The sequence below is a fragment of the Dendrobates tinctorius genome, unplaced genomic scaffold (genome assembly GCF_039654945.1).
Source record: "Dendrobates tinctorius isolate UK_male_01 unplaced genomic scaffold, ASM3965494v1 ptg000127l, whole genome shotgun sequence".
Taxonomy (NCBI): domain Eukaryota; kingdom Metazoa; phylum Chordata; class Amphibia; order Anura; family Dendrobatidae; genus Dendrobates; species Dendrobates tinctorius.
The window spans coordinates 22,098,212-22,170,300 of NW_027361795.1; positions in this window are offsets into that span (position 1 = coordinate 22,098,212).

The following is a 72,089-nucleotide window of genomic DNA, read 5'->3' on the forward strand; positions in this document are numbered from 1 at the left end:
GCGACGGCGTTTATAAGCCTTAATCTTCTCAAGGCGATGGTGTTTTTCCTCAGGAGTCTCATTAGCACGGCGTTGTTTTTGTCGTAGTGCTAAAGCTGCTTTCCTTTCACTGGCATTGGCATACTTTTTGTTATGACTCATGTTGGCACAGGTAAAGGAGTCTATTTGGCAGTTATCTGGCAGTGAAGAAGGCGTCCTGGAGTATTGTAGAGTAAACAGATACTAATTGACCCTGTAATTGCCCAGCAGTAGTTATGAAGTGGTAGTGGCAAATTGGCCCTGTAGTTAGACACCGGCAGAGGAGCAAGGCAGCAGTAGTTATGGTGGTAGAGGCAAATTGGCCCTGTAATTAGACATCGGCAGAGGAGCAAGGCAGCAGTAGTTATGGCGGTAGAGGCAAATTGGCCCTGTAATTAGACACAGGCAGTGAACAGTCAGAGGAGCAAGGCAGCAGTACTTATGGCGGTAGAGGCAAATTGGCCCTGTAATTAGACACCAGCAGAGGAGCAATGCAGCAGTAGTTATGGCGGTAGAGGCAAATTGGCCCTGTAATTCGACACCGGCAGAGGAGCAAGGCAGCAGTAGTTATGGCGGTAGAGGCAAATTGGCCCTGTAATTAGACACCGGCAGAGGAGCAAGGTAGCAGTAGTTATGGCGGTAGAGGCAAATTAGCCCTGTAATTAGACACCGGCAGAGGAGCAAGGCAGCAGTAGTTATGGCGGTAGAGGCAAATTAGCCCTGTAATTAGACACCGGCAGAGGAGCAAGGCAGCAGTAGTTATGGCGGTAGAGGCAAATTGGCCTTGTAATTAGACACCGGCAGTAAACAGGCAGATGACCAAAGCAGCAGTAGTTATGGCGATAGAGGCAAATTGGCCCTGTAATTAGACACTGGCAGAGGACAAAGGCAGCAGTAGTTATGGCAGTATAGGCAAATTGGCCCTGTAATTAGACACCGGCAGAGGACAAAGGCAGTAGTTATGGCGGTATAGGCAAATTGGTTCTGTAATTAGACACTGGCAGAGGAGCAAGGCAGCAGTAGTTATGGCGGTACAGGCAAATTGGTCCAGTAATTAGACACCGGCAGTAAACAGGCATAGGACCAAGGCAGCAGTAGTTATGGTGGTACAGGCAATGCCAAGCGTCCGCACAGCAAGTCGGCGTGAAGTAAATGACGCAATTTCACGAATGCAAGATGGCGTCGGCTAAATCTCGCGAGATTTCGCCGACGTCGTTAACACCTCTTGCCATGTTAACCCTCAACACACCACACCGCCTCAACACACACTCCTCTCACCTTTCACCTCCACTCATGTCCACTCACTCTTTCACTCCACATACGTTCCTTTCTCTCACTCCGTTTCTCATACTCACACCGTCATCGTCGCTGCCCCGACATCTTCCTCCGCCGCCGCGATCCAGGATCCAGACGTTCTCCAGGCCGCCGACATGTTCTTGCGGGACGCCATCTTGGATTTCGTGAAATCCCGCGATATTCAAGATAGCGTCGCCGCAACAACATGTCGCTGGCGTGGACGACATCGGGATCCAAAAAGATGGCGTCGGCGAAATCTCGCGAGATTACGCCGACGCCATTTTGGATCCCGATGTCGCCCACGCCAGCGACATATTCTTGCGGGACGCCATCTTGGATGTCGTGAAGTCCCGCGATATTCAAGATGGCGTCGCCGCAACAACATGTCGCTGGCATGGGCGACATCGGGATCCAAAATGGCGTCGGCGTAATCTCGCGAGATTTCGCCGACGCCATCTTTTTGGATCCCGATGTCATCCACGCCAGCGACATATTGTTGCGGCGACGCCATCTTGAATCTCGCGGGACTTCACGACATCCAAGATGGCGTCCCGCAAGAACATGTCGGCGGCCTGGAGAACGTCTGAATCCTGGATCGCAGCGGCGGAGGAAGATGTCGGGGCAGCGATGATGACGGTGTGAGTATGAGAAACGGAGTGAGAGAAAGGAACGTATGTGGAGTGAAAGAGTGAGTGGACATGAGTGGAGGTGAAAGGTGAGAAGAGTGTGTGTTGAGGCGGTGTGGTGTGTTGAGGGTTAACATGTGCGTGTGTGTGTGGTGACGTCACCGGTTACAACTGGACGGAAGTTGTTACAACCGGAAGCTGGTTAGGGCATTTATTATTATAGATAAACCCTGTGAAATTTTAAAGGAACGTGCCTCATGTTTGTCTCCCGGTGCACCTAAGCGAGTCGAATCCTTACAATATGTAGTATGTATGTAGTATGTATGTTGTATGAATGTAGTATGTATGTATGTATTATGTAGTATGTATGTATGTTGTATGAATGTAGTATGTATGTAGTATGTAGAATGAATGTAGTATATATGTAGTATGTATGTATTATGTTGTATGAATGTAGTATATATGTAGTATGTATGTAGTATGTAGTATGTATGTATGACTGTAGTATATATGTAGCATGTATGTAGTATGTAGTATGTATGTATGCATGTTGTATGAATGTAGTATATATGTATTATGTATGTATTATGTAGTATGTACAGTATGTTGTACAGTGGGGAAAAAAAGTATTTAGTCAGTCAGCAATAGTGCAAGTTCCACCACTTAAAAAGATGAAAGGCGTCTGTAATTTACATCATAGGTAGACCTCAACTATGGGAGACAAACTGAGAAAAAAAAATCCAGAAAATCACATTGTCTGTTTTTTTTTCATTTTCTTTGCATATTATGGTGGAAAATAAGTATTTGGTCAGAAACAAGCAATCAAGATTTCTGGCTCTCACAGACCTGTAACTTCTTCTTTAAGAGTCTCCTCTTTCCTCCACTCATTACCTGTAGTAATGGCACCTGTTTAAACTTGTTATCAGTATAAAAAGACACCTGTGCACACCCTCAAACAGTCTGACTCCAAACTCCACTATGGTGAAGACCAAAGAGCTGTCAAAGGACACCAGAAACAAAATTGTAGCCCTGCACCAGGCTGGGAAGACTGAATCTGCAATAGCCAACCAGCTTGGAGTGAAGAAATCAACTGTGGGAGCAATAATTAGAAAATGGAAGACATACAAGACCACTGATAATCTCCCTCGATCTGGTGCGCCACGCAAAATCCCACCCCGTGGGGTCAGAATGATCACAAGAACGGTGAGCAAAAATCCCAGAACCACGCGGGGGGACCTAGTGAATGAACTGCAGAGAGCTGGGACCAATGTAACAAGGCCTACCATAAGTAACACACTACGCCACCATGGACTCAGATCCTGCAGTGCCAGACGTGTCCCACTGCTTAAGCCTGTACATGTCCGGGCCCGTCTGAAGTTTGCTAGAGAGCATTTGGATGATCCAGAGGAGTTTTGGGAGAATGTCCTATGGTCTGATGAAACCAAACTGGAACTGTTTGGTAGAAACACAACTTGTCGTGTTTGGAGGAAAAAGAATACTGAGTTGCATCCATCAAACACCATACCTACTGTAAAGCATGGTGGTGGAAACATCATGCTTTGGGGCTGTTTCTCTGCAAAGGGGCCAGGACGACTGATCCGGGTACATGAAAGAATGAATGGGGCCATGTATCGTGAGATTTTGAGTGCAAACCTCCTTCCATCAGCAAGGGCATTGAAGATGAAACGTGGCTGGGTCTTTCAACATGACAATGATCCAAAGCACACCGCCAGGGCAACGAAGGAGTGGCTTCGTAAGAAGCATTTCAAGGTCCTGGAGTGGCCTAGCCAGTCTCCAGATCTCAACCCTATAGAAAACCTTTGGAGGGAGTTGAAAGTCCGTGTTGCCAAGTGAAAAGCCAAAAACATCACTGCTCTAGAGGAGATCTGCATGGAGGAATGGGCCAACATACCAACAACAGTGTGTGGCAACCTTGTGAAGACTTACAGAAAACGTTTGACCTCTGTCATTGCCAACAAAGGATATATCACAAAGTATTGAGATGAAATTTTGTTTCTGACCAAATACTTATTTTCCACCATAATATGCAAATAAAATGAAAAAAAAAACAGACAATGTGATTTTCTGGATTTTTTTTTCTCAGTTTGTCTCCCATAGTTGAGGTCTACCTATTATGTAAATTACAGACGCCTCTCTTCTTTTTAAGTGGTGGAACTTGCACTATTGCTGACTGACTAAATACTTTTTTTCCCCACTGTATATATGTAGTATGTATGTATGTATGTTGTATGAATGTAGTATATATGTAGTATGTATGTATTATGTAGTATGTATGCTGTATGAATGTAGTATATATGTAGTATGTATGTAGTATGTATGTTGTATGAATGTAGTATATATGAAGTATGTATGTAGTATGTATGTATGTTGTATGAATATTGTATATATGTAGTATGTATGTAGTATGTATGTAGTATGTATGTTTTTTTTTTTGTTTTTTTTTACATTCAACACATTAGCCGGATGATGGGACTAATACTGTCCCATCATTGGCTAATGTGTCAATCACTGTCATTGTAGCAGGCATAGCCCGATGGGACTTGTAGTCCCATCGGACGATGCCTGCACACACACACACAACCCCCGGCAGGCCCGCACAGACCCCCGGCAGGCCAGCACAGACTCCCGGCAGGCCTGCACAGACCCCCGGCAGGCCCGCACAGACCCCCGGCAGGCCCGCACAGACCCCCGGCAGGCCCGCACAGACCCCGGCAGGCCCGCACAGACCCCCGGCAGGCCCGCACAGACTGCGCATCATGATGACATCATTTCAGCAGCCAATGACAGCCATGGCATTAGTTAACATGGCTAACACAACAGGCTCATTGCATTATGGGAACTTCCGATTCCGGTATTCGATATTGTAAAAATATTGGTACTCGGTATCGGAACTCTGATACAGCGAATATCGGCCGATACCCGATATTTGCAGTATCGGAATTCTCAACACTAATCATAACGCTTGGAAAAAGTGCAATAACACACGATCAAAAAGATGGATATAAATAAGCATGGTACCGTTGAAAACGTCATCTTGTCCCGCAAAAATATCTCCGTGCCAGCTCATAAAAAATGTGGCCATTTTAGGCTGGTTTTCCATTTTTTCCCTGTGTTCCACTCTAGTTGTATACAGCACTATTTAGCCTAAAAAAGCAAAAAATACAGCACACAGATTTGTCAGTGTGGTATCTCCGTGGTAGCTCATATATCTGCGTTCTCCAAGTTTGGCCATTTTAGGCCGGTTTTCAATTTTTTTCCTGTTTGCCAGTGTAGTTATATACAGCACTATTTAGAATAAAAAGACAAAAAAAAAATACAGGCCACAGATTTGTCAGTGTGGTATCTCATTAACAAGCCTCATTTTTCTGCGCAAAATAATTGGCTATTTTAGGCCTACATATTCTAATGTTTTTGCAGTCTGTTATCGCACTTATTGACACAAATCTGATAAGCCAAAAAACATTTTTACCTACAGTCCAGATAGGTAAAAGTGTGGTTTCCCGCATACGTATCACATACAAGTTGACTCCCAAATCAGCCATTTGTAGTGAACGTGTATAATATTCTAGTCCAATTACAATGGGCAAGGTGCGTGGCAAGGGACTGGTAAGTGGATGTGATGGTGATGGTGCATGCCAAGGCTGAGGTCGTGGCCAAGCTGAAATTGGGCCACCAAAAACACCCACATCTTCTCTATCAAAAGGGCACATCAGTATAGAGAGAAGGAAGTACAATTGTGCTCAAAAGTTTACATACCCCGGCAGAATTTTTGCTTTCTTGACCTTTTATCAAATAATATGAATGATAACACTAAAACTTTTTCTCCACTCATGGTCAGTGGTTGGGTGAAGTCATTTATTGTCATACTACAGTGTTTTCTCTTTTTAAATCATAATGACAGCCCAAAACATCCAAATGATCCTGATCAAAAGTTCAAATACCCTGGTGAATTTGGCCTGATAACATGCACAGAAGTTGACACAAATGGGTTTGAATGGTTACTAAAAGTAACATCCTCACCTGAGACCTTTTTGCTTGTAATCAGTGTCTGTGCATAAAAGCTGAGCGAGTTTCTGGGATCCAGACAGACTCCTGCATCTTTCATCCAGCCACTGACATTTCTGGATTGTGATTCAAGGGGAAAGCAAAAGAATTGTCAACAGATCTATGGGAAAATGTAGTTGAACTGTATAAAACAGGAAATAGATACAAAATATATCCAAGGAATTGATAATGCCAATCAGCAGCGTTCAAACTGTGATTAACAAATGGAAATTCAGAGGCTCTGTAAAAACATAACAAAAATGTCATCCTTAACTTCCAGGAAAATTGTTCGGAATACAAAGAAAAACCCACAAATAACATCAGCTGAAATACTGGACTCGCTGAAAACTGTAACGTCCGTCTGTTGCGAGTCTAAGCTGCAAGTAAAACAGCACCACAAGAAACCCCGAGACCCTTTACCACCATACAGGGATCTGGAATTACAGCAGAGCCCAAGAGGTAGCTGCCTATGAGAGCAGCAGACCGGAGCAGGAAGGTCGCCGGGAAGGGACTAAAAAACGGGACCGAAAGCGTAGTCAGGAGGCAAAGTCAAAACTGGGCGAGCAGCAGAGGTACAAAATCAGCAGGCTGTAGGAGGGTCAAAAATCCAGGCTAAGGTCAGAGTCAAAATAGTAATTAAACACTAGATACTGAAAGCATAGTCAGGAGTCAAAGTCAAAACCAGGCGAGCAGCAGAGGTACAAAATCAGCAGGCTGTAGAATGGTCAAAAATCCAGGCAAAGGTCAGAGTCAAAATAGTAATTAAACACTAGATCACTGGGGAAACCAAGACTATATCTGGCAGCCTGCAGGACAGGCTCCAAAGTATTTGAAGGACACGGCTATCTCTCACAGGCTCACAGCCTGATGACCTAATCTGGACAACCCCCAGAACCAGGCCAGATGGTGATGCACGACTGGCACCAACCACTTTACCTCTAACAGAAGAATGAAGCCTGCGCCCACCAGACGCCTGCGCAGGGACCCCTTCTCTGTCACCACCATCACCCACAGGAGAAACACGGCAATGCCAAATGACAGAGGCATGTGTCAAAGGAGCGGGACCATATGAGGATATAGCCCTCCTATCACCGGCACCACCAGTCGAAGGAGTCCAGCGCCTCACAGCGGCCAAGGCAGGAGCACCAGCCACCGAGTCCAATGTTGACGTGACAGTCCGGCGCCTCCCAATGGCCAAGGCAGGAGCACCAGCCACCGAGTCAAATGGCGACGTGACAGTCCAGCACCTCCCAGCGGCTGAGGCAGGTGCACCGGCCACCGAGTCCAACGGCGACGTGACAAAAACTAGCGGTGTGGCTGTTTCAAGATGCACAATAAGGAGGCACTTGAAGAAAAATGGGCTGCATGGTCGAGACGCCAGAAGAAAGCCATTACTGCACAAATGCCACAAAGTATCTTGCCTACAATACGCAAAACAGCACAGAGACAAACCTTAAAACTTCTGGAACAAGGTAATTTGGAGTGATGAGACCAAAATTTAACTTTTTGGTGTGACGTTCAGGAATGGGCAACGTCCGAGAGTGGACCCTCTGGGTTGCGGATCTGGAGCCCCTGGGTCGAGCGTGCCAGGTGATGACCGACCCCTATACAGGGATCGTTAGGGGCAGAACCGCAGAGGACAGAACCGCAACAGCCGGTACCAAGAGGGACGGATCAAAGGACTAGGAAGACCAGTGGAGGGACAGGGATACCGGACAGAGTTTAGAGTACCTGAACAGGGGTATCGGATGAGGAGGAGACCAGGCAGCAACTACTAGAAGGGGCAGCAGGAGTAGCCACAGGAGAAGAAGGAGTGCAGACGTGGAGGCCCCAGGAGGAGATATAGGAACCGATTGGCAGAAGACAGGAGACCCAGGGAGGCAGGAGACGGAACCGGTGGTATGAATACCCGATGATAGGCAAGGAGAGGTAAAAGGGCAGGACGAGGCAGAGGCAGACAGGGAGGAACAGAGAGGAACTAAAAACAGAGGAACTATAGTGTAGCTATAGCGGCCAGAACAACGCGTGAATACCACACAATCATCAGGTGTCCTCTCCACAGAGAGGACGCTTGAAATACCTTATGGTCAGGAAGTGGGTTTGCAAGCACCGCCCCTAGCGACGCCCACCGCCAGCAGAAGAGGACTGGCGCGTCCCCGCGGCCCAAGGACGGTGCGCAGGGAAGCAGCAGAGCCGGAGGCTGGGTGAGAGTGCGCGCTGAGGAAGGAGTGCCGGTAAAGAGAGGCAGCGGCGGGTGCCGCCGCAGATGAGGCAATGGCGGGCACGGCCGCCGATGTCACGGTAACCCCCTCCTTACGTTCCCCCCCTTCTGAGATTGGCCAGAATTTTTTTCAGTATAAGAGGGGCGTTAACATTCTCTCGAGGCTCCCAGGACCTCTCTTCAGGACCAAATCCCCTCCAATTAATAAGAAAAAGAGTCTTCCCCCTAACTCTTTTCATGGCCAAAATGTCCTTTACTTCAAAGACGTCATCCGACCCAATAGGTGAAGGAGGGGCAATGGAGGCAGGTTGGAACCGATTCAGAACCACAGGTTTCAGGAGTGAGACATGAAAGGCGTTAGGGACTCGGAGTGAAGCCGGCAACCTCAGTTTATAAGCCACCTCATTGATGTGTCTAAGCACTTTGAAGGGACCGATGTATCGGGGACTTAACTTGTAGGAAGGAACTTTCAGGTGGATATGCTTGGTCGAAAGCCAGACCTTGTCGCCAGGATGGTATGGAGGAAGGTCCTTCCGTCTCTTGTCCGCATGTTTCTTGATTCGGGCATTGGCATCCACGAGGGCCTCTCTGGTCTCCTTCCAAATTTGCGAAATTCCATGGCGAGAGCATCTGCTGTGGGAACTCCTGATGACGTGAAAAAGGGCAGCGGAACACTTGGATTCTGACCTGAGACCACAAAGAATGGTGATTTGGTGGTTGATTCGCTGGGATGATTATTATGAGCGAATTCTGCCCAAGGTAGAAGTGAGACCCAATTGTCCTGATGGGCGTTGGAAAAGTGACGTAGGTAGGTTGTCAAAACCTGATTAATCCGTTCCACTTGCCCGTTGGTCTGTGGATGATAAGCAGAGAAGTCGAGAGATGTGCCCATAAGCCGACAGAGAGCCCTCCAAAATCGAGAAGTAAATTGGACCCCACGATCAGACACAATCCGTTGAGGGAGACCATGTAGCCTGAAGATCTGGTGGATGAAGATCTCGGTCAACCTCGGAGCTGACGGCAGTCCGGGCAAGGGGATGAAATGAGCCATCATGGAGTAGCGATCTGCTACGACTAAGATGGTAGTGCAACCAGCTGAGCGGGGCAAGTCGGTTACGAAATCCATTGCGATTTGCTGCCAAGGAGCCTCCGGAACAGGTAACGGGTGGAGAACACTGGAGGGCAGGGTCCTCGGAACCTTGTTCTGAGCAGAGGTTGTGCAAGAGGCAACATAGTCCATCACGTCTTGGCGAAGGGAAGGCCACCAGTAATAACGGAAGAGAAGCAAGAGGGTTTTCTTGGTCCCAACGTGCCCAGCAACCTTGGAGGAATGCCCCCAGCGCAACACCTCCGGGCGTTTATTCTGAGGAACGAAGGTCTTGCCTGGTGGAGGAGTAGAAAAATTCACAGGAGCCACGGTGATCACTTTGGCAGGCTCGATAATATATGATGGACCCTCATCCTCTTCAGGCAACTGCAAAGACCTGGAGAGTGCATCCGCTTTGATGTTCTTGTTGCCGGGACGGAAGTGAAGCTTGAAATCAAACCGAGAAAAATACAAGGCCCATCTGGCCTGTTTGGAATTGAGTCTCTGAGCGGACTGCAGATAGGCCAAATTCTTGTGTTCTGTGAAGATAGTAAAGGGATGCACTGCCCCTTTGAGCAAGTAGCGCCATTCTTCTAGAGCCATCTTAATGGCCAGCAACTCCCGGTCTCCAATGGAGTAATTGCACTCTGCAGGCGAAAAGGATTTGGAATAGAACCCGCAGGGAACCAGCCGTCCTGATGGAACCTGCTGGAAAAGGACCGCCCCTCCTCCGGTGGAGGAGGCATCCACTTCTAGAACAAAAGGCCTACTGACCACCGGGCGATGTAAGATCGGTGCTGATGCAAAAGAGCATTTCAGGGCAAGGAAGGCGTCTTCAGCTTCGGGAGACCAGCTGTTTGACTTTGTTCCTTTACGGGTCAGGGCCGTGATGTGCTTGGTCACTGTGGAAAAATGAGGCACCAACTGTCGGTAGTAATTCGCGAATCCGAGGAAACGCTGGATGGCATTTATACCGACAGGACGGGGCCACTTGAGCACCGCAGAGAGCTTCTCTGGATCCATCTTCAGACCGGAATCCATGATTATATAACCCAAGAAGGGTAACGAGGTTTGCTCAAAGAGGCACTTTTCAATTTTGGCGTAGAGGTGATTCTCCCGAAGACGATGCAGGACCATGCATACGCTTCTCCGATGAGAGGATAGGTTGGGCGAAAAGATGAGAATATAATCTAAGTACACCACCACGCAAGAGTACAGTAGATCCCGAAACACCTCGTTAACGAATTCCTGAAATACAGCTGGAGCATTGCAAAGACCAAACGACATGACTAAATACTCATAATGACCATCACGGGTATTGAAGGCCGTCTTCCACTCGTCCCCTGTGCGGATCCGGAACAAATTATAAGCTCCCCGCAGTTCCAACTTCGTGAAAATCCGAGCCCCCCTCAGCCGGTCGAAGAGTTCAGGGATAAGCGAAAGCAGGTATCGATTCTTAACCGTGATATTGTTCAGGCCCCAGTAGTCAATATATGGTCGAAGTGATCCGTCTTTCTTCCGAACAAAGAAAAAGCCTGCTGGGGACGAGGATATCCGAATGAAACCCTTGGCCAAATTCTCCTGTATGTATTCAGTCATAACCGTGGTCTCTGCTGGGGATAAGGGATACGTTCTCCCTCTGGGAGGGGTGGCTCCGGGAATCAGGTCGATAAGGCAGTCATAGGTCCGATGCGGAGGCAGAGAATCCGCTTCTTTTTTGCTAAAAATATCGGCGTACGCGTAGTACGGTGCGGGAAGGCCCGGAATATTGGCTGGCTTAGGCAGAGAACGAGGATGGACGATGGGCCGCAGACAACGTTCGTGGCAGGAATGGCCCCAACACAGAATCTCCCCTGAGTGCCAGTCGACAACAGGCTCATGCAGCCTAAGCCAGGGTAATCCAAGGAGGACAGCGTGGGACAATTTAGGCAGGACGTAAAAGGCTATTTTCTCGAGATGAAGCGCTCCAATTTGTAGATCTACTTCGGCCGTAACCATGGTGACGAGCTCGGGGAGAGGTTTACCATCAACGGAGGTGATTGCATGCGGGTCTTTTGGGATGACCACCGGGATCTGGAGTTTATCAACCTCTTCTTGCCGAATGAAATTACCAGCAGCACCCGAGTCCACATACGCCTCCACAGATCTATGCTCTCGACCTGCAATAATTAAAGCTGAAAGGGTAAGGGGCAGAGAGGAATTATGATCACCTAGGGAGACCTCCCTTACCTGACCTAGGTGGAGGCGTTTCCCGGTTTCTCAGGACAGGTGCGCACAAAGTGATTGGCTCCACCGCAGTACAGACAGAGACCGTTCGTCATCCTCTCCCTGCACCGCTGCTCGGACAGCCTGATACGATCTACCTGCATGGGCATGGGAGCGACCCTAGTAGAGGGAGCAGAGGAGCATGGAGTGGGAGCTTGATACAGCCTAAAGGGCTTTATCTCCCTAACCGACAGTCGAGCGCGTTCCAAAAACCGCAGGTCGATTCGAGTAGCCAGGGATATGAGATCCTCCAGAGTGGTTGGGGTATCTCGTCCGGCAAGCTCGTCCTTGATTTTACCTGAGAGACCTCTCCAGAAGGCACCCACAAGTGCCTCATTATTCCATACAAGTTCCGACGACAATGTCCAAAAGTGGATGGCGTACTGCCCCACAGTAAGGGAACCCTGGCGGAGGTTAAAGAGGGCCTCTGTGGTAGACGCTAAGCGTCCAGGTTCGTCGAATACTTTGCGGAACATCTCCAGAAAGTTCTGGATACTAGAAACTACGGGATCATCCCTCTCCCATAAAGGATTCACCCAGGCCAGAGCCTCTCCCTCAAGATGGGACACTATGAACGCCACCTTGGCGCGATCTGTGGGGTATTGTTGGGGCAAAAGCTCAAAGTGCAGTCTGCACTGGTTTAAGAAACCCCGACATAACTTAGGATCTCCGCATACCGGGGAGGCTTTCCCAGATGAGGCGGGGACAAAACTGCATCCCTGGGTGAGGTTGAGGCGGCCGCAGAGGACTGCAAGGCAAGCAGTTGATAGTCTACGGACGCCATATAACCCAAGATGTGAGACTGGGCATCATGCTGCTGCGCAAGCTCCTGCTGGAGACAGGCTAGGAGGGGAGCATGCCAAGGGTCAGAGGTTTGCAGGGCGGACAGCCGGGTGTCCATAGATTTCATGAAGGACGTTATCCGGGTCTGTTTTTCACGTAAGAAAAGCAGTTCCTTCTGTGTAGCGGCTGCGGTTCCGGCGGGATCTATGGCCCGATGATACTGTGATGTTCATGAATGGACAACGTCCGAGAGTGGACCTCTGGGTCACGGATCTGGAGCCCCTGGGTCGAGCGCGCCAGGTGATGACCGACCCCTATACAGGGATCGTTAGGGGCAGAACCGCAGAGGACAGAACCACGGTAGCCGGTACCAAGAGGGACGGCTCAAAGGACTAGGAAGACCAGAGGAGGGACAGGGATACCGGACAGAGTTTAGAGTACCTGAACGGGGGTATCGGATGAGGAGGAGACCAGGCAGCAACTACTAGAAGGGGCAGCAGGAGTAGCCACAGGAGAAGGAGTGCAGACGTGGAGGCCCCAGGAGGAGATATAGGAACAGATTGGCAGAAGACAGGAGACGGAACCGGTGTTACAAATACCCGATGATAGGCAAGGAGAGCAAGGAAAGGTAAAAAAAGGGCAGGATGAGGCGGAGGCAGACAGGGAAGAACAGAGAGGAACTAAAAACAGAGGAACTATAGTGTAGCTATAGCGGCCTGAACAACGCTTGAATACCACACAATCATCAGGCGTCCTCTCCACAGAGAGGACACTTGAAATACCTTATGGTCAGGAAGTGGGTTTGCAAGCACTGCCCCTAGCGACGCCCACCGCCAGCAGAAGAGAGAGGACTGGCGCACGCCCGCGGCCTAAGGACGGTGCGCAGGGAAGCAGCAGAGCCGGAGGCTGGGTGAGAGTGCGCGCTGAGGAAGGAGTACCGGTAAGGAGAGGCAGCGGCGGGTGCCGCCGCAGATGAGGCAACGGCGGGCACGGCCGCCGATGTCACATTTGGCCACAACCATAAACGTTACATTTGGAGGCAGATCAACAAGGCCTATGATGAAAGGAACACTATTCCTACTGTAAAGCACGGAAGTGGATCGCTGATGTTTTGGGGATGTGTGAGCTACAAAGGCACCGAAAACTTGGTTAAAATTGAAGGAAAGATGAATGCAGCACATTATTAGCAAATACTGGAGGCAAATTTGCACTCATCTGCCCGGAAGCTGTACATGGGACGTACTTGGACGTTCCAACATGACAAAAATCCAAAACACAAGGCCATGTCATTGGCTACAGCAGAACAAAGTGAAGGTTCTGGAGTGGCCATTTCAGTCTCCTGACCTTAATATCATTGAGCCACTCTGGGGAGATCTCAAGCACGCAGTTCATGCAAGACAGCCCAGGAATTTACAGGAACTGGAGGCTTTTTGCTAAGAAGAGTGGGCAGCTTTACCATCTGATACAACTACCACAAAAGACTTCAAGCTGTCATTGATGATAGAGGGGGCAATACACGGTATTAAGAAATAGGGTATGTGAACTTTTGATCAGGGTCATTTGGATGCTTTGGGTTGTCATTATGACTTAAAAAGAGAAAATACAATAGATTGACAACAAACGGCTTCACCCAAACACTAACCATGAGTGGAGAAAAAGGTTTGGCGTTATCATTCATATTCTCTGAAAAAAGGCCAAGACAGCAAAAATTCTACTGTATACTGTATATATATAGTTGAAACTAGAAGTTTACATACACTATATAAAAAGACACATATGCATGTTTTTCTCAATATCTAACATGAAATCAGAAAAAACCTTTCTCATTTTAGGTCAATTAGGATTGCCATAATTATAAATATTTGCCACATGCCAGCATAATGAGGGAGAGAATGTTTTAAGACATTTTTATTACTTACTGCAAAGTCAAAAGTTTACATACACTAAAGGGCCTGTCACACTAAGAGATATCGCTAGCAATATCGCTATAACTAGTGACGTTATAGCGATATTGCTAGCGATATCGCTGTGTCTGATACTTACCTACGACCCGCTCCCCTGCTGGTTATCGCTGATCGCGCGAGAACGTTCAGGACTGTTTCTCGTCGTCTGCTTCCTGTGGCGCTTCCTGCTGTGAGGACGAGCGACGAGTGGAGCCGGGCGGGAGGACGCAGGATCGCCTAGTGTGACAGGTAAGTAGCGATCCCCGTCCCCAGCGATGTCGCTAGTGAGATCTGCCCGTGTGGCAGCTCACTAGCGACCACTTAGCAATGTACCAGCGATCCTGACCGCGTCATATCGCTGGTCGGGATCGCTGGTACATCGCTAAGTGTGACAGTACCTTAAGATTACTATGTCTTTAAAGAATTCTGGATTGCCCAGATGATGATGTCATGTGTTTGGAAGCTTCTGATAGGCTTTTTTTGCAACATCTGAGTTAATTAGAGACACACCTGATGCACATCTGAAACATACTGCTTCTTAGTGTAGCATCATGAGAAAGTCTAAAGAAATCAGCCAAGATATTAAGAAGAGAATTGTGGACTTGCACAAGTCTGGCTCATCCTTGGGTTCAATTTCAAGATACCTGAAGGTGCATCATTCATCTGTACAAACAATTATGCGCAAGTACAAACATGATGGAAATGTCCAGCCATCATACCGCTCAGGAAGGTTATGTGTCCCAGAGGTGCATGTACTTTGGTCCGACATGTGCATAGCAACCCAAGGAAAAAAGCAAAAGACCTTGTGAAGATGATGATAGAAGCTGGTAAGATTGTGCCAATATCCACAGTGAAACGAGTACTGTTTCAAAATGGGCTGAAACACCACTCTGCTAGGAAGAAGCCATTACTCCAAATGAAACATAAAAAAGCCAGATTAATGTTTGCAAATGCACACAGGAACACAGACCTTAATTTTTGGAAACGTCCTGTGGTCTGATGAAACTAAAATTGAACTTTTTGGCCATAATGATCATTGTTACTTTTTTGTACTCTTTTTTCTTTTTAAACTCTTCTCATTATAATCTTTTGGTGTAACATAGCAACATAAACTACAATTACGTAATAAACAAGTTGCAAGTCATTAAGAGGGTAAATTATAACCAGGTAACAAACATGCAAGGTGGAATGGTGGGGAAAGGGGAAGTCCAGTTCCATGGGTCTAAGCTTAAATCAAGTATATTTAGTTTCCAGGCAAGGATTTGAGCATATTATCAAATATAGATACGGTAGATATTTATTTGCATGTGTAGGAAATGAGCCCTATTGAAAGTGGTAAATAATTGTCTAGACAAGTAGGGTCAAGCTAGCAGCATCTTTAAAGAGTCGCCATGGAGTCAAAATTTGTTTGAATCGTTTCTCCTCAATTCCCAACTTGAGAGTTCTTCAAAATCTGTATATTTGCTCTATTTTAGATTCCCACTGGGAGATAGAAGGGGCTATATTGGAATTACACATTGCCAGAATCAGAGTACTAGCTGATGCTAATAGATATCTAAGTAGGAGTTGTTTGTTTTTCTTATATTTTATCTGGATTGATATAGTAAGTATCGATGACTGAATATTTCAATGTTCGGTTCGGATTATAATCGCCGAATTTGCAATATTCGTTGAATATTCGCCAAACATAATCGAACACCATTCAGGTCAAAGGAAGGCAAAAGCAAACGCATGCACAACACCTTATAACTGCCCCAAATGCTGCCAAATCACATCAAAAGATGGACAGACACCAGGAAAGTGGCCCAAATTCACCAACAGTACAAATTGCAGCATGGCACTGCAGCAATCAGCCAGGTATGAGGTATCGGGGTCTGGGACAGCATTCACAGCTTTCAATTGAACGTCACAGTAAGACGAGGTGGCTGAGGAATCAGTGTAGGCCTCCTTTGATGGGAGCGATGATACCACATGCAACACCTCTACCTGCTTTCATGCTGGGCCACAGTTATGTGGTACAAATATCAGTTTCATAGACAGGCCCAGATTGCTAATCTGCCGGGCCAGGCAGATGCCTGGTGGGCTGGTGGCTATGTAATACAAACCTTTAAAACATCTCGCCGCCGTGGCCCTCTGTCATTTTGTGCAAGCATGAGAGTGTGTGCACACAGGGCCTTCAGTCACAAGTGTGAATTGGCCGCGACGGCAGCACGCGCAAAGCTCTTCAGTCTGACGCTGGCCAGTACCAGCGTCAGAGCAGCTTTTTTTTGTTTCCTGCGCTACTCACCACCAGCCCCAGCCAGGGATCCACTCCTCTGCATGGCCGACAAAGGAGTGAGGGACGGGCTGGGCCGGGGGGCAGAGGGGCATATGCCCCCCAGGCCACTCCTCCAGCAGCTGCGCAGGGACAAGAGACTGGCTGCTTCTTCCGCCGGGCCAGCACTGTGATTTTAAATCTTGTTTCTTTGCCGACACGGTCGCATCACAGCTAGCAGATGCGGCCTTGTCTGCCAAAATGTTATAATGCAACACGCCCTGCACTGTCATCTTCCCGCTGGAGAGGACCTTCATAGGAGCCTGTGGGCCAGAGAAAAGTCAGGGGAAGGAAAAAAAATACCTTCTCTAATAAGTGTGTACATGTATGGTGTTTCTCTATATTTATATGTCTGTACATATGAATTTTATAAGATTTTTTGTCTATAAGTCTTCAAATATGTATGTGACTGCATGTATATATATCTGTGCATGTGTATATGTGTGTGTCTGCATGCGTGCATGTGAGCATGAGTGTCTGTGTGCTTGTCTATGTGTGTGTATGCATGTGAGCATGTCTGTGAGCGTGTCTATAACCATGTCTATAAGTGTGTCTTTATGCATGTTGCGAGCGTGTCTGTGGGTGTGCCTATAAGTGTGTCTGCATGCGTGTTTATAATCATGTCTATAAGCATGCCTGTGTAGGGAGGAGGACCCCCATAGGTTGCCTGGGCCGGAACCAAGGGAACCGCCGTCTGGATTCCTAGGGAAACAGTTCCCGGGGAACAAAGGAGGAGAGCAGATGACTGAGTGTGACTGGGCAACAAGGGGAGGGGCGAGTATAAAAGGAGCAGGGGGTGCGCAGGGGAGACAGTTGGTGGCATGCCAGACACTGAACAAGAGGCTGTGGGACTGTGAGAGAGCTAGAGCGGCCGACGGTGACCAGAGGGGAGAATGGCAGCAGAGAGGAGATTCTCAGTGCCCATCAGAGAGGAGGCACCGAACTTACCGACCAGAGACTGTCACCCCCGTCAAGTCGGGGATGCGACCTGCCCACAGTCGTCCGCAGCCGGTACCGCTGTGCTCCAGCCCATTGGGGCCTGTCCGCTGTCTCCCGCAGCCGCCGCTTCAATCCTGCCAGCAGTGGCGGCCTGCCTGCTGCCGCCCCACTACAGTCTGCAATTGCGGCCTGTGCATCACCGCCCAGGGCTGCCATTACCCCACTACAGTTGGCAGTTGGGGCCTGCTCCTCACCTACGTAGAGACTCTTTGCACAGGCCCAGTCCGTGCGCGTGGCCTACCAACCACCACTCTTCCAGACTACGTCACTACCCTGCTTGGAGGGACTGGAGTCCCCGTGGACTTGCTAACGAACGGGACCCTGTTGAGGCTACAGGGGGTTACCGCAACGAACGACTCCCTTAGGGCCTGTTGTGCCCCAACTTCTCCTGGGTGCTGGACACCTGAAGACTACGACAGTTCCTCAACAGCTGGGCCCAGCGGCTGCGACGTCAAAGCAGCCGCATCAGCGACATCAAAGCAGCCACATCAGAGACATCAAAGCAGCCACACCAGTGACACCGAGGGATGTCAGGAAGGATAAGTTGACTTTAGGAAATAAGGACCCATAGTTGGCCATTTCGTGGCCCCATAATAGCTGGCCTTGCTGGGTCAGTCACATTCTCGTTAAAGAAAAGTGTTGTTATTGTTGTTGAGTCCCTGTGAGGACAATTAGTGTTACCCCTTTTTGATTGCTCAGTATAGCCCTAGCGGCTCCAGTTCATAAACGTTATTTTCCAAAACAACACTCAGTCTCGTGTCTCGTCACTGCATCCTGCGAACCTGCTGTTACCTACATTTGGCATAGTTGGCAGGGTGCAGTCTCCAAGAGCGGACAATAGTACCCCAGACCAGGGCAGGGCTGTGAACTCTACAGATAATGAGGGCCCCCGTTCCAGCATTTTGTTGAGGGCTATGCTGAACAACCTGCCTAGGTTTTCCGACTCCAATGCTATGCTATGGAGCAGGACAGAGTGGATGCGGGGGCTTTTTCGGATGCACCCAATGACTCCTGACCTGGAAGCCGATGTAGCTCTCATGGCATTAGACGGGGAGGTTCGGAGGTCAGTGATGTTGAGGCCCCTGGGACACCACAACACCTTTGATAAAGTTTTGCAGATAGTAGAACAGACCCATGGGGACCCAACTAATGTGGGAGAATTAAGAACCCGGTTGTTCAGTCTAGTCGAATGCAGGGAGAGGGGTAGACTATCACCCAGTATATGAATGTCCTCCAAGAATTGCATATGGCTATTGAAAGGACGGAGTAAGGGTAGGACCTATTGACATTACCCCACGCGACCTACTGGTGACTGGACTGCGAGACCTGTTAAAAAACAGGCATTATGGGAGCAGATCAGAATGAATCCCCGTATAGACTTTTCAGAGGTGGGAAGTCAAGCACGGGCTCGAGAGCAAGAGCAGGGGATGGCGGTTCCCATGGGGATGGTCCGGAGTGTGGAGGCTTCCATGAACGCAGTCGAGGAGCCTCAATGAGTGGAAGACATGAAACAAGAGTTGAAGAACATTAAGGGGGAGTTAGCCGAAGTGAAGATAAGGACCGAGTCCGGGACTGGACGGCCTAGTTTTAATCCCGCCCCTGGGGGTCTCGCTCACCGCGGGGCAGTCGGCCTGCACAGGCCCGGTGTTATGAGTGCGGAGAACCAGGCCACTTCACCCGAGAGTGTCCGTGGCGTGGGAGATACCCACCCCGGCGGACGTTAAAATAGAGGGCTCCGGGCAGGGGGCACCACAACTAGGGGTGGTGGAAGTCCCGAAGATTTGGTCGCAAAATGTCCGGTGGTTTGGGCAGAAGTGGAGGGCCGGGCCGTCCGGTGCCTGGTGGACACGGGGTCATAAATGACAACTATGCCTGCAACTTATTTCCGGCAAAATTTCCCCGAGGCAGCGAGACCCCAGTGGGGACCCATGATTAGACTAGTAGCCGCCAATCAACTACCGGTCCCTGTTGCCGGGGTGGTCTGGGTGCAGGTAACGTTGTGCGGTAAATCCCTCGGTCGCAGAGGAGTGGTAATGACGCAAGGAGAAACCGATAAGCAGCACCCAGTTATTCTGGGCATGAACATACTACGAGAGTTCGGCAATCTGCTCCTCAATGATCCCACGCATAAGATCCTGAAGCAGTGGGGTTCCCGCATGGCCCAAGGACAAGTATTCCAGCAGTTGGTACGGGAGGAGCGAGTACATCAGGACTGCCGGGAAGGTGAGGTTCTGGGCAAAGTCATCGCCCCAGCGGCTCCCCTGCTTGTACTGCCTCCTGGGCAGACGGTGATGGCCCTGCCAATTCGAGCCTCGATGCCCTTGGAGGACGTAGAGATGCAGGTGGAGCCATGCTACTCGGAGCACTTACTTCCTGGCATACTGGTGTCCCATTCCCTAACTACAGTGCAAAAAGGGACCGTCCTGGTGCGCTGCGTCAACCTCAAAGACCGAGACATTATCCTGAAAGCTCGGACCGAACTGGCCAAACTAGTAAGGCCTTTAGAAGAAGTGCTGCCGGCTCCTGGGGTTCAATTTAGAGTGCAATCCGAGGATCCTTGGGAAGTAACTATTCGGACTCTGCAGGCCACCGAAATCTCGGCTCAGGAGAAGGGTCGAAACATCCTTGAACAGATGCGGGCCGAACTCTCCGGACTAACTCCAGCCCAGCTCTACCAGATAAAAATACTGCTCGGACAGTACCTTGAAGTATTTGCTAGTCACGAGGAAGATTTTGGATGTACCCTCGCCACCACTCATGAAATTTCCACGGCAGGAGCGGCCTCCATCCGAGAACGATATCGACAGATTCCTCCACAACTCTACCAAGAGGTGAAAACTCTGTTGGCCCAAATGTTGTGAAACGGGGTGATACGGGAAAAGCCAAAGCCCCTGGGCGGCCCCCATTGTGTTGGTCCGTAAAAAGGATGGTACCTTACGATTCTGTGTGCATTATCGAAAGCTGAATGCTTGTACTATTAAAGACTCATACCCACTGCCCCGCACAGAAGAGTCCTTGTCCGCCCTGGGGAAGGCGACGTACTTTTCTACTTTGGACCTGGCCAGTGGGTACTGGTAGGTGCCTATGTCAGAAGAAGATAGGGCCAAGACGGCGTTCATACTGCCAATGGGACTATTTGAGTTCAATCGAATGCCGTTCGGACTGGCCAATGCCCCGGGGGCCTTTCAGCGTTTGATGGAGCTGTGTTGCGAGTTCATTTTCCCTTTCACCATTGAGGTCTGATGAACTCCCTCTTCTGGTGAAGGAAGGTAGTGAGGCTGATTACAAAGCACCTGAGCAGAATGATGATGACTGGGTGACTGGGATTGCTGACTGGATATAAGGCAGCCGACGCCCTTCTGCCTTGCGGGTGATTACTCTGAGGGATTCTTGGAGACCAGTCTGATTCCTGCTCCTCAAAAGCTAAGTTTTCTGCTCTACTTTTTGCATTTGTGTTTTGGTTTTGTTTTGCCTTGTTTTTCTGGATTTCTGCCTTTCCCTGCTGGGTGAGCTGATTTCCTTTTTGCTCTGTCTTCAGATAATACCTGAGTACTGATATAGTCTTTTTGAAGCCTAGCGTCTTCAGGGCCTTTTTCCCTATCAGTCTGTTGGCTCTTGTTTTTTGAGAGGGTTTTGGCGGATTGCAGACAGCAGCTTTTCTATTCTGTCCTATTTAGTTAGCTTGGGCCTCATCATTTGCTCAGCCTATCTTTCTATCTGTGTGAGTGTTTTTTCATCTTGCTTCACCGTCATTATATGTTGGGGGCTGCCTATTGCTTTGGGGTCTGCTCTGGGGCAGTTTAGATTTCCCTTTCTGTCTTTAGGCTATGTAGTTCTCCGGCTGTGATCGAGGGGTCTAGGGCACCGTAGGAACCCCCCACGGCTACTGCTAGTTGTTGTTGTTAGGTTCAGGGGTCTGCAATCTGATAGCTGCCAACTTCTCTGGTTTTCTGGACTTAGCTAGTATTTCTGTTTTTGCCTCCTACGGTGACTCATTCATAATAGAATCACCCACCATACCGCAGATCCTAGGGTACTCAATAGCAGGAAAGAATTGTAAAGAAAAAAAAAAAAAGTGTGTATAATTTTTCCTCTATATCTCTGAGGCCGTAGGGGGAAAATGAACTCACAACAGAGCGGTGTCTGGGAGATCTCAATTTTGAGACCACATTGATATACCTGGACGATATCATCGTCTATGCTGCCACATTCGAGGACCACCTAAAGCAGTTGGGGCAGGTGCTCGGCCGGTTGCAAAAGTACGGGTTGAAGGTAAAACCCCAAAAATGCCACCTATTTTGCTCCAAGATTGAGTATCTGGGCCATGTCGTCTCGGCAGAGGGCGTGAGGCCGTCCCAGGAAAAGGTTGCTGTTATTCAGGGATGGCCTACCCCTGAGATGATAAAAGATGTGCGGGCCTTCTTGGGGTTGGCCGGATACTACCGTCGTTTCGTAAAAAATTTTGCATCTTGAGCTCAAGACCTGCACGACCTGCTGAAGGCGACTCCCACTGGGGCAAATGGATGGAAAATCCAGTGGCAACAACCTCAACAAGAGGCCTTCCAAGACCTTAAGGCTGTGCTCTCGGATGCCCCGGTGTTGGTGTAAGCAGATTTCTCCCTACCGTTCATCCTACACACTGACGGGAGTCTTCACGGGCTGGGGGCTGTGTTGTCACAGGTTCAAGACAGCCGGGAGAGAGTGATCGCGTATGGAAGCCGCTCACTCCATGATTCCGAGCGCAACCCTGACAATTACAGCCCCTTTAAGCTCGAGCTCCTCGCAGTGGTGTGGGCCATGATGGAGCGGTTCACAGATTACCTGGCGGGCTCCGAAGTAGTGGTGCTGACCGACAGTAACCCGCTGGCCCATTTGGAAAACACCAAACTGGGAGCTTTGGAACAAAGATGAGTGGCCCGGATGGCGAAATTCAACTATAAAATCATCTATAAAAGAGGGGCCGAGAATGTATGTTACGTTGTTACAGAACCACTCAGCACCCAGAATATGTTGTGCAGTTATATGTATGTATAATAGGTTCCATGTGAGATGCATGTCCCTAATGTATCAGTTCACAGGCTGCGCCCCTGGACAGAGGGGACACGATATTCTCCTTTTGTCCGCCCTCCCCCCACCTTTGTAATTCCCACAGTAAACATCGGCAGGCTCCGGCCACCTGTGGCTTTGGTATTGTATGTGTGGCCTGCCGCTTTTCTATTGGCCGGCCCTCTGTATCTGTGTGATATATTCTGAGTCCTGTGAGTAAAGTGTTGTCAGACTGGAAATACAAGGAGAAGCAGTGATCTTTTATATGCGCCCATGTAACCAAGGAATTCCAGCCAGCGTCATTCATTCAGACTCCAGCCAACACAGAGCGGACCTCTAAAAACACGGGGTGGTACTGAAAGAGGTACCCCAGCTTGGTAGACCCCGTTACAATGTACATGCTGACACCCTTTCCAGAATTCGACATACAACCCCAGGGAACGGTCAAGACGACGAACTAGAAGGGGAAGAGATACCGTTCACCCTCACACTGCCGTGCTCACAGCTGCCAACTGAAAGTATCTCCCTCGGAGACCCAAAGAGGCATGTTGGAACAATCCCGGGATGAGTGGATCCAGCAGCAGCAAGAAGACGAAGAAATTAGACTTCTCCGGATGTGGGTCACCGCTGGTAAATTGCCCACTGACCCCCAGAGACGAACTTTGACTCAGGACATGTCACTAATGTTACGACAATGGGAGAGGCTGTTAATCCGAAAGGGACTATTGTATCGTAAAAAGACATCACGAACAACCTATATGACAATCTGTCAGGTAGTTACGCCTGTAACCCTACTCCACAAACTGGCTTGAGAAGCCCACGAAAAAGGGGCTCATTTCGGGGCTCAAAAGACTTTGCAATGGCTACAACAGAAAATTTACCATCCACGCTTACAGGCTGTTGTGGACGAGACTTGCCAGACCTGTCGCCCATGTGAATTAGCTAAACCGCCCGCACAGCGAACCTCAGTACAAACAATTGTGACCTCAGCGCCCCTCGAGCTTCTGACGGTGGATTACCTGACCATTGGTCCCGCATTCCAGGGGTACGAACACTGCCTCGTCATGGTGGACCACTTCACTATGTTCGCTGTGGTCACCCCCACTCGAGATCAGACCGTGGAGTCGGCCTCCTCCGCAATTTGCAGAAACTTCATACAAGTTTACGGCTGTCCTCAACAGATACATTCAGATCAAGGAGCATGCTTTTTGGGAAAAGTTATGGAGGAACAACACCATCTCTATGGTATTGACAAATCCCGGACCATGCCGTATCACCCGCAGGGAAACGGGGCCTGCGAATGATTTAATCGGACATTAATCCAAATGTTGCGTACTCTGGAGAGTGACAAGAAGGCGCGTTGGCCCGAGTATGTCCCTGATTTAGTATGGGTCTATAACAACCGAGTACATCGAGTTACTAGCTACACCCCCTACTCTCTGTTATTCGGACGAGAAGGCAAAGGGATCACGGAGGTAGAGTTGGACCTGGAGGAGCCCCAGCCCTGGACCGGCGAGTCTTCATGGGTCCGAAATCATCGACACCGGCTGCAAACTCTTCATCAAATCGTACATACCAAACTCCAAGACTTAGAACATCCAGGAAAGAATACAACTTCTCCTCTCGACCTCCAAAGCGGAGACCGAGTACTCGTACTAGATCAACACCCCCAGAACAAATTAGAGCCACGCTGGGAAGAGAGTCCCTATCGGGTCCTACGCCGTATAAATCCTAAGGGACCTGTGTACGAAATGCAATCCGAGAAGGATGGAACGCTGCCCACTCGCATTGTGCACCGTAATATGTTATGTCCATGTATCTCGATCGACCCGGAACAACCTGAACTTGCCCCTCCGGTCTCTGAACCGCTGCCTGTGTTCTGGGATCCGGACGACGAAGAAGACTTTTCCCCAATAACCAGGGACTCTCTACTCAATGACGAACCAACTGACACAATTAACCTGCCCAAACTAGTTAACTCGCCACCGTCCACCACCCCAGGAGACTCCACCCCAGTCGAATTAAGACGCTCCGAGTGGTCAACAGCCGGCAAACCCCCTGAACGATACGAACAAGACCAATTCATATGGCAACAAGAACTGGCACCTCCGCAGATCAACTCAATTACACTGAAGCCCTTGCCCGAGGACTGGCGAGCTTATAGGGTGGGGGAGTGTATGGAGGAGGACCCCCATAGGTTGCCTGGGCCGGAACCAAGGGAACCGCCATCTGGGTTCCTAGGGAAGCAGTACCCGGGGAACAAAGGAGGAGAGCAGATGACTGAGCGTGATTGGGCAGCAAGGGGAGGAGTGAGTATAAAAGGAGAAGGGGGAACGCAGGGGAGACAGTTGGTGGCACGCCAGGCACTGAATGTCATGCCCGCCATGTCCGTTATGCCTGTCATGCCCGCTATGTCTGTTATGCTGCATGATCCCTGAAAGAAGTGTGCACATGCACCTCATGACTGTTGTGCTGCAAGATTCCTGGAGCAGTGTGCACGCGCGCCTTACCTCATGGCTGCACGCCGTTACTAGGTAACCATCCATCTCTGCTCTGATTCTGCAATCCTCTGTTTTCCTGGAACCCCTGATCATGTGACCTTTCCTATGTTTCCGCACTGTCTAATTCTGCAATCCTCTGTATTCCTGGAACCCCTGATCATGTGACCTTTCCTATGTTCCAGCACTGTCTGATTCTGCAGTCCTGTGTATTCCTGGAGCCCGATCATGTGACCTTCTCTATGGTCAGCCAGTCTGATCTAGCAATGCTGTCTATGATCCTGGAGGACCTGAACCGGAACTCCTTCCCTGGTCCTGACCCGGAAGTGGAGGTACTATGGTGCTATATCAGACCTCCCCTTCCTATGGTCGGGGCCTGAGTATCGTGCTGCTTCCCTGCATGGCTGCTTGGTCTGCTCGGTCGCTCCATGTATTCTGTGCCCCTGCACTCTGCCCTGTAGCTCTTCTCTGCACATGCTCTGCGCTTGTATTTTGCCTCTTGTCTCGTGCCTTGTCTTGTGTTTGTCCATTGTGCCATGTTTTGTCCTTGTCATGCTTGGACTTGTAGTCCTTCCGGTGTTCTCTGCCTTGCCTGCTTTGCCATGTCTCGCCTTTGCTATGCTTTGCCTTGTGGTCTTTCCTATGTACTCTGTCTTTGCTTGTTCTTCTTTGCTCTGACCTATGGTGCTCTGTTGTGCCTCCTGGTACACGCACCATTCCTCCTCTTACCTATGGTGCTCTGTTGTGCCTCCTGGCACACGCACCATTCCTCCTCTCTTACCTATGGTGCCCTGTAGTGCCTCCTGGCACACGCACCCTTCCTCCTCTCTGACTCCTGGTGCTTCTCAAGCACATTTCCAAGTCTAGTCTCAAGGTTCTGCCTTGACCCGGCTCTGGGCTTCGGCCTATGCTCCACTGCTAGACTCTGTCCTATCGTGCTCTTGGGTCGCCCTCCCAGGGCAGCGGGGTACTCAGTACCGGGCCGGTGTCAGTGGGATGTGTCACAGCAGCGGTGACCCGGACCGTGGCCCTGGGCACCCAAGTAATGGGGGAATGTAGATTAATGGAATGGAATAGTTAGTGACGCCACCTGTGGTGTTCGGCAAGGGAGATGTTAAGTCGATGCTGCATGCAGATCCACTGGGAATGATGGTAGGGTGCAGCAAAGGTGTAAAAGCTCCCCACAGGTGAAGCTGTAGTCCCAGGGCAGTGTAGAAGTGGTTGGTACTTCTACACTGGATGTAGCAGTGCCGTAAGAGTAAGAAGCAGACTAGACACAGAGGGGTGCAATTTCTGTACCTTTACTTGATAACTGCAGTCCAGGGTCCTGATTACAGGTGTTAACGGAGCAGGCTAGCCTGGAAGCAATTCAGGGATTCTCTCTCAGCAGATGGGCTGTGCAGTCTCCTTCCTAGCGCTTGTTTGAATGAAGTACTTCAAGTACTGAGTTACACTGAAGTTCCTCCTGTCAGATGTTCCCAAGAACCTTACTTGCTCGGCAGACAGCTGTAGCCTTTCTCGGGGACTCCTCTCTCTTGAGTCCTGGCTCACTATTCAAGCTGCTGTTGTGCCAAGTCTTAGATGGGAGTAGGGCATTTACAGCCTCCTACTCCTCTGGTGTCTGTTGCAGGACCATTAGTATCCATACAACCGTGGAGACCAGGCTCCAGTTCATGCGCTCTCACTGTGATGGAGCTCTCCTTTCCTAGCTCAACCTCCAGCTTCTCTCTACACGTCTGCACACTTCACCCTCTGCAGACTAACTAACCACTCCTTCCTCTTGGCCCTCAGAGAGCACTCCTCCCCTTAATCCCGGTTCAGAGTTCCCCCTGCTGGCCTGGAGTGGAACTGTGTTGCATGTATGGATTGACTGCGAGAGAGACCCATCATTTCCTCCAAACCAGGCATTACCCTCCCCTGGAGGAAGGCAAAGCCACTGTGGCGGCCATACTCCTGAGGGCGCCACATTCCCCCCTAGTGCAAGTCAGCACTCCTGGGCTGAACAAAAACATGAAACATATAAACAGTTAGACAATAATAATTGTACAAGAGTTAAAAATTAAAAAGTTACAAAACCCAAGAGCTTCAAAAATGGCCCTATGATGATAAGTCCAAGCATCAATGTCCATGGTCCATTTCTGGGCAAATGGTGAAATATTTACAAGGAAAGTTTTTGACCACACAAGTCCTGTGGTACAATGTCCATAAAACAAACTGGCAAATTTAAAGGAAACTCTTACAGGTTACCTGTAGGCACAAAACTTGAAAAACAGTTACATATTTACATTTCAACAGTCATATTACTTTATATGCGGAATCTAACTGGTAGTATGCCTTGGGTGATATGAGTAGATCTGCGTAAGACTGGTGTAATGTACTGGATACACTACTGGGGGTTCTGCACGGCACAGGGATCCTAGATTGTCTGTGAACTCTTAGACTCACCAGGGGCACAACAGGTTCACCACTGGCAGGGTGAGAGTTCTCTGGCTCCACTGCTGGTGTGGCATCTGCTACATGATTTTCCTGATTCTCTTGAGTCACTTCTCCCTGTACTACCAGTTGGGGAAATGTCAACACTGGCACCACTATAGCATCGTTCACTTTAGTCCAATTCGCAGGGAATTCCCCAAGCACTGTGCTGACCTTCTCTTCTTCCACTATGGGCTGGATGTTATCTGGTTCTTCTTTTCTTTCTTTTAACTGGTCAGGGCATAACTTCAAATGATCTCTTGATACTGCTGCTGAGGTCTCTCCTCCATCTTTACTAACAAGGCATACCTTAGTATTATCAAAGTTCGAGGGCAGAATGGTATAAGGTTCAGCTTCCCATTGATCATCCAATTTGTGCAATCTTCTCTTCCTTTTCAAGACTTGCTCTCCCGGCGACAAAGGAATGGCAGATGCATTTTGATTGTAAAGCTTCTCCTGCTTTTGTCTTGCCTGAGCCAGACAGACTCCTTTCCACGCATTCTTGAACTCTTCTGTACTGTTGCTGCCTCTCTGTGTCCCATTCAGCATCTGGTGACATTACTTCAGGTGTCAGGACTCCCATGTCCAAATCAATAGGCAGTTTACCAGGTCGTGCTCTCATTAAGTAGGCTGGGGTACAGTTGGTAGAGTTCACTGGAATATGGTTGTAGAGGTCTACCAGATCTGGCAACTTCTCTGGCCACAGATTCCTCTCCTACAAGGGCAAAGTTTTCAGGAGGTCAATCACTACATGGTTCATCTTCTCGCACATGCCACTGGTCTGTGGGTGGTACATGTTGTCCGGATCTTCTTACAACCATACAGGTCACAGAATTCTTGGAACACTTCTGCCTCAAAAGCTGGGCCTTGATCCGTAAGCACTCTTTCAGGATACCCATGTGGTCTACAGAAGTGCTGTTGGAATGCTCGGGCTGCCGTCCTGGCCATCTGATCTTTGACAGGCACAACTACCAGGAATCTTGAGTAGTGGTCAACAATGGTAAGAGCATAGCTGTAGCCTGACCAGCTTGGAACCAGCTTCACATGGTCCAGGGCTACTAACTCAATGGGCTGTTTGGTGATGATTGGCTGTAGAGGAGCTCTCTGGCTGTCTCGATCCTTTCTGCGCAGGTTACATTATCCACACTCCCGGCACCACCTCTCAATGGCTCTCCTCATATCAGCCCAGTAGAACCTCTCTCGGAGCAATGCTTCCAACTTCTTCCATCCGAAGTGTCCAGCTCCATTGTGGTATGCTTCCAGGACAATTGATGCCTCTCTCTTTGGGACTATCACCTGCCAAACCAGCTCATGAGTGCGGGCATTGATACTCCTCCGACACAGCTTCCCTTCATAAATGAACAGCCGGCCTCACTCCTTCCACAACTGCTGAGTTTCTTCAGGAGCATCCGACTCTGGACATGAGTCAGCTCGTGTCAGCAGCTCCTTCACCAGGCGGACTGCAGGGTCACTATCTTGTGTTTCTGCCCAATTATGATGGGGCAATGGATTCAGGGTGACCTCTTTCAAGCCAGACCGTCTGTTTCTCACTCCTTGAGCAGGTTGGGCCGCAAGTGGCCAGTCGAAGGGAGGCAATTCTATTTCCTCAAGAGCCTCAGGGTCTTCTCCTGCGTCTGGCAGATTAGACATCCTGGACAGTGCGTCAGCATTGGCATTCTTGTGTCCTGCTCAGTACTTGATAGTAAACTCATAGTTAGACAGCCGAGCCATCCATCGTTGCTGCAGTGCAACTAGTTTTGCAGTGTCCAAGTGCGTCAACGGGTTGTTGTCCGTGAAGATAGTGAACTTGGCGGAGGCTAGGTAATGTTTGAACCTTTCGGTGACAGCCCAGACTATGGCAAGGAACTCCAGCTTGAAAGAGCTGTAGTTGTCAGGGTTCCTTTCAGTGGGGCGCAGCTTCCTGCTGGCATAGGAGATCACTCTTTCCTTTCCATTCTGTACCTGCAACAGTACTGCTCCTAGTCCCACATTGCTGGCATCAGTGTACAGCACAAAGGGTTTGTCATAATCTGGGTAGGCCAGAACTTCATCACCGGTGAGAGCCATCTTCAGCCGAGTGAAGGATCTCTCCAACTCTTCAGTCCATTCAAAGGTGGAATTTATCTGTTTGGTCTTCTTGGACTGCCCCACCAGAAGGTTTTGCATAGGGGTGGCTATTTTAGTAAAGCCTTTGATGAATCTTCGGTAGTAGCCTACCAGTCCGAGGAATTGGCATACTTCATGAAGGTTACTGGGCTTCGGCCAGTCCCGGATGACTGTGACCTTGTCAGGATCTAGTGCCACACCTTCTGCAGTGACCACATGACCGAGGTACTGTACCTTGGGCTTCAGGAGGTGGCATTTGGAAGGCTTCACCTTCAGGCCAAAATTGGACAAAGCTTCAAACATTTCAGCCAGGTGTTCCAGATGATCTTCATAGGTTTTGTAGAAAACAATGACATCATCCAGGTACAACAGGACCGTCTCAAAGTTCATGTGTCCCAGGCAGCACTCCATCAGCCGTTGAAATGTTCCTGGAGCAGTGCAGAGCCCAAATGGCATATAATTGAACTCACAGAGACCCATTGGAGTGGTAAATGCTATTTACTCCTTGTCTGCCTCTGCCACGGGAACCTGCCAATACCCACTGGTGAGATCCAAGGTGGAAAAGTAATTAGCAGTTTTAAGTGCAGCTAATGATTCCTCAATTCTGGGTAATGGGTAGGCATCTTTATGTGTAATGCTGTTAATTTTCCTGTAATCAACACACATTCTCATGGTACCATCCTTTTTCTTTACAAAAACTATTGGAGCTGCCATGGGCTTCAACTGTCTCTGATAACCCCAGCTTCCTTCATCTCTCTCATCATACTCTTAGCACACTGGTATTGTGTTGGGGGTATAGGTCTGTACCTCTCCTTCATGGGTGGATGGTCTCCAGTGGGGATATGATGTTGAACCCCTTTTGCCTGCCCAAAATCCAGTGGGTGTTTGCTGAATACCCCCTCATACTCTTGTGTCACTCTGTAAACCCCATTTTTCTGGTATGAAGGTGTAGAGTCAGTCCCCACCAGCAGTTGCTGGCACCACTAATCCGGCTGCTTCACAGAGCCATTGTCCTCCACCTGATTGGATGAGACCAAGGGCTCTGCTGCCTGCAAAGAGTTGTTATTCACTGTGAGCAGCTTAGCGACTGTGGCGTACCGAGGTATTGTGGCCTCTTCCTCCCCACAATTCAAAAGACATACAGGTACTTTCCCTTTTCGTACATCAACCACCCCTCTGGCTGTCAGGACAGTGGGCCTGCTGTCGGAGTATACTGGTTCTACCAATGCCTGGTAATCTCTCCCTCTAAGACCTATAGCTGCCCGACACCAAACCAACATTTCACATCTGGGTGGTATTGCAATGGGGAGAGCATCACTCACTCTGACACTGCCAATCTCTCCACCAGAGAGTTCTACCTGTTGTCTTTGCATCAGGGCTCTGATCTCCTTCTGCAGGACTCGTTGTTCACTGGAACCAGCAGTCTCAGCCACCTGTTGCAACAAGACAATAACCTCGGAAAGACAGTTTTAAATTACATTTGTACCAAGAGTCATCATGGGATTACATTCACGTCGATCAATATCAACAACTATCAGACCTTGAGACTTTAGTTCTACCCGACCCACTTTAACAGTAATGTCTTTGCATCCAATCTGCGGCAAAGACTGACCATTACTGGCAACTACAGTCAGTTCATCAGTTGGGCCACGGGTAAGTTCAGAATCAGCCCAATACCTCTTGTAAAGAATGTACGGCATAGTGGTCACCTGGGAGCCAGTGTCCAGCAAAGCGTTCATGGGGATACCGTCAATCACCACTGAAAGGATTGGTCTCCCTCAAACATACTTGGCTCACCTGTTCCTTGGGCCTGGGGATCCTACTCCTGGGTGTTGGCCTTCTGCCCCAGGGGTTGCTCATTTAAAGGACAAAATCTTGCAAGATGACCTGCCTTGTAGCAGTGACAACAGATGGGACATCCGTCCTGGTCATAGCGATCGTTGTTCCTTCCTCGAAGTGGTGGGGCTCTCCTCCGGAGCCACGGGACATCCTCTGGACAGGAAGCCAGCTGGATCTTTTCTTTGGAGGACACCTGCAGGGACTGCACGGTTATAGTAAGTGCAGCCATTCCTTTAGTCAACTCCTGGACCTGGAGACGCAGCTCCTCAGTTGGATCTTTATCCAGAGTTTGTGCATCAGCCTCCACAGGGATGGAAGGAAAAGATGTTGCTTCCTGATGGTAGGTGATCGCTGGGCGCCTAGGGGGAGCTGGACGGCTGTCAGTGGATTCCTGCAGTACCCGAATAGCCCTGTCCTTAAAATCAGCAAAGTCCAGATCAGGGTTTTGCAGGGTTATGATACGCAACTGTCCTCTGTGGATACTGGATAGGAGTCCTTCAATGAACTGCTCCTTTAACAGTTTATCTTCCTCTTTCACACTGTCAGGATCAACTTGCTTAACTGCTCGCAGTGCCTCCTGCAGGTTGAGAGCATAGTTCCTTATACTGTCCTGCGCTTTCTGTTTACAGCCGAAGAACCTCATCTTGATTTCAGCTGCAGTGCGAGTGTCAAAGGTGTTTCTCAGCTTGGCCAGGATCTTTGCAACAGTCTCTTTATCAGTTTCCTCCCAGGCTTTCACCTCTCTCTGTGCTGCACCTGTTAGCTGTCCAATCAGGATATTCACTTTTTGGCTTTCAGACAGAGGGTATACTTTAAACAAACTGCACAGTCTCTCTTTAAATTCACTCAGAGTATGCGACTCACCCGAGTACTGCGGTATCCAGGCCGCTCCTGGCATGTAGGGCATGGACAGCGGCATTATAGAGACCGCTGCAGCGGGCGCTCCTCCTTGCGGTGCTGCGGGGTTGACGGTGGCGTCCGCCACTGCATTGCTGTGTGGCACGGACATTCTCTTCCTCCTCCCTAGTTAACGTTAGCCAGGGCCGGGGGTTATGTGAGCTCATAGGCGGCCGCTTCGCAGGCCCGATGCTCCGGGCTGTAGGCCTCAGCTCCTCCTCTTCTCGGGCGCTGTCCTCTCTTCCCGCGCGGCTCTACACTTCTTCGCGCTCTGTGTCAGGCTCCGCCCACGAAGGCCCGCTCCCTCTTTCTTCACCAGCGCACCAAGCAGCGCGGCAATGGCGGCAATTGGGGCCAATTTCACACAGTCTTTTACACAAACACAGTCTATGGCACACAGGACACGGGGATACCGGGCTCCGTAATCCTGTTCATGATGCCAAATTGGGTCGCCCTCCCAGGGCTGCGGGGTACTCGGTACCGGGCCGGTGTCAGCGGGATGTGTCACAGCAGCAGTGACCCGGACCATGGCCCTGGGCGCCCAAGTAATGGGGGAATGTAGTTAATGGAATGGAATAGTTAGTGATGCCACCTGTGGTGTTCGGCAAGTGAGATGTTAAGCCGACGCTGCAAGCAGATCCACTAGGAATGATGGTAGGGTGCAGCAAAGGTGTAAAAGCTCCCCACAGGTGAAGCTGTAGTCCCAGGGCAGTGTAGAAGTGATTGGCACGGGGATGTAGCAATGCCGTAAGGGTAAGAAGCAGACAAGACACAGAGGGGTGCAATTTCTGTACCTTTACTTGATAACTGCAGTCCAGGGTCCTGATTACAGATGGTAACGGAGCAGGCTAGCCCGGAAGCAATTCAGGGATTCTCTCTCAGCAGATGGGCTGTGCAGTCTCCTTCCTAGCGCTTGTTTGAATGAAGTACTCCAAATACTGAGTTACACTGAAGTTCCTCCTGTCAGATGTTCCCAAGAACCTTACTTGCACGGCAGACAGCTGTAGCCTTTCTCGGGGACTCCTCTCTCTGGAGTCCTGGCTCACTATTCAAGCTGCTGTTGTGCCCTCAAGTCTTAGATGGGAGTAGGGCATTTACAGCCTCCTACTCCTCTGGTGTCTGTTGCAGGACCGTTAGTATCCGTACAACCGTGGAGACCAGGCTCCAGTTCATGCGCTCTCACTGTGAGGGAGCTCTCCTTTCCTAGCTCAACCTTCAGCTTCTCTCTACACGTCTGCACACTTCACCCTCTGTAGACTAACTAACCACTCCTTCCTCTTGGCCCTCAGAGAGCACTCCTCCCCTTAATCCCGGTTCAGAGTTCCCCCTGCTGGCCTGGAGTGGAACTGTGTTGCATGTATGGATTGACTGCTAGAGAGACCCATCATTGCCTCCAAGCCTGGCATTACCCTCCCCTGGAGGAAGGCAAAGCCACTGTGGCGGCTATACTCCTGGGGGCACCACATTCTCTTGCACATTTCCAGGTTAGTCTCAAGGTTCTCCCTTGACCCGGCTCTGGGCTTCGGCCTACGCTCCGCTGCTAGCTCTGTTCTCGCTCTGACTTGACTCTGTGTTTCTGCCTACGTTCCGCTCCTGGTTCCGTACCCTGTCTAGCTTTGAGCTTTGCCTTGTTTCTCGCTTTGCCTCGCCTTGTTTCTTCATGTGCCCTTTGCATGCACCTGGCCTTGCTAGCCTTCTGCTTGTGCCTCAGCCGTGCCCGCCCTAGCCGTGCCCGCCTGCTTGTGCGTCAGCCATGCTCGTTGGTCAGTGACAGCTGTGTCGCCTGCTATGCCCCAGCTGGGTTCGCTGGAGTCTTGCCCGCCTGTTTGTGCTGCAGCCCGACCAGCTAGCCAGTGCCCAGCTGTGCTCTTTGTGCTTTCTTGCACCCACGCTGTCTCTGCACTGTGCTCTGCGTGCTCCTCTTAGCACGCGCAGGCCCTCGCCTGACCCTTGGCATACTTCCCCGTGCTTCTGTAAAAGTACGCGCAGGTCTTGCCATGTACCCTGTCATGCCCTCTAACACGCACAGGTCCTAGCCTGTACCCTGACCCTGGCGTGCCCCTCTGCACATGCAGGACTCTGCTTTTAACCCTGACCTTGGCGTGCCCTCTGCACGTGCAGGACTCTGCCTTGAACCCTGACCCTGGCGTGTCTCCCTGCACGCGCAGGACTCTGCCTTGAACCCTGACCCTGGTGTGCCCCTCTGCATGCACAGGACTCTGCCTTGTACCTTGAGCTCTGGCGTGTCTCTACACACACACCCTGCCTTGTATGTTGAACTTTGAACCCTGGCATGTCCCCTACACACGCACCTTGCTTTCCACGTTTGAACCTGGTGTGTCCCCTACACATGCACCTTGCCTTGCACCTTGCTCTGGACCCTGGTGTGCCCCTAGCACGCACTCTGCCTGGAACCTTGCCTTGGACCTCGGCGTGTCCCCTAACATGCACCATGTCTGGAGATCTGTTGTGCCTCCTTGCCTGAACCCTGGTTTGCCTGCCGGATGCCTGGAACCTGCCGATCGCTGCCAGAGATCGTAAGCCTGACGACTGCGGACTGATGTCTGGAGCTGATGTCCGCAGCCTGATGCCCTGATCATGTCGTTCGTTGCCAGCTGTCCAGAGTCCGATGCCACTGAGCCCTTGCCTGTACACAGGCATGCCACCTGGCACGTACCATGCCATGGACCTTGGCGTGCCCTCGCATGCACCTTGCTGTGTTTTGCCTGTAATCACGTTTTGCACCTGATGTTATCCTGAATTTGTCTTAATGAAGATACCTTGAACTTACGTCTTATCTTGTCTTGTTTCCTGCTCGTCCCTGGTCCTCAGACACTCACATTGTGTCTTCCTTGAGCCGGCCGTCTGGTGCCAGCAGTCCTGGTGGCTCAACCCCTTGGTCTTGCGCCTGACACTCCCTGTATAGGGGGTGGTTCCTCACAAGGTCAGCTCACCCTAGGTGGGTGGGTGCCACGACACAGAGGGTCCACTCTAAAGAAATCGACTCAGCGTAAGCTGACCTCGTCACACTGAACAAGAGGCTGTGAGACTGTGAGAGAGCTAGAGCGGCCGACGGTGACCAGAGGGGAGAACATCAGCAGAGAGGAGATTCTCAGTGCGTATCAGAGAGGAGGTACGAAACTTACCGACCAGAGACTGTCACCCCGCCAAGTCGGGGACACGACCTGCCCATGGTCGTCCGCAGTTGGTACCGCTGTGCTCCTGCCCATTGCGGCCTGTCCGCTGTCTCCCGTGGCTGCCGCCACTTAAATCCTGCCTGCAGTGGTAGCCTGCCCACTGCCGCCCCACTACAGTCCGCAGTTGCGGCCTGTGCATCACCACCCAGGGCTGCCATTACTCCGCTACAGTTGGCAGTTGGGGCCTGCTCCTTGCCTACGGAGAGACTCTTTGCACAGGCCCAGTCCGTGCGCGTGGCCTACCAACCACCACTCTTCCAGACTATGTCACTACCCTGCTTTGGGGGACTGGAGTCACCGTAGACTCGCTAACGAATGGGACCCTGCTGTGGCAACGAAAGGCTCCCTTAGGGCCTATTGTGCCCCAAGTTCTCCTGGGTGCTGGACACCTGAAGACTACAACAGTTCCTCAACAGCTGGGCCCAGCAGCTGCGACATCAAAGCAGCCACATCAGCGACATCAAAGCAGCCACATTAGCGACGCCAAAGCAGCCACACCAGCGACACTGAGGGACGTCAGGAAGGATAAGTTGACTTTAGGAAATAAGGACCCGTAGTTGGCTGTTTCGTGGCCCCATAATAGCTGGCCTTGCTGGGTCAGTCACATTCTCATTAAAGAAAAGTGTTGTTATTGTTGCTGAGTCCCTGCGAGGATAATTAGTGTTACCCCTTTTTGGTTGCTCAGTATAGCCCTAGCGGCTCCAGTTCATAAACGTTATTTTCCAAAACAACACTCAGTCTCGTGTCTCGTCACTGCATAAGGCGAACATGCTGTTACCTACACCTGCAAGCTAGCCTGCGTGCGTGTTTGCTTTCATGCGTGTCTGCTTTCATGCGTGCGAGTCTCTGCGATTGTCAATAAGCATGTCTGTCTGTGTGCATGCATTTATAAGAGTGTCTATATGCATGTCTGTGTACTTATCTAAGTGAATGTGTGCGAGCGTCTCTGTGTGCATGTCTGCATGCGTGTTTATGAGCGTGTCTGCGAGGGTGAGTCTCACTATATACTGTACTATATACACAGCTCCACTCTATGTTCCTTACCACAGTATATATTGTGGAGCTGTTTATTCTGTGTATACACTACTGTTCAAAAGTTTAGGGTCACTAAGACATTTCCTTATTTTTTAAAGAAAAGGAGTTTTTTTCCAATGAAGCTAACATTAAGTGATTCAGAAATACACTCTATAAATTGTTAATGTGTTAAATGACTTTTCTAGCTGTAAACGTCTGGTTTGTAATGCAATATCTTCATAGGGGTATAGAGGCCCATTTCCAACAACCATCACTCCAATGTTCTTATGGTACTTTGTGTTTACTGACTGTGTAAGAAGTTTAATGGATGGTTAGAATACCCTTGAAAACCCTTGTGCAAGTATGTTAGCACAGCTGAAAACAGTTTGGCTGATTAGAGAACCTATAAACCTGACCTTGCTTTGAGCTAGTTGAGAATCTAGAGCATTACATTTGTTGGTTCCTTTAAACTCTCAAAATGGCCAGAAAAATAGAAATTTAATGTGAAACTCGACAGTCTATTTTTGTTCTTAGAAATACGAGAAATTGCCAAGAAGCTGAAGATATCCTACAACGGTGTGTACTACTCCCTTCGGAGGAGAGCACAAACAGGCTCTAACCAGAGTAGAAAGAGAAGAGGGAGGCCCCACTGCACAACTGAGCAACAAGACAAGTACATTACACTGTAGTTTGAGAAATCAACGTCTCACAGGTCCTCAACTGGCAGCTTCATTAAATAGTACACGCAAAACGTGTCAACATCTACAGTGAAGAGGCGACTCCGGGATGCTGGCCTTCAGGACAGAGTGGCAAAGAAAAAGCCATATCTGAGACTTGCTAATAAAAGGAAAAGATTAATATGGGCAAAGAACACAGACATTGGACAGAGGAAGATTGGCAAAAAGTGTTATGGACAGGCAAATCCAAGTTTGAGGTGTTTAGATCAGACAGGAGAACATTTGTGAGATGCAGAACAACTGAAAAGTTGCTGGAAGAGTGCCTGATGCCATCTGTCAAGCATGGTGGAGGTGATGTTATGGTATGGGGTTGCTTTGTTGCTGGTAAAGTGGGAGATTTGTACAAGGTAAAAGGGATTTTGAATAAGGAAAGCTATCACTCCATTTTGCAACACCATGCCATACCCTGTGGACAGCGCTTGATTGGAGCCAATTTCATCCTACAACAGGACAATTACCCAAAGCACACCTCCAAATTATGCAAGAACTATTTAGGGAAGAAGCAGGCAGATGGTATTCTATCTGTAATGGAGTGGCCAGCGCAGTCACCAGATCTCAACCCCATTGAGCTGTTGTGGGAGCAGCTTGACCGCATGGTACGCAAAAAGTGACCATCAAGCTAAACCAACTTGTGGGAGTGGCTTCTGGAATCATAGGTTGAAATTTATCCAGATTACCTCAGCAAATTAACTCCTAGAATGCCAAAGGTCTGCAATGCTGTAATTGCTGCATTCTTTGACGAAAGCAAAGTTTAAAGGAGAAAATTATTATTTCAAATAAAAATCTTTTTTTTGAACCTTGTCAATGTCTGGACTAGATTTTAAATTCATTTGGCAACTCATTTGATTAATAAAAGTATGAGTTTTCTCGGAAAACACAAAATTGTCTGGGTGACCCTTCACTTTCGAACAGTAGTGTACATCTCCTGTCCTGTATACATGGTGTAATTCTCAGTATCTGCACTTATTATTTGTGTGTGTGTGTGTATATATATATATATACATACTGTATATATATAGTCACTGATAAATTGTGAAAAAAGTGGCGAACTCTTTATTAGCCCATGTGGCAACGTTTAGATCCATAACATAACCTTTCTCTGCTATTGAACTGAAATGTTTCCACATGGGCTAATAAAGAGTCCACCTCTCCCCCCCGCTTGCTCAGGGCCCCAGCACTTGCGATACTTACCTCTTCCCGGTCCTCTGCTATGGCGTCTTCTGACTGTGATGTTTCAGGTTAGTGGATGCGATGACATACGACTGTGCGCCCTCTGCCTGAACAGTAACAGTGCAGAGAGCCAGAAGACGTCGATGCTGAGATGTACAGAGAAGGGCAGTGGCCAGCGAGGAGAGGTGAGGATTTCAGTTTTTTTCTTTTAATGTTTTGAGCAATACATGGGGCCCATCATATGCTGGAGCATCATATGGGGCCCATCATACACTAGAACATTATATGGGGCCCATTATACTGAAGCATAATATGGGGCCCATTATATACTGGAGCATCATATGGGGTCCATTATATATAAAAATTGTCTGCCATATATATCAGCCAAATGTACAGTAATAAAGTGACTTAAGTGCAACAAAGAAAAGAACAATTACTCGATAAATAATCAACAGTGGAAAGTGTAAATAAAGAATATGAGATGCATATGACCAAAAAAAGAAAGTCTATATACAAAATTGCAAATGTGCAATTTGAAGGTTAATAAAATAAAAAATGTAAAAGAAAGGGGCATGTGAATAAAAAATCGGTCACTAAAAAACTGCTGTTACAATATAAAATTAGATATTTATATATAGGCTCATTACTGTATTTAAGAATTAATACCAAAGAACCCAAAGAATCTTTATATAAAGAAAGACATTATAATGGCTGCTAAAAGCAGCATGTACCCATTAATGTACACAATATGAGATCTAATATAAAAATATTCAAATGGACCAAACAGAGTGCTGCCAATATAATGTGGGCAAATAAATGGAAAATATGCTCACTAGAGAATGGGTCCCAAGTAATTCCAATGGTAAGACTAAAAGCTAGGGTATATAGACAGAATAAGATATAAACCACATTACCTGTATAGGGGTGTAACCTAGTGCGAAGCACGTCCTAACGCGCATTTCGGTTTAACTCCTTCATCAGGGAGTGAAGTATCCACAATCAGTGATGGTTTCGGGAGCTATGTCATCTGCTGGTGTAGGTCCACTGTGCTTTATCAAGACCAAAGTCAGCGCAGCCGACTACCAGGAAATTTTAGAGCACTTCATGCTTCCCTCTGCCGACGAGCTTTTTGGCGATGGAAATTTCATTCTCCACCAGGACTTGTCACCTGTCCATAATGCCAAAAGTACCATACTGCCAAAAGTTTAAAAACAACAGTATCACTGTGCTTGATTGGCCAGCAAACTCGCCTGACCTTAACCCCATAAAGAATCATAAGGGATATTGTCAAGTGGAAGATGAGAGACATCAGATGCAACAATACAGACAAACTGAAGGGTGCTAACAAAGCAACCTGGGCTTCCATAACATCTCAGCAATGCCACAGACTGATCGTCTCCATGCCACGCCGCATTGATTCAGTAATTAATGCAAAAGGAACCCCGACCAAGTATTGAGTGCATTTACTGAAAATACATTTCAGTAGGTCAACATTTCGGATTTAAAATCATTTTTCAAGCTGGTGTTATAAAGTATTATAATTTAGTGAGATAATGACTTTTGGGTTTTCATTGGATGTAAACCATAACCAACATTAACAGAAATACTGTAAACACTTGAAATACATCACTCTGTTTGTAATTACTCTATATAATACACGAGTTTCACTTTTTGCATTGAAGAACTGAAATAAATTAATTTTTTGATGGTATTCTAATTTTGGGAGATGCACCTGTGGGTCGCCCTCCCAGGGCCGCGGGGTACTCGGTACCGGGCCGGTGTCGGGGGAACGTGTCACAGCAGTGGTGACCCAGACCGTGGCCCTGGGCGCCCAAGTCAATGGCGGTATATAAGGTAGTTAATGGAATGGAATAATTTGTGACGCCACCTGTGGCGCTCGGCAAGGGAGGTGTTAAGTCGACGCTGCAGACAGATCCTCTGGGACTGATGGTGTGATGCAGCAGTGATGGTATAGCCCTCCACAGGCAGGGCTGATGTCCCAGGGCAGTGTAATTGTAATGGTTGTGGAAAGGCGCAGGCAGTGTAAAGGATGGTACCCAGATGTAGTGGTGCTGAACGGGTTGGCGCTAGAATGAATGGAGGACACCGAGGCGTGTACTTCCAAGGCTTTACTCACAGTCTGCGGTACACAAGGGTGCCTGCCTCCGGGCCGTGTCCTCCGGGTCAGAGACTCAGCCAACCTCCAGGCCAGATGGAAAGCTCCTCTCCAACACTCCACCAACATGTACCTTTCCTGAACGACTCCTCTATAGCGCCTTTAAGGGTGAAGATCTCCAGTACCGGGGTACTCTGAAGTTCCTCCTGTCAGATGTTCCTAAAAACTCTACTCGTATGGCAGACAGCTGTAGCCTCTATCGGGGACTCCTTTCTCCAGAGTCCTGGCTCTCTATTCAATTGCTGTTGTGCCCCAAGTCTTAGATGGGAGTAGTGCATTTACAGCCAACTACTCCACCGGTGTCTGCTGCAGAACCATAAGTGTCCATACAACCTCGGGTATCGGGCCCCGGCTTTGCACTGAGAACCTATAGGCAGGGTTCCTCTTCCAACCCACGTCTCCTCTCTGTTCTCCCACTCCTTCGTTCCGTACTGATCTTTCTCTCTCTTATGGAAGCTTAGGTTGCAGTTCTACGTCTTTCTCCTTCTGTTCCTTTCCCGTGCCAGCAGGCTCAGGTCACTGAGGCAGCTGCTGCAGCACTCCTTCCTCCATCCCTTCCTCCAGGGATCCCCACTCCTCCCGAGTGGCTTCCTTCCCCTCTGACCCTCTGTCAGACTGAACCTCAGACTGAACTGACCTCTAATTCTAAACCTTCCAAACCTTTTATATGAACCTCAACTCCACCCACCTCCCAGCACATCTCGTGTTATGAAGCAAGGACCCACGAAAGGTGCACTGCTACCCTCTAAGCATGAAGCTGCAATGTGGTCAGTGCTGAACTATCCTGTGTGTGGGGTACAGGTGTTGGAGTGTGGAAAGGAGTTCCCAACTTACCTAGTTGGTGGGGCACTACACCTTAGGAGAAGGTGCAGTACCTCTGTGGCGAATGAGCCTCAGGGGCGCCGCATACCCCCCGTTAAACTCAGCACGTCCGCGGGCTGCAAGATAACAAAGTTGACAGCAAAGAAACATACAAAAATTTTGTAATGCATAACAAACCTTTCTTATACTAATCTTCCTAGTATAGGAGGTACTCATCTTGAACATTACAAACAATTCTATCTTAAATTCTATCTAAAAAAAATTTTAATTCTCAGTGCAATTCTCAATTCAAAGTGCTATTCTCTGTAACACATTTCTTTATTATTATTCTCTCTTCTACTGTCACTGTTTCTTCTAGATGCAAGACGCTGACTGCAAGTACCTGATCTGTCACCTGTCTACTTTCAATTCTTTATTCTTAATTCTGTATCAAAACATTCTCAATTCTCTGTAAAAGCCATTTCTCAGTTACTAATACTCTCGTAAAACACATTATCAAATACTTTACAGTAAAACATTCAACAGTCATTCTTGTAAGTGCTGAACACCGCTCCCAGCCGGGATCTCTTGCAGTGTCCTTTGAGGTAGACATCATCTTCTAAAAGTGTCCATGCAAAACATCATCTTCGCAAAGTGTCCTTATATAAAACTTGACATTATCTACGCAAAGTGTCTATATATGTAAAACCAAGAGAGGGCACCTAAAGAGGAGCAAACTATTTACAAGAAAGTTTTGGATCATTCAGTGTTCATGATCTCTAGTTCAAAATTGAAAAACGCTGCCAATCAAAACAGGGCAACAAAAGTGCTACCAGAAAAACAAAAACATGATGATCAAAAAGGCACAACTGGTGCAAATAAACCCTCCTGGGTAACGAGATTTAAATTTTCTTATTGCTGGTCCCCTCCTGGGGTTCTGGAAGCTGAACTGGAACTGTTCTCATCCTGATTCTGGTTTCTTGCTATAGGGCCTTGAAGCTGTGGCAAATGGAACCCATGATGTATCTCAATGCCCATCAACTGCTCCTCCTCGATAGGTGGTTCTGCTATCCTGGTGCGAGGTCTAGCTCCTAGGGCTTCTGCAGCGTGTCGGCGCTGATGAGCAACTGCCTGGGGACTTGGCAGTGAAGGGATCCCGAGATCACCATCCCAAAACGATCCAGACCCCCCTCTGCCCTGTAGATGTCGAATCGGGCATGCCGGCTCCAACCGTACCCCTAGCAGCAGGGTCCTCCTCCCCATCAACCCATTAGGAAGGCCGGGGTATATACCTGGGCGTTCCCGGCGGTGCGGTCTCTGCTCCGGTGCAGGCGTGGTGGCAACGGGTGCTGCCCGGTGAGACACCGGGGGCGGAGGTGGAGCCAACAGCAGCTCTGGTTCAGCGGGGGTTGCTGGCGGGGCCTGCGCAGCCGCGTCAGGTCCGAGCTGGAGCTTCTCTTCCTCTGCTTAAGCTCCCTGGGCTGTGTTCAACTCTTCCAGTATCAGCGGCAAAGAGGGAACAGAGTACGCTGCTGGTGGCATGGCAGCGGCTCCAAGGTCCGTTGGGTCTGCCAGGAAAAGATCCGGTGCAACAGCGGCGGGTACCGGTGTCGTGGGTACAGCAGGTGTAGGCCCCTCCTGGGCCGCTGCAAGTTTAATGTCCATAGCGTTTCTCGCCTCAGTCGCAGGCGGCACGTCAGCTGGATAATCTCGTCCTCCAACTGTTTGTGATTCATCCCTGAGATCGGGTCGGAGCCTTCAGCCATGGCACCAGGGAGATCCGTTTCCCCGCACTCCGCAGGCCTCCTTCCCTCACTCTCCAAAATGGCGTTCTGGCGTTCTTCTTCCTGCCTCGGCCCCTTTCCCGCCACTGGCTTCTTCTGCCTCTCCTTCCGGGGGTGGCGTCTTCTTCCAGCGCCTCCATACCAAGCCAGTATACGAACCCCTGGGGTGGTGGTCCATGTCACTGTCACATGGTAATTCAAGCACGGAAGGCCCAATACTCTTCGTGGTCTTTTCTTAGGACCTCCCATCTCTTCACGCCCTTCTTCTCTGCACCAGCGGCCATTTCTAATGTCCATTTTACAGTCTATGAAGTCAGGTCTTCTGCACATTTTCAAAAGTAAAAAGTCTCGCAAATTTCAAGCACACAGAACCCGATAGCATCGGGTCTCGTCATCCTGTTCGTGACGCCAAGTTGGGTCGCCCTCCCAGGGCCGCGGGGCACTCGGTACCGGGCCGGTGTCGGGGGAACATGTCACAGCAGCGGTGGCCCGGACCATGGCCCTGGGCACCCAAGTCAATGGTGGTATATAAGATAGTTAATGGAATGGAATAGTTCGTGACGCCACCTGTGGTGCTCGGCAAGGGAGGTGTTAAGCCGATGCTGCAGATAGATCCTCTGGGACTGATGGTGTGATGCAGCAGTGATGGTATAGCCCTCCACAGGCAGGGCTGATGTCCCAGGGCAGTGTAATTGTAATGGTTCTAGAAAGGCGCAGGCAGTGTAAAGGATGGTACCCAGATGTAGTGGTGCTCAACGGGTTGGCGCAAGAATGAATGGAGGACACTGAGGCGTGTAGTTCCAAGGCTTTACTCACAGTCTGCGGTACACAAGGGTGCCTGCCTCCGGGCCGTGTCCTCCGGGTCAGAGACTCAGCCAACCTCCAGGCCAGATGGAAAGCTCCTCTCCAACACTCCACCAACATGTACCTTTCCTGAACGACTCCTCTATAGCGCCTTTAAGGGTGAAGATCTCCAGTACCGGGGTACTCTGAAATTCCTCCAACTCTACTCGTATGGCAGACAGCTGTAGACTCTATCGGGGACTCCTTTCTCCAGAGTCCTGGCTCTCTATTCAATTGCTGTTGTGCCCCAAGTCTTAGATGGGAGTAGTGCATTTACAGCCAACTACTCCAATGGTGTCTGCTGCAGAACCATAAGTGTCCATACAACCTCGGGGACCGGGCCCCGGCCTTGCGCTGAGAACCTATAGGCAGGGTTCCTCTTCCAACCAACGTCTCCTCTCTGTTCTTCTACTCCTTCATTCCGTACTGATCTTTCTCTCTCTTATGGAAGCATAGGTTGCAGTTCTACGTCTTTCTCCTTCTGTTCCTTTCCCGTGCCAGCAGGCTCAGGTCACTGAGGCAGCTGCTGCAGCACTCCTTCCTCCATCCCTTCCTCCAGGGATCCCCACTCCTCCCGAGTGGCTTCCTTCCCCTCTGACCCTCTGTCAGACTGAACCTCAGACTGAACTGACCTCTAATTCTAAACCTTCCAAACCTTTTATATGAACCTCAACTCCACCCACCTCCCAGCACATCTCGTGTTACGAAGCAAGGACCCATGAAAGGTGCTCTCCTACCCTCTAAGCATGAAGCCGCAATGTGGTCAGTGCTGAACTATCCTGTGTGTGGGGTGCAGATGTTGGAGTGTGGAAAGTAGTTCCCAACTTACCTAGTTGGTGGGGCACTACACCTTAGGAGAAGGTGCAGTACCTCTGTGGCGACTGAGCCTCAGGGGTGCCACACCTGTATTTGGGGTCCATTATTCTGTATGGAGCATTATATGGGGCTCATTATTCTGTATGGAACATTATATAGGGCTCATTATTCTGTATGGAGCGATATACTGTCTGGTTTCTGACCTATTGTACAATGTACAATAGTTATCACTCATGTAATCTAAGAAGTGAAATCTTTGTCATTCTGCTATCCCTATATTTCTTTGCTGTATTTGTGCATTATGAATTGTGGTATGTGTTAAAGGGGCTCACGGAGACTCTTTCACCCGGAACCCACAAAAACTTGGAACTGGCCCTGTTTGACTTGCACACTACCACTTCTCCTGTCTTGTTGTCGAAGAGACAACACTGGACTTTGGGAGTGTCAATAATGGTTTAGTATTTTTAATATTACTATGGCCAAATAAAATTAAAATATTGGAAAAGCTGTTTAAATGGATTATCGCAAGTAATCCCCTCTCCTCTGAATAGGGGATAACTTTTCAATTGCTGGGACCCCCCATGATCCTGAAAATCGGAGCTCTGTAGAGCACCATGTAAATGCAGCTGTGGTCGATTATACGCACTGTGACGCCATTCACATGTGGTTCTTCAAATGTTTCCTTTTAGGAGAGTGAGGGGCATGACAAAGTAAAGCAAAAGTCACTGATCGAGGTGAGGAGTTTTATAGTTTGTGGGCTGGTGGGGTTTGCTTTTTTGTCCCAGTCAGGCCCTGTTCATAGACGACCATTGTCAGAAAAATTTAAGGATGGTAACACGGGTATTTGAGTCCAAGGAAGTCGAGGCCTGACGGTCTTGGAGGCCTGCTGCTACAGGCAACACGCATGAAGGAGACCCAACCAGGAGTGTTCACATTTCCAATTATTGGCAGACAATACCAAAGTGGCATCAATTTCATCACAGTAAAGATAGTATAATAGGGACCGACAGGTCTTCCACTACACACAATCTAGCAAATGGAAGCAGATGGATACCCAACCAAGGAGTGTTCACATTTAATCAAAAGAGGGCCTTACACCACAGATGTAGCATCAATTTCACCACAGTAGAAATAGTATAATAGGGTCCGACAGGTTTTCCACTACACCCAATCTAGTAGATGAACACCCAACCAGAAGTGTTCACATTTCCAAAAATTACTGGCAGACACCACAAAAGTGGCATCAATTTCACCACAGTAAAAATAGTATAACAGGGACTGACAGGTCTTCCACTATGCCCAATACAGAAGATGGACACCCAACCTGGAGTTTTCACATTTTAAAAAATGAGGGCCTGACACCACCGAAGTGGAATAAATGTCACGAGAATAGAAATAGTATAATTGGGACCTACATGTCTTCCACTACAGCTAACCCAGCAGATATAGACCAACCATGACTGTTCACATTTCCATAAATTTGTGTTAACATCTGAAGCAACCACAGCAGGCACAGTAGCCACACTAAAGAAATCATAGAGTGCAGTTATGTGACATTAATGCATCACACTAAAAAATGCAATATCACCTAGGCTGTTCAGTCTGTGATTGGGGTGCAAAAGTCCTTGGCGAATCATGACTTGCACCTTCAATAACAGTTTGTCTGTTATCACCAGCCCTCCCTTCGATTGCAGTAATCCACCCTCCCTTGGCACCTGCCTGTGTGACGACAGTCTAGAACTAAGAGACAATGCTATCCCTTCTGCATCCTCCTCTGCTTCCTCCTCTTCTTCTGGGACCACCATCTAATCCCATAGGTTATTCAAAGTCTACTCCAGCATATAGATGACCAGAATAGTGATGCTGATGATGGTGTCATCAGAACTAACCATCTTAGTAGCCATTTTGAAACTGTGCAGAAGGGTGCAGAGGTCCTTAATCTGTGCCCACTCTGTAAACCTGATCTGTGCCACGTCCATACTGCGTTGGCCCAGGCTATAAAACATGACATACTTTACCAGGGCTCATTGCTGCTGCCACATGTGCAGAGTGGAATTCCACCATGTCGTCACATCGCATATAAACCTGTTAACTGGCATGGACAAAGACCTCTGTATCGATTCAAGTCGATGACCAGAGGGGTGCAAATGGCAGAAATGAGCACAGAGCTTACATGCGTTTTGGAGCAGCTCACCCAGGCCAGGTAGTGGCGGATAAAACGCTGTACAACCAGGTTGAGGACGTGAGCCATGCAAGGCATGTGTGTGAGTCTGCCTCGCTATAGGGCCGCCACCAGGTTCACACCAGTATCAGATACGGCCTTCCCTGAATGCAGGTTCAACGGAGACAGCCATTGATCCAATTCAGCTTGGAGAGCTGTCCACAACTCTTCAGCTGTATGACTGCGATCTCCAACGCATATCAATTTTAATACTGCCTGATTCCGGTGACCCCTGGCCGCGCAGTACAGAGGAGGTTGGGATTTGCTCTTCACTGTTGGAATGCATGTCTTATTAAGTCATAGGTTGAGGGCGCAGGTGGAGGAGATAAAGAAGGAGGCAGAAGCAATGGAGGAAGTGTTAAATGTAGAGGTTTGTTCTATAAGCCTTGGGGATTCCAAGACTTATGGAGCAGCGCCTGCCCCCACAGCCACCGGTGTCACCCAGTGCCCAGTCAGCAATATGTAACGCCCTTGGCCATGCTTACTCGTTCAAGTGTCTGTGGTGAAATGCACCCTGGTAGACAGAGATTCAGTCAAGGAACAGGTGATGTCATCTGCGGCATGCTGGTGTTGCGCAGGCACAGCTTTCTTAGAAAAGTAATGGCGACTGCGACAGCCATCAGCTTTCAGAAACTGTCTGTATCTACCAGGAGGAAAGGCAGCAATTCCGTGGCCAATAGATTGGAGATGGTGACATTTAACCTCTTATCTTTATCATGCGTAGAAGGAAGCAATCTTTTACATGACCACAACTGCGGAATCGTGGGCTGGCTGCAGTGCTGAGAGAGGACGGAGTACGGTGAAGCGGACAAATTGCTGGACTGTGAGAGATGTGCAGGCGGAGATGTTATGGTGGATTGAGAAAGTTGTAGTGTGCTCGTTCTCTGAGATGGGACAAAAACAACAGGCATGTCTGCTTCCATTACAGCTGACGGCGGGCTCTCAGTCAGTGTGACTAGAGCAGGTAAAGAACCCGAGGTTCTGCGGTCCAAGATCTGAGTCTTAATAGTTGGAACAGAAAAAGAGGAGGAGGAAGAAGCAGCAGATCAAATTGATGGGTCGGCTGATGGTTGTTGAAGTTCGCATTTTAGTGCAGTGGGCTTCCCAGAGTAATGCATGCTGATTGTGCATGTGAAGGTTCATACATGTAGTAGTCAAATTATTGCACTTTCTACCTCTACTCAGTTTTTTTTGCAAAGTTTGCAGATTACGTGAGTTGGTTCATCCTTTGCAGTGTCAAAAAAGGCCCAGCCTAGGCAACCCTAATGACCCCTGCAAGCTACAAACCTGCGGCACTGCTGGTCATGACCACAGTTGTGGCTGGGGATTTATTGCTCGCTGTGGCTGAATCACTACATGTCTGTGACGTACGGCGCAATGTAACCTCCTCCTTGTCTTCCTCCTCAGATGACTTTCTCAGTTGTGTGCCTCTATGTTCATGCCAACTGGGATCTAATACCTCATCATCATCATCCTCTGTGTTATCACATTCCTTGCCCTGGGAGTCAACCTTCTCCTCTTCCTGCCCTGACAGCACAGTACAGTCCACGTGAGCCTCAGAAATCTGAGTCACATCAGGATCACCTACGCCCCCAGGGGTTAAAATCTGATGACGAGTGTCAGGATGCTATTCACACCCTACTTCGTCCTAAAAAAAATTTGGACATTGGTGCATATTTCCTCATCTTGACAATGTGAAGCTTTTGAGTATACTTCTGATGACCATGGCATAGAACGTATGAACAGCTGTTCAGACTCAGCCATCTGTGGTTCCGTACAGTCAGTTGTACAATTGAAAAGTTGGGATGCAGGGGGAAGCAAGGGGAATTTGGGTGCCACCTCTGTGGATTGTACTGGGTGTGATATTGAGGTGGAGGAAGAGGAGGAGAGGCCACTTGAAGCTGCGCTTGCCATCCACTCAAGCACATGCTCTTTCTGGGACTTATCAACAAGGCATACTGCTCTGCGTCTGCCAAAGAAAGGTAGTGGAGTAGCCTATCCAGTAACAGAAGTTTTCAGTTGCCTTTGCATAGGACGTGACATTGGTTCACTAGTGCTTTCACAAATATTAACACCTACCCCATGTACACCTTGAACACCAAGCCTAATTCCCCTTCCGCCACGGCCTCGCTTTTTCCCAGTCATGTTGCTCAGATAGTGTGGTAGGAGCACAGTATTTGCAACAAAAAATAGATTTTACCTCTGCACCACCTCTGCAAACAGCTGAATTTCAGCGACAAATTCGAAGGTGAAATATGGTGTGCTGTATCATGTTTGTCACAGAAGAAAGAATTGTGTGAGTGGGGATGAGGCCTGTATGACAAAAAAGGTATGCTACAGAGAATTTGAAAGTCATATGTGTTACGGGCTGGCGGAACGCACCAAATAATAAAGATGGTGTTTAGGTGCGTTCGCAGCCCGGGGTCCACCGTGCAGAGGTGTTAACTGCTGCTTGGTAATGGCGGACGTGATATAGCGGTATAATAACGGAACACACGGGGGTAACAGCACCCAATGTGTACAGAGGTGGACTCTGTTATCTCAGAGAGCCGCACAACCGCAAAATAATAAATGCCGTAGCCTGTTATTGCTCACAGAGCTCGGCAGTGTGAGCGCTAGCGTATAGTCACAAAACTCAGCCCTTAGACCGCAGGACTGAAGTCCCTCTAGACCGCTAGCGCTCGGCACCGCAACTGCGATGCGAGCAAAGGTTAAATAAATTACATATGCAAGTGTGCACAGTGCGGCTCAGGTGGACGCCACTAATCGCCCTGGGTTGGACCAGGTAAGCGCACAGGTTGCGCAAGGCGTTGCACCGGCGTGGCTGTCACTTGCCGCGGTTCGATAGCGCCCTGCAGTGGGCGACACCATCGGACGCTAGTGTGCAGACGGCTGGTATGCACTGTGGCCTATAGAGTAGCCACTGGCAGGCGCTGACTCTCACTCTAAACCCTCCCAACATACGTATCAAAAGGGAAGGGGTTTCATAATGAGTCAGTCACCAGATACATGCATCCATCATCATACACTCCAAACTATTTGAGTCTATACTAGCGCATGTCCGCACGGCCATGCTGCCCTTTTATAGCTGCGTCCTTCTGAGACCTTTCTGACCTTTCAGATGGTCCAATCCCAGCTGGAGAAGGACCTGAGCATGTGACCTCCGATCTCCAAAGAGAGTTCGTCCCACGGGCATGCTCAGTGGAGAGAAAGGAGAACTTAGTCCCTGGAGTGGCTCGCTGCTGGCCAGCATGTGCTGTCAAACCTGAACCAGGCAGCAGCAACCGATCCTACACTGCTGGTCTGGGCAGAGCTCTTGGACCGATGAGTCTGCTGAGCAGGCTCCACTGTGGCCGAAGAAGAATGGGGGACCGCTGGGTGCAAGGTTCTGGATTCCTGCTGTGCAGTGGCAGTAACCCGATGCCTAACATTATGTCCCCTACTGTATGACGTTAGGAACATAAGAATTTTTTTGGTGGCCTCTAGATCAGGCATCCATAACGCACTAGATGTTACAAACTATTTGAAAGTCAGGTCCCCTGCTGTATGACACTAGGAATAGAAGGATTTTTTGGTGGCCTCTGAATAAGGCCTCTATAAGACATTAGATGCTGCAAACTATTTAAAAGTCGGGTCCCCTAGTGTATGACACTAGGAACAGAAGGATTTTTTGATGGACTCTGGTTAAGGCTTGTATAACACACTAGATGCTGCAAACTATTTGAAAGTCAGGTCCCCTACTGTATGACACTTGGAACAGAAGGATTTTTTGGTGGCTTCTGGATAAGGCCTCTATTTCACACTAGATGCTATAAACTATTTGAAAGTCAGGTCCCCTACTGTATGACACTTGGAATAGAAGGAATTTTGGTGGCTTCTGGATCAGACCTCTATAGCATGCTAGATACTAAAAAATATTTGAAAGTCAGGTCTCCTACTGTATGACACTAGGAACAGAAGAATTTTTTGGTGGCCTCTGGATAAGGCACACACTAGATGCTAAGTATTTGTATTAAGGATATGATTATGAAGATACACAAAATATGTACGCTTACATTCAAAATGGACGCTTTGCTTAATATGTATTAAATTATGTGCTTATGATTCATACCTGTCAGCAGGTTACATAAACCTTCAGAGGACTCTGATATGATTGTATAATCCACTAAGCTTATCAAGAATGAATAATACCTAATGTGCCTGTACAAGGGAGTATCAATCCCCATTCCCCTCATATAAACCAAAGATCAATATGCTGCGAGCAAGACAGACGTCAACTTGACCTCATTGATTAACCATTATAGTAATAATCATTAGGGTAATAACCATTATATTAATAAAGATCATGACATGTGACATGTTGGCGACAAGAATCAGCAATGACTAGCAATGCAATAATTATTAGATAAGACAATGAGGTAATATGTGGGAAACCACCTTATTTCTCTTTCTACATACTGTACATTTTCAGCCAATAAACCAGAATTCATTTGAGACACGACTCATTGTCCATCTCCTGTGATTTTTCTGGCCGTAAACTTCCAAGACACAATTTGGAGGCAGACAACTAACGGAAGAACACACGCATTTCATGTGCCCTAACATTTTGGCGCCCAATGTGGGGCTAGGATGAGACGTTTGGAGATGACCAGCCGCAAGAATGACCTCCAATCTTAGGGTCCTGTTTCACTTAGCGACACACCAGCGATCCCGTCAACAATATGACCTGGTAAGGATCGCTGGTGCGTCGCTAAATTGTAGGGGCTTGATTGCTCTGAGTAATTTTCCAATCTCTAAGTGGTTGGCGACTTTCTTGAGGATCCCCACCGGAAATTACCTGACTAAGGTGATGGTGTTCTAACTGCAGCATGAGTTCATAAGTGTTATGCTATACAGGTGGAAGGGAGATTAGAATTACTGTATTGATATGAATGAGTGATTGCTGTCTCCCTGTCTGCTTAAAGTGTGTTTTGCCCAGGTGTAGACCTTTCATCTTTACAAATCAGGCTGGCATATAGTTTGTGAGTTCAATAGTATTCAGAGTTAAATGTACTGCAAAGTCTGGTATCAGTGTCACCATAAGCTGTTTTCTGCCTGTGTCTGTTTGTATTGTGTATGACTTGCCGGCAGGAGGTGTACTAGCTTATAGTTAAAGTTTTGAATTCATTCTGTATATATTCATTGAGAGATTGTGAGATTATAGAATTAGTTATAAACAGGTTTTGTTTTTGCGTACTTTAGAATTGTAAAGTTGGTTATTAAATGTATTTATGTAAAGAGAGAATTTCTTAAATTGTAGCTGTTTTTACTTGTACAGACGTCATTGATAGCGTGGGACCAAAGTCTATTGTAAGCTACTGTGGTTAATCATTCATTGGCATGGCTGAATTTTTTGTTTGACACAGATGATTTTTGTTAAAGTGAAAGTGTTGTGAAAGCAGATATTCTTGCAATTTATCTGGTGTTTTTAGATTACATAGTTTCTGGGTCCACAAAAATTTTTAAATGCTCTGGTGGTGGAACAGACTAATTGTTAGCTAACCTCCTAGATCACTGTGTTCAAGGTAAAAAAAAGTCACAATATCACTGAGACCTCTTTCCCTGGACATAAAAGGGTACATATAGCTTTTCCAGTCACATACCCAGAATTTAAAAGCACTTAGCTTAAGTATATCTACCACATTAACTATTCAAAAACCTTGTGGGAACTTTGTTTCAAGAAATAGACACACATGTCCCTTACAGGTCTTCAGAATTCATATGATATAATGGGTGGCAGTAACGTGAAGCTGGTAGTGGTGGGAGTAAGGAAAATGCATGTGAGAAAAAAACCTTCCAATCCAGAAGGGAAGAGGATTAGATAAGAAGGGATGGAAGAATGTGTTAATGAGTAAAGAGCAGCATCCCAGCTTCAGGATATCCTGAAGCATTTTATAAGATGGAAAAGAAAGTGAGAAGACAGGCATGGAGAGAAGAATATGACAATGTTACCGAATGTTATGCCAATCAGGTGCCTAAGGAAAGTGTGTCAGTCGCAGAAGCTGCATTACAGCCATTGATACATCTTATATATATTCACGATGACTGGACATGTGCCAGCTGTCAAACACAGAATGCAGAATATCTTGAGACTTGTTCTGACTGTCAGATGACCAACTCAAATAGTCCTACACTATTCCCAGTTATTTATGTAGATGGCACTCCCTATGCCATCTCCTGTCCAGCGCCCTGTCACATTGCCATTGGACACAGGGACTGCTGTTCCTGCTTCAGCCACTGGGAGGCACCAGACTGGCACGTCGCTGTCAGACCCGAGCTCTGGTGTTCCGGTCTCGGCCTCTGGTAGGTGCCGGACTGTCATGCCATGGTCTAACTCGGGGACGGCTGTTCCTGCCTTGGCCACTGGGAGGCGCCGTGGTCCGCCCGTGGATACTGCTAACAGGGAGGAGGCTCCTCCGCAGGCATCTGGCGGCCGCAGGCTGCGCTCCTTTGTCGGTCATGAAGGGGTTGGTGCATCACCATCTGGCCTGGTCCTGGGGGCAGTCCTAATGACGTCATCAGACCGTGAACCTGTGAGGGGTGATCTGATCCCTCAAATACCTTGGGGCTGGTCTTGCAGGCCGCCAGATATAGTCTTGGTTTCCCCAGTGTGTCAGTTTGTTATTTGCTATCTTTGATTCTGACCTTTGCCTGGATTTCTGACTCTGCTCCTGCCTACCGATTTTGTATCTCTGCCTCCCTCCCGGTTTATGACTCTGACCTTTTCCTGGATTTCACTCTGCTACTGTCTGCGTTTTTGTACCTCTGCTGCTCGCCTGGTTTAGACTTGGATTCTGACTACGCTTTTGATCCCATTTTTAACCCCTTTCTGGCGACCATCCTGCTCTGGTCCGCTTCTCTTATCCAGACAGCTACCGTCTGGGCTCTGCTGTAAATCCAGATCCTTGTATAGAGGTAAAGGGTATCGGGGTTGCTCGGGGTGCTGTCTTACTGCAGCCCAGACTTGCAGACGGACGTTACATTATATCTGGCACAAAAAAAACGTTTTTGTATATATCCAACAAATATAAAAGCAGTGTCCCTGAACTTTTTTTTTTTTCTTCTCCTTTCTCCAGCCTGAGTTGATTCTTTGACCTAACACCTGTTACCTGCTTCAGTCCACAGCCTGGAGGAGCACTCTCATCCTCCAACACAATTATGCTGCAGTCTGGAGACTTCAGGGAAAACGCCAGACGTCAGAGATCCACAGTCCTGGTACATCGGCCCCTGAGCAGCTCTGGTCAAACCTGCCCGGGGGCTCAGGTATTGCCCGCAAATGCGGCTAAAGTTTTATTACCCGTCTCTCTCTCATTTTGTAAGAAATCTCTGTGTTTGAAGGCTATGTGGATAGTGGCTCTGAGGGAAATTTCATGGATTATTTGGTTGCCAGGAATCTGGGTGTACCGCTGCTGAGGCTTAATGCCCCTATTAAAACCACTGCTATCAATGGCACATTTATTCTTCAGGGTGGAGTGGAATTCGTTACTCCAGGAATTGCAATGTCAGTGGGGGCATTACATACTGAACATATGTCATTTTTTGTGATTGATGATTTATCAGACGCATTTGTTTTGGGTATGCCATGGTTACACAATCCTGTCATTGACTGGCACCTTGGTGATATTGTGCGCTGGAGTCCACACTGTCAGGATAACTGCATATCGCTAGCAGTGAACCAGGTTAATGTTACAACCCCCGTCATACCTTATGCCTTCAGGGACTATGAGGATGTCTTTTCTAAAGTGGAATCTGAGAAATTACCCCCCTCATAGAGAATATGATTGCCCTATAGACTTGATTCCGGATGCCCGTCTTCCAAAGGGGAAAATATTTAATCTCTCCGGTCCAGAGCGTCAGGCCATGAATGACAACATAGCAGACAGTTTACAAAAAGGCTTTATTAGACCGTCCACTTCACCAGTTGGGGCCGGGTTCTTCTTCGTGGAAAAGAAAGATGGGGGTCTCAGACCCTGCATTGATTACCGGGAATTAAACGCAATCACTGTAAAGAACCAGTATCCGCTTCCACTCATCCCTGATCTTTTTAATCAGTTTATGGGAGCCCGTTGGTTTACTAAACTTGACTCTGGGGGGCATATAATCTAGTCCGCAAAAGAGAGGGAGATGAATGGAAAAACGCGTTTAACACCTCCCTTGGCCACTTTGAGCACCTCGAAATGCCGTTCGGACTCAGTAACGCACCTGCCGTGTTTCAAAATTTTGTGAATGATATTTTCAGAGACATTTGTGGGGTGTATGTGGTCGTGTATTTGGATGACATCCTGATTTACTCTGCTGACCCTGTGACACATGCTCAACACATCTGTTCTGTGCTCCAAAGACTGCGAGAACATTCTTTATTTGCTAAACTAGAGAATGTGTTTTTTTTTTGCTGAGGAGGTACAGTTTCTGGGGTACATGGTCTCAGGCAAAGGTTTCCGCATGGATCCTGCCAAGATCCAACTCATTAAAGCATGGGTACAACCCAAATCGCCGAAAGCACTGCAGCGATTCTTAGGGTTTGCCAATTATTAACGCAAATTTATCAAGGGTTTCTCAGAGATTGCCAAGCCACTCACGGATTTGACCCAGAAGGGAGCAAACATGGCTAATTGGAAACCTGAGGCACTTCAAGCATTTTCTACTTTAAAGGAGTGTTTTGTGGCTAACCCGGCACTAATTCAGCCTGACCTAGACCGGCCGTTTGTGGTAGAAGTGGATGCCCCTGAGGTTGGAGTAGGGGCAGTGCTTTCACAAGGCATGGCATCCCTTACACAACTTCATCCATGTGCTTTCTTTTCCCAAAAGTTCTCGGAGAGGAATTATGATGATAATAATAATAATAAATTTTATTTCTATAGTGCCGACATATTCCGCAGCACTTTACATTTCAGAGGGGACTTGTACAGACGATAGACATTACAGCATTACAATAATCACATAGATCATAACAGATACCAAGAGGAATGAGGGCCCTGCTCGCAAGCTTACAATCTATGAGGGAAAAAGGGGAGACACGAAAGGTTGGTGGTAACAATTGCCCTGATTGTTTGGACCAGCCATAATGTTAAGTGTGTAACAGTACGGACACAGAGGGCTAATAGATGCATACAGCATGTGGGAACATGATACGGGGAACCTGGTTATGGTAAAACTTGACTGTGCCACACAGGGATAGTTAGGTTAATGTGTTGAGGTGGTAGGCCAGTCTGAATAAATGAGTTTTCAGGGCACGCTTAAAATTGTAGGGATTGGGGACTACTCGTATTGACCTGGGAAGTGCATTCCAAAGAATTGGCGCAGCACGTGTATAGTCTTGGAGACGGGAGTGGGAGGTTCTGATTATCGAGTATGCTAACCTCAGGTCGCAAGCAGAACGGAGGGCACGGGAAGGGTGATAGACTGAAACAAGGGAGGAGATGTAGGGTGGTGCTGAGCCATGGAGTGCTTTGTGGGTGAGGGCAATAAGTTTGTACTGGATTCTGTAGTGGATGGGTAGCCAGTGTAAGGACTGGCACAAGGTAGAGGCATCGGTGTAACGATTGGCGAGGAATATGATCCTGGCTGCAGCATTCAAGACAGATTGGAGGGGGGAAAGTTTGGTAAGAGGGAGACTGATTAGAAGAGAGTTACAGTAGTCCAGACGAGAGTGAATAAGAGAAACAGTAAGAATTTTTGCAGAGTCAAAGGTAAGAAAAGGTCGAATTCCAGAAATGTTTCTGAGATGCAGATAACAAGAGCGAGCCAGTGATTGGATGTTGGGGGTGAATGAATGCTCGGAGTCAAGTATGACCCCAAGACAGCGGGCATGTTGCTGGGGAGTAATAGTGGAACCACAAACGGAAATGGCAGTGTCGGGTATAGGTGCATTAGTAGAAGGAGGAAACACAAGGAGTTCAGTCTTTGACAGGTTCAGTTTCAGATATAGTGAGAACATGATGTTAGACACAGCGTTTAGACAATCGCCGGTGTTTTCTAGAAAGGCTGGCGTGATGTCAGGAGAAGAAGTGTATAATTGGGTGTCATCAGCATAGAGATGGTACTGGAAACCAAATCTACTGATTGTTTGACCAATAGGGGCAGTGTACAAGGAGAAGAGGAGGGGGCCTAGAACCGATCCTTGAGGAGCCCCAACAGTAAGGGGAAGATGAGAGTAGGAGGAGCCAGCAAAAGATACAGTAAAGGAGCGGTCAGAGAGATGGGAGGAAAACCAGGAGAGAACGGTGTCCTTGATGCCGATGGAGCGGAGCATAGTGAGGAGGAGCTGATGATCCACCATGTTGAATGCTGCAGAGAGATCCAAGAGAATTAGCATGGAGTAGTGACCGTTAGATTTAGCTGTTAGTAGAACATTAGAGACTTTAGTGAGGGCAGTTTCAGTAGAGAGTAGAGAGCGGAAACCGGATTGGAGAGGGTCGAGAAGAGAGTTATCAGAGAGATAGCGGATCAGACGGTAGTGGACCAGGCATTCCAGGAATTTAGAGATGAAGGGAAGATTAGAGACAGGTCTATAGTTAGCGGCACAGTTTTGTTCGAGGGATGTTTTTTTAAGTAGTGGATGTATGATGGCATGCTTAAATAAGGAGGGAAAGATACCAGAAGAGAGAGAGAGGTTAAATATTTTAGTTAGGTGAGGGGTGACAGCAGGGGAAAGGGACTGGAGCAGATGTGACGGAAATGGGTCACTGGTGCAAGTGGTTGGGCGAGAAGATGCAAGGAGCCTGCTTACTTCTTCTTCTGTGACTGGTTCAAACTCAGAGAGTGAGCTAGATGCAGTAGGGGAGGGAGGACAGTGCATGGTATGAGATGATTGGGAGATAATTTCCTGTCGGATATGATCAATTTTTTCTTTGAAGTAATTGGCCAGATCGTCAGCTCGAAGCTCTGTGGTTGGGGCCTGCACTCTTGGGTTGAGCAGGGAATGAAAAGTGTCAAAGAGACATTTCGGGTTATTGGACAGTGAGGTAATGAGGGTGTTGAAATAGGTTTGTTTGGAGAGGTGAAGGGCAGTGTTGTATGTTCTAAGCATGAACTTATAATGGATGAAATCTTCGTGTAGATTGGATTTTCTCCATAGACGTTCAGCACACCTGAAGCACCGCTGCAGGAAACGTGTTTGCAGGGTGTGCCAGGGTTGTCGCTGTCTTTGTCGTGTTGTTCTATGTATAGGAGGTGCAAAATAATCCAGGGCAGTTTGAAGTGTTTCATTGTAATGCTTCAGTGCAGAATCAGGACATGAGAGGGAGGAGATAGGGGCCAATGAAGACTGCAAGTTCATCGTAAGTTTCTGGGTGTTAATGGCCTGTATGTTTCTATAAGTATGGACAGTGGGGGTGACCTGAGTGGCCTGGCAGTTCTTGATAGAGAATGAAAGAAGGTTGTGATCAGAGAGCGGGAGAGGGGAGTTTGTGAAATCATCCACTGCACAAAGCCGAGAGAAGACCAAATCGAAGGAGTTTCCGTCTTCATACGCTGAAGAATTAGTAACCTGCGAAAGCAGAGGAGGTTAGAGATAAAAGGTGAGTAGCAGATGGGGAGAGGGGAAGAGTAATGGGGATGTTGAAATCGTCCATGATGAGGGTAGGGATGTCACAGGAGAGAAAATGTGGAAGCCAAGTGGCAAAATGATCCAGGAACTGATGGGAGGGGCCGGGAGGACGATACACTACCACCATGCGCATGGAGAAGGGGGTGTAAAGTCTGACAGTGTAGAGAGTTAATGCCAGGGCGGTGGATGTGTGTGAATGCAGCAGCCAGGATATAAATTACACAAATGCATATGGTATATATTTGTTGTACTTCAAATGTGCAGGGAGTAGATGTATATAAATGTCTTACCTGTCTTCTGCCCTGTCTAACTGCCAGTACTTTGATAAACTGTACTTCGATAAAGTGTGCATAAATGCCCCCTGCATAAATGCTCCCCTAAGCTAGGTCTGAATATATAGGAATCTAAGGCTTAGATTTTGTTTTCTCTCTCTCTCTTCTCGCTAATCAATCAAGCTAAACTAAGACAGCAGGGCACAATAAAGGTAATTATCAGAGAAACCAATGTCCAGGCCTACATGCATCATAAACCACTTTGAAAAGTTTCTTGACCTCAGAGCAAAAGGGGACAAGCAGAGTAAGTTGAAATAAATATATACCAGATATAAACTTGCTGAGTTGAAAAGACATATATAGCATTCAGGATTAACTGCTTGCTGACATTGAATGGAGGAGTTGATTCAGAGCAGAGATTGAAAGAGGTGGTTACCAGATATAAGCTTGCAGAGTTGAAAAGACATATATAGCATTCAGGATTAACTGCTATAGGGAATCGGGAATTGTTGGCCATAAAATGGGCCTTCGAAGAATGGCGTCACTTCCTCGAAGGTGCTAAACATAAAATTACAGTGATAACAGATCACAAGAACTTGACCTACCTGGAGTCAGCCAAAAGACTGAATTCTAGACAGGCAAGGTGGGCCTTGTTTTTCTCGAGATTTGACTTTGTAATCACCTTTCGTCCAGGTACTAAAAACCTAAGGGCTGATGCCCTCTCTCGCAGTTTTTGCCCCTCACAAGCCGAGGACTCTGAACCATTTCCAATATTGGCCAATGGGATTCTTGTTTCGGCTGTGTCTTTGGACCTTCTGGAGGCGATCCATAGGTCCTCAGAACAAGCCCCTGACATGACACCCCCCAAAAAAAACTGTTCGTTCCGGCCACGTTTCGCCTGCAAGTTCTGAAAGAGTCGCACGACTCTGTTCTGGCAGGCCATCCTGTCAATTATACCACCAGACTGGTGACTAGGAATTTTTGGTGGCCGACGGTGGTTAAGGATTGTAAAGATTATGTGTTAGCTTGTGAAATCTGTGCCCGTGCCAAGTCCCCCCATAATTGCCCTGCCGGCTGGCTCCAGTCCTTGCCCATCCCTGAGAGTCCATGGACCCACATTTCCATGGACTTCATTACTGACATGCTGCCCTCAGAAGGGAAGACGTGTATCTGGGTGGTGGTGGATAGGTTCAGTAAGCAATGTCATCTTGTTCCCCTGTCTGGTTTACCTAATTCTGAAACTTTGAGTAAGCTCTTCCTTGTTCATGTTATACGATTGCACGGCGCTACGGTGAATATTGTGTCCGACAGGGGTACCCAGTTCGTTTCCAATTTCTGGAGGGCGTTCTGCAAACGGTTGGGCGTTGAATTGTCCTTCTCCTCTGCCTATCACCCTGAGACCAATGGTAAAACTGAATGAACCAACCAGGCTCTGGAGCAGTATCTCCGCTGTTACGTATCGGAGCATCAATCTGATTGGGTGGAACATCTGCCGTTAGCTGAGTTCGCCCTGAACAACCAATACCAGGAGTCCATCAAAACTACCCCTTTCTACTGCAATCACGGACTGCACCCACGCTTTGGTTCATTTTCGGCCAGGTTGTCCGAGCTCCCGGGGGTAGAAAAATCGATACATCAGTTAAAGACTATCTGGTCGGAAGTAAACACAAACTTGAAGGGGTCCCAAGTTAGACAAGCTTTGGTTGCAAATAGATGGCGATCCAAGGGACCGCTGTTATGAATGAGTCACCGTAGGAGGCAAAAGCAGAAATACAAGCTAAGTCCAGAAAACCAGAGAAGTTGGCAACTATCAGATTGCAGACCCCTGAACCTATCAACACAACTAGCAGTAGCCGTGGGGGGTTCCTACGATGCCCTAGACCCCTCGATCACAGCCGGAGAAATACATAGGCCTAAAGAAAGAAAGGGGAAATCTAAACTGCCCCAGAGCAGACCCCAAAGCAATAGGCAGCCCCCAACATATAATGACGGTGAAGCAAGATGAAAATACTAACACAGACAGAAAGATAGACTGAGCAAAGACGGGGCCCCAAAACTACCTAGATAGGAAAGGACAGGAAGGCTGCTGTCTGCAATCTGCCAAAACCCTATCAAAGACATAAGCCAACCAGCTGATATGAAAAAGGCCCTGAAGCAGCTAGGCTTCAACAACTGAATCAGCACTCAGGTATTTTCAGAAGACAGAGCTACATGAATTCAGCACACCCCAGCAGGGAATGGCAGAAATCCAGAAAAACAAAGCAAAAACAAAGTCAAAGCACAAAAGCAAAAGGCCAAGCAGCAAACTTAGCTTTGGAGGAGCAGGAATTCAGACTGGTCTCCAAGGATCCCACAGAGAAATCACCCGCAGGGCAGAAGGGCGTCGGCAGCATTATATCCAGTCCGTAACTCCACTCAGCCAGTCACAATCATCAGCCTCAGGTGTTTGACAATCAGGCTCACTACCTTTCTTTACCAGAAGAGGGAGTTCCTCGGGCCTCAGTAATGAAGGGGAAAATGAACTCACAACAGACCGCACCTGGGAGTTGGGGACAAGGTCTGGCTTTCCACCAAGAATATCAAGCTTAAAGTGCCGTCTGCCAAGCTGGGTCCCAGATTCATTGGGCCATATGAAATATTGGAAGTGATTAACCTGGTAGCTTTTCGTTTAAAACTCCCTCAGTCTTTTAAATTGCCCAATGTTTTCCACAAATCTCTTCTCAAGTTGTACTGCTCTCCAATCCATCCTGTCCAAGTCCCCTCCTTCTCCAGTTTTGGTCAGGGGCACCTTGGAATACGAAGTCAAGGGTGTTCTTGACTCCCACTTAGTGAGAGGTTCCGTGCAGTACCTGGTGCACTGGAAGGGCTACGGCCCAGAGGAGAGGTCCTGGGTACCCGCTAGTGACATCCACACCAAAGGTTTGATTCGAAAATGTCACCTCCTTCACCCTAGCAAACCTGGTTTTGAGGGTCCGGAGGCCCCTCTTAGAAGGGGGGTACTGTCACATTGCCATCGGATACAGGGACTGCTGTTCCTGCTTCGGCCACTAGGAGGCACCAGACTGGCACATCGCCGTCAGATCCGAGCTCTGCTATTCCGGTCTCGGCCTCTGGGAGGCGCCGCACTGTCATGTCACGGTCAAACTCGGGGACGGCTGTTCCTGCCTTGGCCACTGGGAGGTGCGGTGGTCCGCCTGTGGATACTGCTAACAGGGAGAAGGCTCCTCCACAGGCATCTGGCGGCCGCAGGCTGCGCTCCTTTGTCGGTCATGAAGGAGTTGGTGCATCACCATCTGTCCTAGTCCTGGGAGCAGTCCTAATGATGTCATCAGACCGTGAACCTGTGAGGGGTGATCTGATCCCTCAAATACCTTAGGGCTGGTCTTGCAGGCCGCCAGATATAGTCTTGGTTTCCCCAGTGTGCTAGTTTGTTATTTGCTATCTTTGATTCTGACCTTTGCCTGGATTTCTGACTCTGCTCCTGCCTACCGATTTTGTATCTCTGCCTCCCTCCCGGTTTATGACTCTGACCTTGGCCTGGATTTGACTCTGCTACTGTCTGCCATTTTTGTACCTCTGCTGCCCCCCTGGTTTAGACTTGGATTCCTGACTACGCTTTTGGTCCCGTTTTTAACCCCTTTCTGGCTACCATCCTGCTCTGGTCCGCTGCTCTTATCTAGACAGCTACCTCCTGGGCTCTGCTGTAAATCCAGATCCCTGTACAGGGGTAAAGGGTATTGGGTTTGCTCGGGGTGCTGTCTTACAGCAGCCCAGACTCGCAGACGGACGTCACACACCCATTGTAGCTCCATTAATTAATGCAGTCTATAAAAATAATAATGAATAAAAAGATGAGCATGACATGGAGGTACATGATCAAGGAGAACAGGGAAGACAGGAATCAACAGCTCAAACTGATAATCCACAGTATCCCAACTATATGGTGGGGGGACATCATCATCATTTTTATTCTGCCCATGTAATCACCAAAGCTTACACTCTGACACACAGCTTGTTCCACGCAAGGACTCCTGGAAATGCCAGGAGACAGATACCCTAGTGAATAGCTTGCCAGACCCAGTAAAACATCCTACGCCATTCTACGAGAGGATGCGTCAAATACAGAAGGCGCATTCTGCCTCATGGACAGATTTAGAGAGGCTCACTCAAATTAAACAGGATATTCCTTTTGGCCGAGAATGCGACTGGCCCTTGAACCCGACAATCTGCATGTAGAATGTCTTGAATCACATGTATCTGGAGAAGATTTCATTCGTAAGCTTTATTTCTGGGCTAAGAACCGCCTACCAGTCCAGACCCTCACTCTGCAGGATGTCATGCAGGAAAAAGGAGAATCTGTGGAGAGTTTCTTTCACCGATTTAATCAAAAGCTTCAGGATCTCAGATTTGAAATGGAAATTAGTCCCCGATTGGAAGAAGCTTCGACACCAGCATCAGCCACTCCTAGTGCCACCACCACCAAGCTCCATACCATAATAGGATATTGGCATACTGAATTTGCAAATAATGCAAGTACATACACTCTTACAGTCAACAAAAACAGCCGAATGGACCAACACCTACCACCTAGATAGAGGTTGAGGGTAAACCCTTCAATTTCCTGGTGGGTACTGATGAAGCCAGAAGTGTAATCTGGAACATTGATTTACCAGACCCCTACACCTAGGCCTACGACCTACACAGACTATGCTGTCTCAACTAGTAGTCTCAACAAACCTACTGTTAACTCCAAAACAACACAGCTACAGTCCTTCCTTGGACTTGCATCCCACTACTGTCCCTGGATCCTGGATGCCTCTCTACACATTAACCCCTGTATGCAGGGGCTGGCTAGCACTTTTCAGCCTGGGGGGCAATCACTAGGCAGTGGCCTTCGAGTTGCGGTGGCTCTCCTTTTCCCTGCTTACCTCTGGCCATTGCATTAAAGCTAGAGTTGTGCGAAACGGGTCAAAAAAATTCAAAAGTCGCCGACTTTTGGCAAAGTCGGGTTTCATGAAACGAAACCCGACCCTAGGATGAGGTCGGCCACGAGGTCGGCGACTTACGCGCCAAAGTCGCGTTTCAAAAGTTTGTTTTGCGCTCTTTTTCAGCCAATCAGGATCCACGGACACTGTGGGCAACGTGATGACATAGGCACGGGTCACCACCATCTTTCAGAAGGGCATGCAAGTGATTGGCTTGCTTTGGTGGGCGTCACAGGGGGTATAAAAGGGCGTGCACGCCATCTTACTTCTGCCGATCTCAGTATAGGGAGAGGTTGCTGCTGATTCTGTAGGGAGAGCGTTAGGCAGGGAAGACCAAAAAACTGCTTCTGCTGCTAGCGATTTGGCCTGCACAACACACCAGTCACTGTGTGTGCAGTGCAAGGGGAGGCTATATAGTGGTGTATCAGTGGTGTTGGTTGTTGGGCTGCCTTCTAAGGCTTCCTGACAGGCTGGCATTGCTGTTTACCCACTGCTCCGCAAACTGCTTTTTTAAAAGCAATCCAATCTCCCTTATCCTCTAGTCACTTTGGTCACAGCTGTGCCATCGAGCCTGTCACATAGCGCTCAGATATTCATTGGGCCTCAAACTGCTTTTTTAAAAGCAATCCCAATTTTTTTTTTTTGTCCTGCTGAGAAGAAAAAAAAACTGCTTCTGCTGCTGATAGCAATTTGGCCTGCACAACACACCAGTCACTGTGTGCAGTGCAAGGGGAGGCTATATAGTGGTGTATCAGTGGTGTTGGTTGTTGGGCTGCCTTTTAAGGCTTCCTGACAGGCTGGCATTGCTGTTTACCCACTGCTCCGCAAACTGCTTTTTTAAAAGCAATCCAATCTCCCTTATCCTCTAGTCACGTAGGTCACAGCTGTGCCATCGAGCTTGTCACATAGCGCTCAGATATTCATTGGCCTCACACAATCCAAAAGTGTCCAGTGTCCAAAAGTGTGTGCAGAGATTCAAACTCTCACTTATCCTCTAGTCACTTAGGTCACAGCTGTGCCATCGAGCTTGTCACATAGCGCTCAGATATTCAATGGGCCTCACACAATCCAAAAGCGTCCAGTGTCCAAAAGTGTGTGCAGAGATTCAAAATCTCACTTATTCTCTAGTCACTTAGGTCACAGCTGTGCCATCGAGCCTGTCACATAGCGCTCAGATATTCATTGGGCCTCACACAATCCAAAAGTGTCCAGTGTCCAAAAGTGTGTGCAGAGATTCAAACTCTCACTTATCCTCTAGTCACTTAGGTCACAGCTGTGCCATCGAGCTTGTCACATAGCGCTCAGATATTCATTGGGCCTCACACAATCCAAAAGTGTGCAGTGTCCAAAAGTGTGTGCAGAGATTCAAACTCTCACTTATCCTCTAGTCACTTAGGTCACAGCTGTGCCATCGAGCTTGTCACATAGCGCTCAGATATTCATTGGGCCTCACACAATCCAAAAGTGTCCAGTGTCCAAAAGTGTGTGCAGAGATTCAAACTCTCACTTATCCTCTAGTCACTTAGGTCACAGCTGTGCCATCGAGCTTGTCACATAGCGCTCAGATATTCATTGGGCCTCACACAATCCAAAAGTGTCCAGTGTCCAAAAGTGTGTGCAGAGATTCAAACTCTCACTTATCCTCTAGTCACTTAGGTCACAGCTGTGCCATCGAGCTTGTCATATAGCGCTCAGATATTCATTGGGCCTCACACAATCCAAAAGTGTCCAGTGTCCAAAAGTGTGTGCAGAGATTCAAACTCTCACTTATCCTCTAGTCACTTAGGTCACAACTGTGCCATCGAGCTTGTCACATAGCGCTCAGATATTCATTGGGCCTCACACAATCCAAAAGTGTCCAGTGTCCAAAAGTGTGTGCAGAGATTCAAACTCTCACTTATCCTCTAGTCACTTAGGTCACAGCTGTGCCATCGAGCTTGTCACATAGCGCTCAGATATTCATTGGGCCTCACACAATCCAAAAGTGTCCAGTGTCCAAAAGCGTGTGCAGAGATTCAAACTCTCACTTATCCTCTAGTCACTTAGGTCACGGCTGTGCCATCGAGCTTGTCACATAGCGCTCAGATATTCATTGGGCCTCACACAATCCAAAAGTGTCCAGTGTCCAAAAGTGTGTGCAGAGATTCAAAATCTCACTTATTCTCTAGTCACTTAGGTCACATCTGTGCCATCGAGCTTGTCACATAGCGCTCAGATATTCATTGGGCCTCACACAATCCAAAAGTGTCCAGTGTCCAAAAGTGTGTGCAGAGATTCAAACTCTCACTTATCCTCTAGTCACTTAGGTCACAGCTGTGCCATCGAGCTTGTCACATAGCGCTCAGATATTCATTGGGCCTCACACAATCCAAAAGTGTCCAGTGTCCAAAAGTGTGTGCAGAGATTCAAACTCTCACTTATCCTCTAGTCACTTAGGTCACAGCTGTGCCATCGAGCTTGTCACATAGCGCTCAGATATTCATTGGGCCTCACACAATCCAAAAGTGTCCAGTGTCCAAAAGTGTGTGCAGAGATTCAAACTCTCACTTATCCTCTAGTCACTTAGGTCACAGCTGTGCCATCGAGCTTGTCACATAGCGCTCAGATATTCATTGGGCCTCACACAATCCAAAAGTGTCCAGTGTCCAAAAGTGTGTGCAGAGATTCAAACTCTCACTTATCCTCTAGTCACTTAGGTCACAACTGTGCCATCGAGCTTGTCACATAGCGCTCAGATATTCATTGGGCCTCACACAATCCAAAAGTGTCCAGTGTCCAAAAGTGTGTGCAGAGATTCAAACTCTCACTTATCCTCTAGTCACTTAGGTCACAGCTGTGCCATCGAGCTTGTCACATAGTGCTCAGATATTCATTGGGCCTCACACAATCCAAAAGTGTCCAGTGTCCAAAAGCGTGTGCAGAGATTCGAACTCTCAATTATCCTCTAGTCACTTAGGTCACGGCTGTGCCATCGAGCTTGTCACATAGCGCTCAGATATTCATTGGGCCTCACACAATCCAAAAGTGTCCAGTGTCCAAAAGTGTGTGCAGAGATTCAAAATCTCACTTATTCTCTAGTCACTTAGGTCACATCTGTGCCATCGAGTTTGTCACATAGCGCTCAGATATTCATTGGGCCTCACACAATCCAAAAGTGTCCAGTGTCCAAAAGTGTGTGCAGAGATTCAAACTCTCACTTATCCTCTAGTCACTTAGGTCACAGCTGTGCCATCGAGCTTGTCACATAGCGCTCAGATATTCATTGGGCCTCACACAATCCAAAAGTGTCCAGTGTCCAAAAGTGTGTGCAGAGATTCAAACTCTCACTTATCCTCTAGTCACTTAGGTCACAGCTGTGCCATCGAGCTTGTCACATAGCGCTCAGATATTCATTGGGCCTCACACAATCCAAAAGTGTCCAGTGTCCAAAAGTGTGTGCAGAGATTCAAAATCTCACTTATTCTCTAGTCACTTAGGTCACAGCTGTGCCATCGAGCCTGTCACATAGCGCTCAGATATCAGTGGGCCTCACACAATCCAAAAGTGTCCAGTGTCCAAAAGTGTGTGCAGAGATTCAAACTCTCACTTATTCTCTAGTCACTTAGGTCACAGCTGTGCCATCGAGCCTGTCACATAGCGCTCAGATATCAGTGGGCCTCACACAATCCAAAAGTGTCCAGTGTCCAAAAGTGTGTGCAGAAATTCAAAATCTCCCCTGTCCTATAGACACCTTGTTTTACATACTATATAGTTTGTTGGATTTTGTCTACATTTCTACCAAAAATGAGGAAGGCTGGTGGAAGAGGCCGTGGAATTGGGCGGGGAGTGGCAGCTGGTAATGATGGTGTTGGTGGTGGATCTGATGGTAGTGGCAAGAGCAAAATAGGACCGAATGCAGGAGGTGATGAGCCTGCGTCATCGTCTGGCTACATAAGGCCTCGAACGCTTAGTTTTCGAGGAGTTGGCAAACCGCTTTTAAAGCCAGAGCATCAGGAAAAAGTTTTGTCTTACATTGCTGACTCAGCCTCCAGCTCTATCGCCTCCTCTTCTTCAGTTGTAAAAAGTAAAAGCACTGAGTCGTCATTGGAGGCTCATGTTCATGAACCACACCTTTCCTTGTGTCCTTCACCCCAACCAAGATTGAAGGATGACGCAGGCCATACTACTGATTACTCCATGGAGCTGTTTTCACATACCATGCCTGGATTATCAAGTGAAATGGTGAATTACCCAGGCCAAGATGAATCTGACATGGAGTGCACTGATGCACAGCCGCTGATGGATGGTTCTGCTGGTACATTCACTCAGAGCACTACATTGTCCTCGCAGTTTACAGAGCCAGATTCTGACCCTGATGAGACTCAGGTGCCCCTTCCCGCACACTATACCACCATACATGGTGACACAGAGGAAGGTGCACATGACATAGAAGAGGAGGTGATGGATGACCCAGTTGTTGACCCAGATTGGCATCCATTGGGGGAAGAGGGTGCTGCTTCCAATAGCTCAGATGAGGAGCATCCACAGCAGACATCGACATCGCAACAGCTGTTATCTGGCAGGCCCGGAGCACTCCAAAGACAGGTTCCAAACATCAAAAGAGTTGCTGGACAGCTTGTCCAGAGGGTCAAAAGATCACAGCGTGCTAGGCCGCAAAATGTCTGCCAAAGTAGGAAGAGTGCAGTGTGGCACTTTTTTGAACAAAATCCTCATGATCAGGCCAAGGTTATCTGTAAGAAGTGCGCAAAGACCTTTAGCCGAGGGAAAAATCTGAAAAATTTGAATACCAGTTGCATGCTTAGACATTTAACCAGCATGCACTTGCAAGCGTGGACACAACACCAAACCTCAAGTGCCACATGTGCAACTGATCACAACGAAGGTTGTCAGCAACGCTACATTGTTTCCCCCACTGTAAGCCCACCGGTTAGCACAGCAGCAAATGTTGAGGTGTCGTTGCAAGGCCACAGCAGTCAGGGAATCCCACTGTTATATCAACGAAAGACTGATTCTAGGCCATCAGAAAGAACACCAACTCCATCACCATCATCAACCCTCTCTCAGTCCGCCCTGTCCACCGCTACTTCCACCATATGCAGCTCTCAAGTCCAGCTCACCCTCCCAGACACTATGAGTAGGTCAAGAAAGTACTCAGTCTCTCATCCGCGTACACTGGATTTGAACACCCACATTGCCAAACTAATCTCGTTTGAGATGATGCCCTTTCGGTTGGTGGAAAGCACAGCTTTCCGCGAACTCATGGCCTATGCAGTACCACGCTATGACCTACCCAGTCGCCACTTCTTCTCTCGCAAAGCCATCCCAGCCCTCCACCATCATGTGAAAGACCGCATTGTCCATGCACTCAAGCAGTCAGTGAGCGGAAAGGTGCACCTCACAACTGATGCATGGTCCAGTCGGCATGGCCAGGGCCGTTACGTGTCCATCACTGCGCACTGGGTTAATGTGGTGGATGCAGGGTCCACAGGGGACAGCGGTGGTGGGACAGTGCTGCCTAGCCCACGGTATAGGAAACAGTTGGCTGTAGGCGTTCGACCCTCCTCCTCCTCCACCTCCTCCAAAGCGAAAGCTCGTCCACAGAGCGCAGTCGTACGAGCACTCCATCTGCAGCTGCCACTGTTGCACACGATGTGTCCCCCTATCGAGCAGCTAGTGGAAAGCGTCAGCAGGCTGTGTTGCAGATGATGTGTTTGGGCGACAGACACACCGCCGAGGTGCTGGCCGAGTACTTGAAGCGACAAACTGAGTCATGGCTGGGCAGTGTACATCTTGAGGCAGGCAAGGTAGTTAGTGATAACGGCCGTAATTTTGTGGCAGCCATAGCCCTTTCAAAACTCAGCCACATGCCTTGCTTGGCTCACACCTTGAACCTGGTGGTGCAGTGCTTCCTCAAAAATTATCCGGAGTTAACAGCCCTGCTCCAGAAGGTGCGAAGACTGTGCGCGCACATCCGCCGGTCGCCTGTACACTCCGTTCGTATGCAGAAGCTGCAGCGATTGCTCCACCTTCCCAACCACCGCCTCATTATCGACATTGCAACAAGGTGGAACTCCACCCTGCACATGGTGGAGCGGCTGTGCGAGCAGAGGCAGGCCATAATGCATTTGTGGGAGGATACACGGCCAGGCACTTTGAGAGCAGACATGGAGTTGACAGGTGTGCAGTGGTCGAAGCTGAAAGACCTTTGTAAAGTCCTTCAGTGTTTTGAGGAATGCACACGGCTGGTAAGCGCAGACGACGTCATCCTAAGCATGAGCATCCCACTTATGCGTCTGCTCATGCAAACTTTGACGCACCTTAAGGAGCAGGCGTCTGCAGCCAATGTTGATGAGGAGGAAGAGGAGGAGGGAATCCTTGATGACATTCAGCCATTGTCTGCTCAGGGACCTCTCCTGGACAAGGTGGAGGAAGAAGAGGAGGAGGAGGAGGATGATGGGGATGATTACTTAGGGGAGGAGGATGCATCTCGTGGGGCAAGTGAAAATGTTGGCGTGGCAAGGTCTGGTACAGGGTTTGTGCGTGACTGGAGGGATGTGGATTTGCCAGAAAGTGCTCCTCCACCCAGCACTCGCAGTGCATCATTGACACCGGGAACATTGGCCCACATGTCAGATTATGCCTTGCAGATCCTAAAAAGGGACCCCCGCATTGCCAAAATGATGAACGATGACGACTACTGGTTGGCCAGCATCCTGGATCCACGCTATAAAGGCAAATTACAAAACATCATGCCACAGGAGAACCTTGACCTAATATTGGCTAATAAACAAGCAACTCTGGTAAATCGGTTGCTTGAGGCATTCCCAGCACACAGCAGCGGTGATGGTTCTCACACGAGCCGTACGGGCCGGGGGCAGCTTGGCAGAGGTGTTCGTGGTGCACACAGCAGAAGTGGCATTGGAGACAGGGGTTTCATGACAATGTTGTGGACTGATTTTTCAAATACCGCTCACACAACTGGTAATACTGCATCGATGGAAAGTGACAGGAGACAGCAGTTGTCAACTATGGTAACAAACTACTTTTCCTCCCATATCGATGTTCTCCCACACAGGTCATTCCCCTTTGACTAGTGTTGAGCATTCCAATACCGCAAGTATCGGGTATCGGCCGATACTTGCTGTATCGGAATTCCGATACCGACTTCCGATATTTTTTCAATATCGGAATTCGGCATCGGAATCGGAAGTTCAAAGTTGATTGACAGACTGACGTCATCATGATGCGCGGTGTGTGCGCATCATGATGCGCCGTCATTTCGGGCCTTCCGGGGGTCTCTGCCGGCCTGCCGGGGGGCTGTGTGGACTGCCCGGGGTCTGTACCGGCCTGCCGGGGGGCTGTGCCGGCCTGCCGGTGGTCTGTGCACCCTGTGGGGGTCTGTACCGGCCTGCCGGGGGGCTGTGCCGGCCTGCCGGTGGTCTGTGCACCCTGTGGGGGTCTGTACCGGCCTGCCGGGGGGCTGTGCCGGCCTGCCGGGGGGCTGTGCTGATGTCCGGGGGTCTGTGCAAGCATCGTCCGATGGGACTACAAGTCCCATCTGGCGATGCCTGCTACCATGACAGTGATTGACACATTAGCCAATGATGGGACAGTAGTAGTCCCATCATCCGGCTAATGTGTTAAATGTTAAAAAAAAAAAAAAAAAAAAAAAAAAAACTACATACATACTACATACATGCTACATACATACTACATATATGCTACATACATACTACATACATACTACATGCTACATACATACCACATATATACTACATACATGCTACATACATACTACATACATACTACATGCATGCTACATACATACTACATGCATGCTACATACATACTACATGCTACATACATACCACATACATACTACATACATACTACGTACATACTACATACATACTACATACATACTACATGCTACATACATACTACATATATACTACATGCATGCTACATACATACTACATACATACTACATATATACTACATGCATGCTACA